The 60,948-nt window shown below is 42.9% G+C and overlaps 1 protein-coding gene and 1 long non-coding RNA gene across 2 annotated transcripts; one reads left to right on the forward strand and one right to left on the reverse strand.

Moving 5' to 3' along the window:
* Window positions 1-39,822: 39,822 nt before the first annotated feature.
* CDKN1C (cyclin dependent kinase inhibitor 1C) lies at window positions 39,823-42,857 on the reverse strand. Its single transcript, XM_020788815.3, has 3 exons — window positions 41,984-42,857; window positions 41,233-41,361; window positions 39,823-40,569 (listed from the first exon to the last, which is right to left on the reverse strand). Exons 1-2 carry the CDS (start codon window positions 42,591-42,593, stop codon window positions 41,240-41,242), a joined length of 732 nt encoding a protein of 243 aa, XP_020644474.3. The 5' UTR covers window positions 42,594-42,857; the 3' UTR covers window positions 39,823-40,569; window positions 41,233-41,239.
* A 177-nt stretch (window positions 42,858-43,034) lies between these two features.
* LOC144586121 (uncharacterized) lies at window positions 43,035-60,694 on the forward strand. The gene is made up of 2 exons (XR_013540860.1): window positions 43,035-44,497; window positions 44,533-60,694. It is a non-coding gene; the product is annotated as an uncharacterized LOC144586121 (long non-coding RNA).
* Window positions 60,695-60,948: the final 254 nt, after the last annotated feature.

Raw genomic sequence — 60,948 nt, forward strand, 5'->3', positions numbered from 1 at the left:
TTCTTAATTTTATTAAGCAAATGTCATGCTTATTAAATCATATCCCTTTCTAAGTTCATCTCCAATGAGTTCAAGATATTTCATTAAAGCTCACAGCATTATCTCTTACAGAGAAAACAATGGTCAATTATCTACTACTCACTGCTGAGCATTGTTTGGAAAGTTCCATATATTACATAGTCTGCTTTTGCCAAATTGATGTGGAGAGACACACCAAACAGTACAAGCATTTCTCAGTTTCCCATAATAGTCCATGTTGTGAAGAAATGCTCACAAAGGATTATATCAAATGGAGAAGTAGTTTGCATTTTGACTGCTTGTGGTATATAGCCTGGTGTGAGCCATTTTCCAGCAATGACATGACATATGGCAGTAGTGATCCAGCATGACCCCAGTCCATGCTTGAGTTGGACTTTTTGGTTCCAGCAGCAAAACTACTCTTTTTGGGGGGTGGGGTGGAGCTCGACTGGAGCAATTTGTGCATGGATGGCATGGTTAGTTTAAGGGAGATCGCTCCCAGCAAAGTAACACTTTCTGATGTAATCAGTTGCTTTCATTTCTCATCATCTGATCACACTAAATATTTTGAATTACCTAGGTGGTATGCAACATGATTTTATAAATACCAAGATAATGCATTACTAGTTCTATATGCCAGAAGTGGACAGCAGATGGCCATCAGCCTTATGTGATCCCCACCTAAATCTGTGTCTGCAGTCAATGGCAAATTCAGCATCTCTAAGTTAAAACAAGGAACATGGCAAGCACACATCGTATCCTAACAAGAAATTATTCTGGAGGTGAAGTTCTACTTTAAACCAAAGGCTCCAAGTCTTGAACACCTTATTTTAACCTAGATATGGGGAGGATTTCACCACCATTTTTAGCCGCAGACAGTGGGAAGTGGATCACCACAGGTTTCAGGATAAAATTCACCTTCACACCTGCTGGAGTTACCCACCCCTGCTATATACGATTACTATCACTGAACTGAAATACTTCTGCATGGACATGTATAGCCTAGTCTTGATACCTCCATTTTCTTCTGCATGTTAATCGTTTCCACACATCTCTTCATATATAAAACTCACAGTCATTTTAAACTATTCTCTGTGTGTGTGTGTGTGTGTGCGTGTGTGCGTGTGTGCGTGTGTGTGTGTGTGTGTGTGTGTGTGTGTCATGTATCTTCTAAGAAGCTGCCTGTTGTACATCTCTACAGCTCCAAAGAAACATTCCCCTATTTTCAATTCAAGCATCACCTCCTGTTTATATTATTTATATTTACTGGCTTGTAGGCACTGTTATGGTTTCAAAACACTATTTCATACTCTGCAAGGCCATCCAAATTTTCAATCAAAACATTTCTTTAAAGTGTGTTTCTGAACTGACTTTGCCCAGTTGCTTCTATGCTATATAGATAAAATATATCTTGTATATATTGATTTTAATTTGACTTCAGAGCTGAATCTCTGATATTGCAGATATGTCTGTTAATTGCTTTTAGTCATGCAGACTTTATCTCCCTGCCCAGCTGTGGTCCACATCCTTTTAATTAATTATGAACTCATGCTGCTTTTTTTTCTTACACTAATTACTGCTCCATTTGGAACCAATCCAATTTTATGAATACTGTGTTGGAAAGGGGATCTAACCATGTCATATACCAAGAAGTCATAGAACTGTCCAAGTTGTGAATTAGACTGGCTCTCATCCAGACCCAGCAAAGCAGCAGGGATCCTAGCAAAACTGAAGTTATGATCCATCAAGAAACTGTTTTGAAAAAGAAAAGGGAGAGGGCCTAGGAGTGTCACTCTTCCATGGTTTCCATGAAATCAAGACTTCCAGAGGTAAAAGAACTGGATTTTATTAATGTTCAGTAACAGGGTACAAGGAAGGCTTGAGTGTTGATGGCACCCCATCCTACCAGGTTTCAGGGAGGCTGGGTTGGCTGCACTAGTCCCTGTCATGTTCAGTCCTTGCCCAAACCCAAGTTCTACTCACTGGGTTTGGGCTCCCCTCTGTCTTTAGCATAGCCCCAACCCTACTCACACTTTTAAAGGAAAGTTTATAGTGTGACTGCTCACCAGTGTCCTGGTCTCTCCAGTCTCTTTGCTGCTGCCTCTGGTGCTCCTTGCAGTGCTTCCATCTCCAGTGCCTCCTTTGAGATGGGGTGGGGGCCAAGGGCCCCACCAGTCACTGCAGTCTCTACAGAATTAGAGCCAGAAGCCAAGGATGCAGGTGGGCTGAAGATTGGAGTGAGGCCACCACATACCTTGGTCACCAAGTACTTGAGCCTAGGATTCTGGACCTCCATGTAGTCCTCTTCTCCCAGGGTAAAGAACCCTGGGTTCAGCTCTTCCATTGCTTCACCCCACTCTTCTTCCTCAGTTTTGCTAGTGGGCAAGGAGACCCCCCTCCCTTTTCTTCCTCCTGCTCCCTTATAGTCCGTGTATCCTGGCTGGGTCCAGCCTCATCTTCTCATGCAAGTGTGGCCTATCAGCACCTAGCTCCTTTCCCCCACCTGGAGCCTTCACCTCCCTTTCTGCACAGTTCTGGGCCAGTGTTTCCATCAGGCCTGCCATATGGTGTAAGGTGAGGGCAGATGGCCTGCTAGGGACTCCAAGGGCATCCCCCTCACAAAGCCCTATTCAGTGGTTCCTTACTCTACTTCTCAGCAATATCATATAACCCAGTGAACCTCTCGCCATTTTTGCTTTCTCAACATAAAAAGTGATAATTCTAAAAAGCAGAAGATCTTGCTCATGTGTCTGTTCCCAGAACAAGTAAGAACCCTGGAAAATCAATCCTATTCAGGCATTGCATTAGCTGGCATGCTGAACACACTTTTTGATAGAAGGAATTTCTGACCCCTGCCCAGGGCAGCAGGAGTGACACTGATTCCAAATGCTACATAAATGTTTAAAAACAACTGAAAAAAGTAATTAATGAACAGGATGTAGGGCACAGCAATCTGGGCGAACCATGTCTTATAGAAGGATTAAAACTAATATTTGGGTTTGAAGTATTTATTATTGCAACATCTTTGGAAAATCAGAGCTCAAGGCAGAAGTCAATATAACATGGACAACAGTCTTCATAAGGAAAGCCCTGTTCTAGGTTTGAAAAGTTAGGGGGGAAATAACAGCTCTAAAACATGGACTAAGTAAGACTAAGCACATTTTTTATAACCATTTTAGAAACTTTAAGGTTAAAACTATATATCATGTTCTGTGGAGAAGATCAAATCTGCTTTGAGTCCTATTAACCTTTATGTTATGTTAACCTAGTCTCTTGTGTTTGCCAGTTATATTTATTATGCTCCAAATGCATTCGGTGACAGATATTATCTTTAGTTGACATCACTGCCCCCAGTGAAATTGCTTTCGTCTCCCTCACTCTTACCTCTTCAGTGGGTTCACATGGAATTTCCTGTTCGCCAAAAGGATGCATATACAAAAAAACATAAACAAGGTTCTGTGAGAAAGAAAGAAAGAAAGAAAGAAAGAAAGAAAGAAAGAAAGAAAGAAAGAAAGAAAGAAAGAAAGAAAGAAAGAAAGAAAGAAAGAAAGAAAGAAAGAAAGAAAGAAAGAAAAGTTAATTCACTGCCCCAATTAGCCAAATTCTCTTCCACATATAACTGAATTTTCGCAGTACCAGATTATTGGCATAGCTTCTCTTATTTCTGCATATTTCATTCAGGTTGTGTTGGTTATGATGTTTTGGCATGAGGACACTGAGTGCTTAAGGAAGTTACTTTCTGGGACTACAGCTGGGACTGATGGAGATGGCACCTTCGTCTGCGCCACAGAGTCAAACCAGCTCCCACAATCTCCAGTCAGTAGGCCCATTGAGTCACTGTACTTGTTGTTGAATTTAGGGAGTTGGAGCACAAAAAAAGTAACGCTGCCATGCTCTCCCTCCAACTACAGAAACCTGTACTCAACTACCTGGTCGCTTCTGACATTTCAGGAGAGATTATCTACATGTTCTTTACAGTTTACAAGAGCTAGAAATGTGTTCTTTAAAAAAAAAAACTCCCTCACACACATACTGACTTTCTGAAGTAGGATTCTTTGTCCACTGTATTTCCTGTCCTTCTATAAAACCATAGCATACACACAGTCCGGAAAATATATTATTTATTGTGTTTCATTAATCAAAAAATATACAAGCTATCTGAATATGGATCATGAGTACTTCTGTGTACCCATAAACAAACACCTCTCTCCAGGTAGCCAGAGCCTCTTCAGGTATTCAGACTCACACAAATCAATGAGTGAAAGTAAACCTGGTGACCTGTCTTGGAAGAACTCCTTCAGGCCTTTAAACATCACTGCAGAAGGCTTTGTTTTAATATCCAAATGTGTTAACTCAGGAAATGAATGATGAAAATGTAAAGTGACTGAATTACTATGCTTTAATAATTCTCATTAGAAACCATGCTCTTTTTAGGAAACAAGAGAGTACACTGAGTCATTGCCTTTTCTCTGTGATGACTCTTTCTTGATATACTCGGAGACTAATGTTGTCAGCCCACCCAATAGCATAAGGCGAAACTGGGGCAGGAAGAAGCTATGGGGAGAGGGGGGACCCTGGCTCTACCTGTCTTATTAAGATGAGGCAAGATAGGCTCTTCCACAATTTACAGGAACACCACCTCAGGTCACAGTGGGCTCAGTAAGGATGAAGAACAAGGAGAGAAGAGGGGCAGCAAAACAAGGCAATGGAGCACACCCAGTTCTTGCCTATAAAGGGAGACGTGCTTCCCAGATAATAAAGGAAAGAGGGAAAGTGAAGAGCTACCCATACAGCAGCTCTTTGCTGGTACTACCCATCGTTACTGCGCACCTTGTAGGTTAATCTCTATTTTAAAGGTCCGCTTACTCAACCACCTCACCTGTAGGTCAGTTTGCCTCTAAGCACAAGGAGAACCTCTTGAGAGTCTGCAAAGTTAGTGGGAAAACAGCACCCATTAGGTTGCCTGTGCATTCCAGTTTACAACCTCATAACCAATGAAATAATGGTTAAAAAACTCAGCGGGCTCAAGGCTGTAATAGATTCATTTGACTAGCCTCTTGAAAATTAAGACAAAAAAAACAGGCACTACTGTATATGGTGGCCGTGCTGGGTGGGAGATTCATAAAGGTCACTCTACCAAGCTGGATTTTACTAAGTCCTTTCCAAGGTATCTCAATCAAGGTTAAGCAGGCATCAGGCTGTGTGTTTTTTACAACAGTGAAATGCACTTCCTAGAGACAGATGTGAAAGACATTTGACTTGGAGTTTTAAAATTTTGGATCCATAATTTTGAGGATCAGAGCTGGATAGAGCAAGTCTTCCCATCCCAAATCCACTCTACATTATCTCCTTTGTTTCGGCAGTATCGCTTGAGTGTGCATAGGGGTGTTTGTATGATCACTTTACTGCTGCTGTTTAATAATGAGGATATAAATCCTTACAATCTATGTCGAATCACCAAGAAATTTAACATGAAATCCAGATCTACCTCTGCTGAGCTAAGGTCATCTTGTAGCAGAGCATTTGATAAGTTTGTTCTGGATAGCACACAGTTGTGTGAGATACTTTACATCTGACATGTCATATGACATTTTTAAAAGCTGGAAATCAAATACATCTCCAAACAAGTGTCACCGCTGAAACTGAGCCAGTAGAGGGAGCAACATACAACAGTGTGTCTTTGTGGGTCCCATTAAAAACAAATTGGGACAACATGCTAGGAGGATAAAGAAAGGGAACCTTTAACAAATTTTGCAGTTTATCTGGTTTTGACCTTTGCAACATAGAAAAGTGCATCTCATCTTTTCCAGCAGTTCATTTCAATCCCTCTTATTTTCAGTAGAATGAGTGTCCACAAGAGGTTTTATCCTTTCCATGAGATGAGTGCTTTTAAAGAGAATTTCTATGTTTTCAATATGCAGTTGTATTGACCTTGTTGAAAATACTGTTTCATTAGTGAAAGTCTTTTAAGGCCTTCCTTCAGACCAAGAGTGGGCAAAAGGCAACTGATTGCTGGACTGCAATTCATATCAGCCATAGCCAACAAAACCAAGGGTGAGGAATGTTCTCTCTCTCTCTCTCTCTCTCTCTCTCTCTCTCTCTCTCTCTCTCTCTCTCTCTGTGTGTGTGTGTGTGTGTGTGTGTGTGTGTGTGTGTGTGCGCGCGCGCGCGCGCAATCCAGCAAGTATCCAGGAGCACAGTTTACCCATTTTTATGCTTTAGGTCCTCAACCCTTCAACTTAACACAAGCCTCCACTCCAGTTTTACGGGAAAAGAGCAATGTCTTCCTCATTCTTCTGCCCAAATGTCATCACAAGGCAACCCATTTATGAGCACAAGATGACCACACAGGGACACACACAAACACACATACACACTTCTAAAAGGCCACCATTTCAAATGAACTGGTAGCCTTTCTCTGGAAATAAGCCAGCATTTCGCTCAAGCAGAGGGGAAGGGGGATTGGTGGCCTCCCCAAGACATACGAAGCTCAGTGGATAGCTGACAGTCTCTGATGCTTCCTGCTGCACGTCTGCTCAGATCAGGCTCTCGCAAGTAGAACTTGTTGGGACTGATGGAGGCGGCACCTTCGTCTGCGCCACAGAGTCAAACCAGGTCTACTGTCAAACTCCCAAGGAAACCTATTCACAAGTTGCTCTGCTGAAGCTGTAGGATTCTAGACTCTGCAGACACAGCTGCCGGCAGCATCAGCTGTCCCCAGAGCCTGCTCAATGCCATCAGGAAGTCAGGAATTGGGGATAAAGAAGGGGGAAAGAAGGACGATGGCATCATCCTTCTCCCTCTAAAAATCTACCTGGGTCTCTTCCTCTAATTATTGCCTGCTGCTACCTAGGAGGAAGGTTGGCACAGTGCAGAGTTTTACATTCAATTAATACAATGAATGCACTTAACATAGTACACCTTCTTCACATGGAATTTTCAGACTTTTAGTGGATTAAACTATGGAAATCCACCAACTTCTAATAGCCTTTTTTTATAAACCAGAGAGAGAGGGAATTTTTTTCTCAAGCTTAAGTTTTTTTAATTTCAATTCCTGATTCCTATGCTGTGAGCAACAAAGATGCGTTCCTGCAATGTGCATGTGTGTGTGTGCACGCATAAGCACCATGCACACATGTGTGTGGCCAAATCTTGCGAACACATTTACAGCGAAACTGTGGTTTTCTGACAGTAGCATGTGGAGAAGGATGCTAAGGGGTGGGGGGAGGAATCAGGAAAGAGCTTATGCTTGGATGTTCAGGGCCATCTGTTACCACAGAAAATACAATACTGGATTCTTGAAATGTAAAAATAGACTTTAGAAAGAGACATGTTTTAATGAACTGAGTACAAAGAAACATGGTTTAAATAAGCTGAAAACAGAAGCAAGGTTCAAGGATCTGTTTGTTAAATGAACACCCCAAGCCAACTTGTGTTTTTAGTGCTGGAGAATGTTGGCTGTCTGGTTTCTGCCAAACTAACGTCCCAGATCTCTCTCACCAGGATTCATGTGGGAGAAGCAGGGGGTGAATGGGAGCCTTTGTTTGGCTTTCCTTGAGGAATCTAATTATCATGTATCAATTGATTGCAGAGACCAGAACAGTGACTCTCTGGAAAGCCCTGAGCCCAAGACACTGAGCTCATCTATATGGAAAGGTAGAGGGCCGGGGGGGGGGGAATCAGGGGGAGAAGGGTGTTTCTTCCCACTCTGGATGAAAATGTGGTGCAAGCAAGGCAAGGAAACATTTTGCTTGGACTATTGTGTACAGTTAGTTCCCAAGTGACCAGAAACAAAATGGCTAGGGCTGCTTTTATGCCTTTGACAGCTGCTCGATTTGAAGAAACCAAAAGCTGAAGCATCCCATGACAGGAAGAGAAACACTGATTGGGGCAGATCAACCTGCTCTTTAAGGCATAGCTACAGTAAATGGCTCAAAAGCTGGCGACCCATAATTAAATCCAAGGCCTTTGTGCATTAGGATCCCTTACCAGTCTCCAGTTGTGCTTCTATCTTTCTGCCTGCCTGCCTGCCTGCCTGCCAGGCCAGGTGTGGTTGATGGCTGCTCCTTCCTCTGTTGCTTACTCCATAAACAACACTGGTGCTTACAGCAAGACAGGGTTTATTAAAAGGGATTCAGGGCCAACGTTCAGACAAGCAGTAACATGTCCTGGACAAGTTTCCTCCAGCGTCTGAGGTTCAGAGTCCAAATCCTCTAGACTCATGTTCTCTTCCCTTCTGGTTACCTTCACTGAGGGAAGAGATTCCCTGGGGTTCCTCCCCTGTAGCGCCCCTTCAGGATCAAAGCACAGGGGCTTTAAGACGGATATATCGCACGAAGGGCAGTGGCAGCAACTTCCTCTCCCCTTGGTCGTACCTCAGGTCACTGACTCCTCGCTTAGGCAGACTTGCTGATGTTGCCTCCACCAGCAACTTAGCTGGGTTGCTGAAAGGTCCCTGATCCTGGCCATTTCTTGTGGCCCCTTCTCTCCTCTAGCTTCTTGTCTACCCAAGTAAGAGGGCTTTGAAGGCACCCAGGGATTTAGCTGCTTATCAACCTCCTCTTAGGGGACCCTCCATTGTTTGATTGCCCCTGTCCAGGGGTCCTTTTTGTAAATATATTCCCAATCACTTGGGTTTCCTCAGGAAGTTCTACTTCTATTTGATAGCCCTCTATGGACTCATCCAGGGCATTCCCTCACACCAGGAGCTTTCTTCCCCTCTTCTTCCTCTGTAACACATGTGTCAAACTCAAGGCCCATGGGCCAAATGCAGCCCACCCAGCCATTTCATTTGGCCCTCACAGTGTTGCCTCCAACTGTGTAGTGTACAATACACAGGTGCCTGCTCAGTCACCCATAATGCTCTGCAAGGATGCTAGGAATCCACCCAATGGGACTTCTAATCCCAGGATTCCAAGCAGCGAAGAGTCAGAAAGTGCAGCCACTTGGGTAGCCTACAGCACCTTGGGAAATGTAGTCCTCGCTGTTGCCTACTCAAATTCTTATCTGCTTGCCATTATTTCTAGACTTTGATCATAGATTTTTACTTTCAGAGCTAGTTATTACTTACGTTATTACTAAAACCAGTAATAATCGAATGAGGAGGATTATATTTAATATGATAAAGAGTAAATACATTTTTATCATCTTACAGATACAACTGGCCCTTTGAGGACCACCATAATGCCAATGTGGCCCAAGATGAAATTGAGTATGACATCTCTGCTCTATAAGATGACAGGGAGCAGGTTCCCAGTCTGAACACCCTATTCCACCTTCTCCTGTACCTCTCTCTCCTCTCCCTTATATTGCCCAGCTCCCAGGCACTCTTGTTCTCCTCTGTGGGGTTACTCTTCAAGGCCCAGTCTTCCTACCCAGGTGACTCCCTCGCAGACTTCCATCTGGGTTCCCTCCTCGTGTCACCCAGGTTTCTTGCAATTCAAATCACCAGGAGCAGCATCTTACAGATTTCTCTCTCCAAACTCTCCAAAGTCCATTGGGGAGCTCACAATTTGGAATTCAGCAGATTCCAGGACCAGGAGAGATGGCCTGCTAACAGGGGCATCCATGCCACTGGCCTCCTCATCATACTGCCTCTAAAAGACAGCTATTAATTTGGAAAACATGAATTTCAAGAACCAAGAATTTCATAAAGATGGGAGGAACTCAGTGACTGTACCAGTCTGATGCTCAATTAATATTTCATAAACTGAAAAATAGTGAGCCACTAACCCACTTTGCATCTGGATGGATAGCTCGGTGAGTTGGAACAGCTGATCAAGGGTTTGGGAGTTTGACTCCCTACTGTGCCTCCTAGGCAAAGAGCCAGCCTGTGTAGCCATGAGCAAGTTGCACAATCCCAGAATGCCCCCTGAAGAAGGGAAAGGCAAACCACTTCTGAGTACTCTGTACCTGGAAAACTCTGGCAAAGGTCACCAGAAGTTGGAAGTTAATGGTCATCATAATTGTTATAATTACTTTGTGAAGTGGAATTACACAATCAAACACAATGAATTCCAATAGTGTAAAATTCAATAAAGTTTAGTAAACTAAGTTGAGTGAGAGCACAAAGCACAAGAATACTCCAGAACATTAAAGGACTATCTAAACACTCCCACAAGTCTTTCTCTTTGCACTACAGCTCTACAAAATGGCTGCATCTATCTATCTATCTATCTATCTATCTATCTATCTATCTATCTATCTATCTATCTATCTATCTATCTATCTATCTATCTATCTATCTATCTATCTATCTACCTACCTACCTACCTACCTACCTACCTACCTACCTACCTACCTACCTACCTACCTACCTACCTACCTACCTACCTACCTACCTACCTGCACACACCCTAGTTCTAAAAGTGTTTTGAGGATGCAGAGGAGATCTTGGCCTTTACTGGGAGGTTTAGCTGTCATTTGCCTTCTCCTTTGGCACCAGCAACTGAGTATACTGTTTTGATCTCTGTTTCCCTTTTCCTCAGTTCAAATCACTGCCCAGCATTTAAACTCTGAGAATGCTGAATGTGATATTAAAGATCCAACGTAGTGTTATTCCATACCAAGGGTGAACAGCAACCCGTTGTTCCACCCAGTAGTCACCCCAGAATCATGCAAGTATTCCTGGTTTAGTCCGTTCTCTGCTAACCAGGGTAATGATGCAGCTCACACATTTGACAGCTAGCTAGCATCCATTCTGAGCCTTTTTGTGTTTACCCAGAAGTATGGCCCACTGAAATGAATAGAGCAAACTTCCATGTAAGTGCACAAAGGAATGCAGCCATTGTCTCTCATTCATGCAGCACAATTTTATGCCTGTTTACTTGGAAATAAGCCCCACTGAGTTCATCAGGACTTCCATCCAAGTTAAGTACATATAGGTTTCAGCTTTAGAATGCAATCTTCTGCAAACATATCAGGATATGAGCCCAATTAAACACACTGGGACTTATGAAAAAATATGCAAAGCAGTCTGGCAAACAATGGCTACAATTCCGTGCACACGTACCTGGGAGCAAGTCTAATTGAATTTAGTTTGATTCATCACTGAATCACACACACATACATCTTTTGAATTGTCCTGCTCATTTGTCTGTTTTTGTGGCAGGCAACAACATTTCAGTTGCAAATTCTCAATTTCTGATATCTCTTTGGTAAATGAAGACACTGAGATTGATCTTTTTATCTTGCATGCAGGGGCGGATCTCCTATGAAATCAGTGAAGCTTAAGCTTCAGGGCCTCTAATCCCAGAGGGGCCCCAGAAACAATTTTAGTCCACATAATTACAAAAAAAGTGGTGATCTGTTGTGGAGCAATCCCATTGAAGATAATAGTGCTTACCCAGACTTCATTGCTGGTTGTGAAGAGGCCTCCTTGATAATTCAAGTTTTAGGGCCCCAAAAACGTAGCTCAGCCATTGCTTGCATGTAAATTATTTGTGAAATCAATCTTTATGAGATGAGAAACATCAGGGCTGACACTGAGGAATTATGTTGTGTAGCCTAATATGGCTACAGGCATTTATTTATGAATTTGCTACATTTCTATCCCTTTTTTACTTCCAGTAAAACCAATGGGCTATACATGACTCTCCCTGTCTGCACAACAACCCTGTGATGTAGATCAGGCTGGGAGAAAGTGATTGGCTCAAAGCCACCCAATGAGTGTAATAGCTCACTAGTGATTTGAATCTGGATTCCCACGTTCTAACCCAGCAATATAACTATTCACCTAAATTGCCTGGAGACCTTCTCCTCCTCCTCCTCCTCCTCCTCCTCCTCCTCCTTCTATATCTCCCAGAACCCCACCCCCAGCCAGTATGACCACTGGCCATGTGGGAGCCATAGTTAGGGGGTGGGGGTAAGGAACTCTCTTCCAAGCTCTGGGGGGGGAAAAACAACTACACACAGGAATGTGAAGACTGCACACATTATATACTTAACAGGTGACATCCTTGTTCTGAAGAAGCCACAAAGCTTGGACTCTGGAGAAATTCCCTGCCCCACCTTTGCCTATCCCAGTGCAAACATCCAACTCCATCCCTTCAGTTCCTTCCTTCGCCCCTCACCCCCGCTGAAAGCAATGGAGCCACGAGCCTCCTGTCAATCAACCTTCTGCCCGACTGCTCCCTGTGAAAAGAGCCACCCTGATGACCGAGGCACATGAATATTGACCGCAAACAAATGCAGACAGAGCGGTACCTGGAGGTCCCGAGCGCTCCTCTGGAGAGAAGGGAAGGAGGACTAGTGATGGGGTCCCAGGCCCCTTGGCCCCCTCTCTGCTCTCCTTCCCAGTTGCTTGGCACTCTTCCTGATGGGCTGCTGACCTGGCCCTCTCCTTTTCAGAGCAATTGAAAGCCTCTTTGGGTCCTCAGAATCTGCCCAGAGGACAGTTGTCCATTCCGGCCTGGCTTTTGAGTCTCAGGCATGGGGAGAGGATTCACAAGCATAGCCACAGAGAGTCTCTTGCAGGCGGTATCACGAAAAAAATCAAGCCAAACCAAACAACCACAAAGCTGGCAAAAAAATTAGATGAGGGGAGGAGGAAAAAAAAGGGAGGGAAGGACAAAAAACGATGGTCCTTCAAAGACAGGTATGATGTTTGTGGAGCTAAATCCATTTCTTGAGGCTTATGGAATATGGAATCTGCAACAGAATTTTTTGATCCAAGAAAGCTCTCACTTAAACAAATCTGTCAGTTTTTAAAGTGCAACATTATTTTGTCTTTGTTTGTTTCTTTGTTTTTTCTGCTTTCTTTTTGCCCCTGTCAATTTTGTCAACATACTGAGACAAAGTAGCACACCTACTTATTTGGAAACCACCGCAACAGAATCATTTAAGACTAACAGATTTATTTCAGCTCACATGTCAATATGTTAGTCTTAAAGGTGTCATGAGATTTTGTCTTGATGGTTTTGTTTTCTCTTGTTTTTGCTATCAATCAGGCAGTTTATCGATGAAGGTCATTAACCTGCTGAATATGCAAACTTTGTCCACTGAAATTGGATTGTGTGTGAATTGGTGTGAGGTGATAAGACCACTCTGTCAACCTCTTGGAATCAACACAGTGCATTCAGACATGCAAACTGTCAGTTAATGCTGCAGTGAATGAATGATAGACATGCATCTCTGAATATACTTCTGTGTTTTTTCTTTAGTCTACACACTGCAAATATTCTTATGTCAACAAATAGTGTATGACTGTTTTTCTGGATGTCACTGTTAAAGAAAGAACCATTTTTTCCTCTTTCATTTGCACCCTTGCCTGCTGCCTTGAACAAGTGTGTATTATGTGCTGTCAAGTCAGAACTGATTTATAGCAACCTTAATAGAGCTTTTAACTTCTGCAGTGCTGGAGAAGGTGTATTTTTCATTTGCTGATAAATCTCTTTGCTACAGTGATTTGTTGTAGAATGGGAAAGACTGCTGACTTCCAGTTCCTTAATAATACCAACAATGAGGTGACTCACCCCACTCCATCCTATGCAATAAATTTTCCTAATTCTGGAGCAGACAATGTGATGACCACAAGGGATTCCTCCTATGCCCATAAAATGTCTTGCTAGCATCTGTTACTTTAATATTTTGATCTTTAAGATATTTCAAACTTTTGATGGGTCCATGTCCATCTAGAGACATTCTTAGGTAATCACAACAGTGATTACCAGCCTGCCCCTCCTCCACAAACAAAGGAAAGGATGAAATCCGTAACTGTTACAGTGGCCATGGGGATTACTAGGAAATAGCTGACAGTGACCTGAAGGATTGAGAGGAGAATGGAGAGAGAGTAGTCTGGGAGATGTATGAGCCAGAGATGTAAGAGAAGGAAGCAAGGAACCCTGGGATGAATGCAACATGAGTTGGGGGAAAAACAGGAAAAGCAGGACTGTGATGCAATGGTGAGAATAAAGGAAGCATTAGGAATGCTTATGTGATGATCCAATGAGGGGGAAATATAGAAAGGAGATGGAGCATGGGTTATGAGCCTTAGGCATCTGTTTGCAGTTGATATTGAGGTGAAAGAGAAAGAAAGGGTCTGAAGGGTGCTCTGGAGAAAGACAGAAATGGTGATTGAGACATGAATCTTGAATGTCTTACATATAAGTGCAGAGAAAGAGACTTTTGGGGGTCCTGAATGACACAGAGAGAACTATGCCTTCAGAGGGATGTGTCAGATAAAAGCAAGCAAGCAAGCAAGCAAGCAAGCAAGCAAGCAAGCAGGCAGGCAGGCAGGCAGGCAGGCAGGCAGGCAGGCAGGCAGGCAGGCAGGCAGGCAGGCAGGCAGGCAGGCAGGCAGGCAGGCAGGCAGGCAGGCAGGCAGGCAGGCAGGCAGGCAGGCAGGCAGGCAGGCAGGCAGGCAGGCAGGCAGGCAGGCAGGCAGGCAGGCAGGCAGGCAGGCAGGCAGGCAGACAGACAGACAGACAGACAGACAGACAGATAGATAGATAGATAGATAGATAGATAGATAGATAGATAGATAGATAGATAGATAGATAGATAGATAGATAGATAGATAGATAGATAGATAGATAGATAGATAGATAGATAGATATTGTGGCACCTTAATGGAAAAAGTGTGCTTAGGCTCATTAAAAGGAACAGCTAGTTAAGTCTTCTAAATTCTGCATGGCTATTTCTGGTTTTAAAAAACACCCTGCTTTCCTCTACCATAGACCTTCCCATCTCCACAAGATTGATCAGAAATTACAGGACTTTTGCTTGGACTCACTAATGATCTGGTTGATCACTGATACTACAAAACTCAGTGCTGAAAAAGATGGTGACTTTGGGAGTAGGTGGTTCCTGCATTCAGGGAGAGGATGTCAACCTATTCTCTTCTGGTATTGACCTTTCCACTAAAAGGCTGGGTCTGCAGCTTGGGAGTGTTCTGTTTCGTCAGCAGAGGTCCAGGTGTCTTCAGTGACACGGACTACCATTTACCAATTAAGGCTTGTACAGCAACTGTGACCTCTGCTAGACAAGGCTAGCCTGGACACTCATCCAGGGTTTGATCATTACGTGGTTAGGTGACTGCAAGATACCACACAAACAGTTATCCTTGAAGATGGTTCAGAAAGTGGTTCTAATTCAGGATAAGGTTGTGAGAATTATTACTTCAATCGCTCAAACATAAATGGTTGCTCCTTTTGAAGCCCATGTTAAGGTGCTGCTGTTGATTTTTAAGATTGGGTTCCATGAACTCAAAGCATACCTGTCTCTATACAGTGGACCCTTGACTTACAGACGGCTTGACTTACAGACTTTTTGAGTTACAGACTTCTCTGGCCGCAAAATTTAGGTTTGACTTGCAGCCTGAGAATTGACTTACAGACCAGAAAAAACCAAAATGGAACAAAAACGGCCTGTTATGGGATTAATCGGTTTTCAATGCACTGTAGGTCAATGGAGACTTGACCTACAGACTTTTTGACTTGAGAACCGCCTTCCAATACGGATTAAGTTCTCAAGTCAAGACCCCACTGTATTAATCTGACAGGATTTTAAGATCACTTTGGATTAGTACTTTCTTGTAATCCAGTGCCCTTCTTCAGGAACTCTTGCCATCAGAGTTGAGCAGATGGTGACTAAGAAGAGGACACGTTTGGTTCTGTGGCCCTGTTTGGGGAACTCACTCCAAAGAGATGCTCACCCGGCAGATACTCTGCTATCCCTGAGACATCAGGCAAAAACATTCTTATTCCCCCTGACATTTGGCGGAGATCTTCCCACTTACTGCTTTCATTAGTGGGGTTTTTTTGTGGGGAGAGGAATGATTATTTCTTATGGATTATATTGAAATATGTGTGAAGTACCTTGAGTCTATTCACATGTAACACTAAAAATGAAATCTTAAACCTGTACACTCAGACCTTTTGATTTAAGTACAGCCTATTGCAAAGTAAATAAGTTCAGAGTTGCAGCTTTAAAATGTTTTTGTTTTCCCTCCTGTAAAGCAAATATATAAATATTAAAGCAAATATTTTATACATTGACAAAAATGTGTAAAATCAAGCAGAGTGACTGAACTCCACCCAACATCATTTTTGACACTGGCAGCTTGGATTCCTGAATCCAGAATCTGCTATAATCTCTGTATCAGATCTATAATGCAGAGAATGCTGGTCATTTTTAAACCAAGCTAGACCAAAGAATAACCCATAAAGAAAAAAATACACACACACACACACACACACACACACACACACACACACACACACACACACACACACACACACACACACACACACACACATTTCTAGTGCATATGCACAGCCAGCTGGTTCTTTAACAGTGGGATCTACACTGAGTAAAAACAATAAAATCAGTCGCACATTGGACTCATCAAATTGTCACGCGGTCTCATCACAGCTATAAAACATAAAATATGTATATAAAAACTGCAGTCTCCATACAGAAGAGCAAGGGTGTTCGGGTTTTTTAGCTTTTTAAGTTCTGTTTGGTTTGATTTGGTTTGGTTTGTGTTGTTGTTTTGGAAGGACATTGAATGTGTAAGCTCTCTTGAGTACAGTATTTATATTCAAGTTATTATTTTGTTTCTCTCAGAGAACATTAAGTATACATTGGATTGGATCCAGATTGATCATTCTGTGAATGGAAAGATTCCAGGCAGCTTTTCAGCAGGGGGATGGGCTGCCATGATTCCCCTTCCCTGCCTCCTTTGTCCACAGAATCGTGGGCTCATAGAACTGTAAATCTGGCAGGGACCCAAAGGTTCTCCAGTCCAATACCCTCCTGATGGAGGAAATCCACAGCTAAAGCACCTTGAATTAATTGCCATCCAACCTCTGCTTCAAGACCTCTGACAATGGACAGCCCACCACCTTTCCTGACCACCCTGTTCTATTGTTGAACAGACCTTTCCCTCAGGAAATTCTTCCTCATGTTTCATTGGAATCTACTTTCTTGTAATTTGAATTCATTGGACCAGCATGAGCAGAACTCCAGTAAGCAAATGTCTGTATCACATCCTTTGACTTCTGACAATGCCTTGTTCTTCGTTGCAGAAACACACCTATATAATAGTACACAACAGATAAATACATAAACAGATAGCACATTCAATTATTAGAAGTGTGTCTCCTTTCCTGACATTGTGTTTTGTCTAATGGGGGCAGGAAAGGGATCAGGATTTCGACCTTCACCCTCTTTATGACATGTTTCTCAATGTCCGAATAAGATTAGAGATCTATATGAAAATACACATATATTTTGAATATTGTTGATAACATGAGACTGTATGACAGTTTCTCAAGGAGGGCCATACAACTTATCTCATTCAGGAGAGACAAACAACTTGAAGCACTCTTGGCATTTCATATTTTTGTGGTGTGTGTGTGTTGTATTTCTTTTTAAATTAAACATCACTTTCAGCATCTCTTTACATATCACTTTCCCTATTTTTCTTGGGAATGGGCATTTTGTCTGACTGTTCAAAATCCTTGGATTTGGTCTTACCCCACCTTTCTCTTTGAAAAGACAGAAGAGAGGCTTAACTTATCACTATGTACAGCAACAAAATTTTGTGTGGTTCTGTCTCACACTTGTGCTATCACGCATGTGTACATATTATTAATATATTTATATATCTACTCTCCTTCTTTTGCTGGTGGCTAGCTAGGGTTATCTTCCAGGGTAATTCAACCCACAAGCTTTTTCCTCTGTCCACATTGTGGATCTAATTAAGCAAAGTATCACTGATAAGTTAATGTAGGGTTTTCAATGTTAATAGTGGTTACTGTTTTCATATGTTCTGCTAGAAACACCAGCCAGCTGAAAACACATTACTGCCGGTAGATGTAAATAGGAGAAAATACAGCCTATTTCTGGCTAAGCAATCAGGAATCTTTCTTCAGGGCTTTGGTATAGATTTTCCCTCATTCCATGATAAATGCCAAATCACATATTCTTCCCTGACATTACAGAATTTATCCTTAAGCCTTTTATATCAGGTGGACAACATGTGGCCTTCCAGATGCTGTTCAGATGCAGTTCTCACCAGCCTTAATAAGCATAGGCAGTAGTGAGGGGTGACGGAAGCTGAAGGTCATCTATGCCCGCATGGCCACAAATTACCCACTCTTGCTTTTTACCAACAACAGAATGTTATCAGGCTACAGATACAGTCATGGACTATTATCAAAGTAAGGCTGGGGAGAAATAATACACTTATCAGGCCCATGCAAGCGTATCTGTTAATGCTACTGGGAGATTTTAGTGGCTAATTTGAATTGTCAGCTGGCAAGCCTCTTGTGCGTTTACTATCTGAGTGAAAGGTAGATATCCAAGAGGTGGCACCACCAAGAAGCTGTGATGGGGATAAACTGAACCTTTGCTGTTGAATTCCATTTTGTTGCAACCACAGCTATGACATAGCCACGTATCACATATCCTAAAGTCAGGATTAGTTTAGTTCTTTTTCTTTCCTTTTTCCTCTTGTCCTTCTTTTATTTTTTTTAACAGAAAAACCTCTGCTTTCCCATACATCCAGGGGCAGTGTGAGAATGAGAAATAATAAATGAAGACAGCACCAAACAGTTTGAACTGTGTATTCACAAAGACGAAACTGTTTGAACTGTATCAATAAGTCATATGAGTTTGTGTGATTTTAGGTTTCTTTTATTCCTCATGGTGTTGCTCTTAACTGCTTTGGAATTTGTACAAATTGGAAGGGCTAGAGAAATAAATGAATCTTAACAACAGTCATACTCATAGCAGTAGAATATACACATCTGTGGTCACAGAAGGCATATGTAGAACAAAAGACTTTCTGATCTACTCTCTGGAGAGTTGCTGCCCAGAATAAGCAGGCAGGCCTGCCCCACTGATTCTTTCAGGATTTTTGTTGTCTTCCCAGTTAAGCAACAAAGATTTAATGATCATCTGCCCCTTGGAGACTGTCCCATAATCAGGCCACTTACTGGTCTGTCAGGGTTAAGAAAATTGTAGCTGCATCCAAGGCTGAAGCTTTATTCGGGATAGCCTCAGTCCCATCGAAGTAAGCAGGCCTTCATTCAGCATAAACACTCCCAGCCACAGACTGCAGGTTTATTTATCGGGAAGTAAATATTATCAAATCTAGTGGGACTAAACTTGCTTCCAAATTTAGAGTTAGTCTGTGTTGGGATTGGGGAATAAATAAATAAATCCCCTGCCAAGTCATTGGGGTTTTTCATTCCATTTGAAATAATAATGATTGAAGTCAAAATTTAAAAGGTGGAAATCAGAATCAGATACGTCCCAAGAAAAAGTTGTCCTTTTATTCCCATTTGATTTTTGATTACTTTCCGATTTCTAACACTTGAAAACTCTTTCACACCCTACCTGGGATTGGTCTTTAACTCACCTGCTTGTCATTTGATAGTAATACATCTGTTCTTCTGAAAAGTCTAAGTTTACTAGAAAATCTTCAAAAGCCCCACTTGCTGCACACCTCCCAGGGCTCTGAGGGCAAATATATCTCTAATCTATTATCTTCCTCCCCATTCAATTCAAGTGGTAGAACTGGACAGTTATAATCAAATAAATACAGTGTAATGGTCATGCCATTTCTGAAGGAAATCAACCCTGAGTACTCAATGGAAGGACAGATCCTGAAGCTGAGGCTCCAATACTTTGGCCATCTCATGAGAAGAGAAGACTCCTTGGAAAAGACCCTGATGTTGGGAAAGTGTGAAGGCAAGAGGAGAAGGGGACGACAGAGGATGCGATGGTTGGGCAGTGCCATTGAAGCGACCAACATGAATTTGACCCAACTCCAGGAGGCAGTGGAAGACAGGAGGGCCTGGTGTGCTCTGGTCCATGGGGCCACGAAGAGTCGGACACAACTAAATGACTAAACAACAACAATGGGCATGCAATCAAAATACATGCCAACATCCTCTGACCGTGGACAGTACCATTAGTGGGTCACTCAGAAGTCACCAAAGGAGGCCAACTTTCAAGTTGTCCAGAAATCTTCATCAGGGAAAGATGGTACAGTATAGAATTCAGGGTGAAGGCAAGTCGCTCAAAATGTGATGCCCTTGGCTTACGGAACCAAACTGCCGAAGTCACCTGATGTCTCTGTGCCACACGAGGAGACAAAAGGCACCAGCCGGCAGCTTTGCAGCCAGAGATTTGGCCCGCTCCGTCTCCGCAGATCTGCCAGCTTGGCACCCTCATCCTGGGTACCTCTAAATTGCAAATACCTCACGACCTGTAGCGGCGGGTCGGCTGCCGTCGGGGCTTTCCTTGTTTGTTGTTGTTGCTGTTCCGGTGGTGGTGGTTGGGCCAGACGTGAGGCGAAGGCCTGGTAGCGGCCGGCCGCCTCCAAAAGCGCGGGTCCTTTCAAGCGCCCGGCTATTAAGCACCTATTAGGGCGGCGGCAAGATGGGCTCTTTTCGGGCGCCTCTTTCCCCCCGTGCCTGTTCTTCAGAACCCCCTCCCCTCCAGCGCCATGGCAGACAGTTTTGATGAGTGGGTTTTTGTCCGGATGGTTTGTAATGGTGCCTGTTTTGGGGTGTCCCGGGGGGTCCGGGAAGCTTTAATTCGCTCACAAAGGCTCATTTGCAGGTCAATGCCGTGGCACACTCGCCTCTCCCCTCCGCCTCCAACGCCTTTTGTTCGCCCTCGCCTGCTCCTCATGCCAGATGGCCGCGGAAAATGCTAATTTCTCTCCCTCTTTTCGCCTTTAATTGCGGCTCTTTGCAGATGGGGGCCGCGGAGTGTGTGCTTCATTCAAATGAGATTTGCTTTTGGGTTTCCAGGCACGTTTCGTAAAGTCCTATCCGAGTCAGGCAGGGATTAGTTTGACAGGGAAGTGATTAGATTAAAATCTCCGCATGGGCCCTGCTGCTCTTCCCTCGCCCTCCTCCGGGCCACTGGAGTCGTCTTTCCTCCCCACCCCGCCGCAACCGACCTCGGCCCTGCCCGTCCCCCCCCCCCCGGCGGAGAGCGACACGCAAGTCGGGTGCTTCGGGCCGAGCCGAGACACAGCCTTCGAAACCCAGAGCCCTTCGTTTGTGGGCCGCGACGTCACGCATCAGCTCAAACACAACGGGATATTCAGACGACGTCACAAGCACGCGTGACTCTCTGCGGCAAACATTTCACGCCCGCTGGGCCGGAGTTAGTGGTCGGGTTTAGGCGCAGGTATCTTTCGTAGAGCAAAAGGCTGGAGCGACCAGAATCCCTCAGCCAGCAGGGCCAGTGTGGATTTGCGGCTGGGAGTGGGGACGGTGAGATCTCTACTCCAGGAAAATAGAAGAGCCCCCCCCCCGTCTTGGCCAAGCTCCCAGAAGGGAATGGAAAGCTACTTCTGAGTACTCTGGGCCTAAAAAACGACGGAAGAACTGGCTTGACAGCATGCCCTTATTATATTTAGACTGTGCTGCCAAGTAGCATGTTACCCACAAAGTAACATACGACCTTGTCATGTGAATATCCCTGAATATCTAAGCTGTGAATATCTCTGACAACGATTGCCTGCCTTGAAGAACTGTGAATGCCAGCCTGACTCTAGGAGGTCAGGCTTCTGTTCTTCAGTCTCCAAGAAGGACCAGAGAAGGATCCTTTCTCAAATTCTGGGCAGCTGGTTGATGAGACCTTTGCTTCTCCAGACAGAGAACCTTACACATCTTTTGCCTGAACTGTAACTGCAGGCTTGGTGGGAACATAGTGTTGGCAGAACTAAAGTGGGTGGACCAGTGATTTGACTTTGTAAATTTGTGTATCAAGCAGCTTCCTTGGTTTTGCTTTGGAAAGTTCCTCTGATTTCTTAATAATAAAAAACTGGGATAGAGCCTTCCCTCTGTGTCCCAGAGAGAAACCGATGGTATTATAGCACCTTTCAGATTCACTACTATTTCTTTTTCATAATCTTTCATGTTCAGTCGTGTCCAACTCTTTGTGACCCCATGGAGCAGAGAACGCCAGGCCCTCCTGTCCACTGCCTCCCAGAGTTGTGTTAAATTCATGTTGGTTGCTTCGATGACACTGTCCAACCATCTCATCCTCTGTCGTCCCCTTCTCTTCTTTCATGTGCCCAAGCACAATTTTCCAGATGACTCACCAAATCCTCACTGATTCGGAGGATTTATTCTCCCAATTTATTCTCCCACCTCAAACTGGTGATAACATCATCCAATCTACCTTTCTCTGTCAGCCTATGTGGTTTGTATTAGGCTGGGCATGACGGTAGTTTCTGAAAAAGGGGGAAGTACTTGGAGGCTTCATTCCCGTCCATACTTCCATCGCAGTGTCTGAAATTGTGTTGATTAGAGTAAGTCACACAAGAGTAGGCCCATTGAATCAATGGGTATTTGATGAGTCAGCTTGTCTACAAGTTCAATTGATTCAAATGGGTCTATTCTAGTTGCAACATTATGCTAGAACAAGCTTGTCTGAATCAATAGAACTTCTAGAGGACTTGACTCACCATATAGTAGTCTGTGTTAATGTCCATCATTCAGTACAATTTAGTACAATTGACAATACACAACACCATGCAATACACATTCTCAAAGCTAATTTTAAGTTTCTGATACATTTTACATTCTTCATCTTAAGAAACTTGCTTTGAATTGTCTCTGTTCTGATATTTATTGTATGGTGATCACCACCTAACCAAATTCCAAAGTATTTGTATTTCCTCACATTCATTTTGATCCTTTCACTGAATTTCTTGGGCTGCTCGCTTTTTATTGATTAGTATGAGCTTTTTAAAAACATTCTTTTTAGACCTTGTGCATTACATAGTTGATTGACTATTGCATAATCTTTGCAAATAATCTAAACAGTAACACTCTTTTGGTATACTGTATTTGAAGGTTGTTCATAGCTTTTCTATTGACAATTATAACAATCAACAAGTGATTCTTATAGATTTACTCAGAATACATATGGAAAAGCAGTAATGAAAGCATACATCCTTGACATACTCCAGACATCCACATTGCCAGGCTTAGTTTAAGAATACCCCTTCACTATGCTGACTTGTTTACTTGTATCTGATTTACAGTAGTATAAAAGCTTTATAATGAAACTGAACTCTTATTCCAATGCACGTCCATTCTGGGGTCCATTGTTTGGCTCCTGGATCCACTGTGGGCCACACCCTTCCCAAAATGAAACTGGAAAATGGTTGGAAAACCATAGAAATCAATGTGAGGGTAAAACAAGGCAAAGGTAACTGTGCTTTGTTTGAATAGAAAATTACTATTCCTAAAACATTCCAAGAGTGGCCATTCTTTTATACCTGGATCTAGGGCTCACACAAGGGTGGGGCCATATGCAACTTGTGCATTGTGTTGCCCACCCATGCTCAAAGTAACAACAACAACAACAGCAACAGCAACGGCAACAGCAACAGCAACAGCAAAAGGTAAAGTAGAAGGAGATACCAAAGACATGATTTAAGGATTTAATTCACTGCAGTTGCATTGAGTTCAAGGAACAGATTTTTTGGATGATGCTAGTTTAGTCTAAGCTTTCCAGTGTACTGGTTACTACCTGGAGCCATGGCCATTCTCTGACCGTGACTCAGACCAGTCCTGCTGAAATCAGTGACTCTGTTCAAGCATGTTTGAAAAGAATACAGAATCCAAAGCCAGTCAGTGAGCTGCAGATCAGCAAAGAGTGAAGTATCTTGAGCAAAAGGTTGCAAACATTTAAAAACTAAAATATCGGCCAGGTGTTTATTTAAATACTTCCATTTCATTTGTTTACTGTTTGATGCATTACCCTGCATGACCTTTAAAAGAAAATAATTCAAGGATTTTTATTTGCTTAAAGGCTTGCCACTGAAAAGGCCCCAAGTCTTAATCCCTTTTCTGCTACACACCAATGAAATTTGGGAAGCTCCTTGACAATTGACTTTTTCACAGGGAAACTGATCTGCTGAGACTGGAAGTGAAAGGGTGCCATTACTTGTAACATCAACAACAACAACAAAAAACACCCCTCTCTAAAAAACGCTGAAGAAGTTGTCAGCTTTGGCCTGTGTCACAGAAGCAGCAGCAAAAGCAAAAGCTTTCTGATCCTCAGATTTGTAAACTTGCAGACATAATAATGCCATTTCTCTCGTGTTAGCAGGTGTCCTGTCTGGCAGTTGCTGCTTCAGCCTCCAGCAGTGCTGGGAATTAGAAAATTGTCTGTCTTTCCTGAACCGTGAAGTGCTTCTCTTAAATAAAGGCCAGGTCAGATGTTAAAGGGACATTCTTGTTTTCTGAAGCTGAAATAATCTACCATCCCGTGGAGAAATCAAGGCATCCTTCTCCTCCTCATCCTCCTGAAATGGTCACTCTCTTGATCTGCCATTCTGTCCTCATGTTGGAGAGAAGGGGTGAGCAAATAAACAAATAAAAATGCATCCGGCTTCACATTTCACAATATCCCTCCCCTCCCCCCCTCCCCTCTCTATTGCTATCCCATCTTCTATGTCATGGAAACAGATCACAGTTTTCTTGCTGAATTTCAGCTGTTATAGGCAATATAGGATTTCACGAGAAACTATTTCAAGTTTTCTGTCCCTGCCTTCTTTTAATCTATTCTGTTGGTGCCATGTATTGCATTGCATTTACTAGATTAAAAAAAGTCATGAAATCAATATAATAAGCTGCTACCAGTTGTATTTTGTTTCCAGTCTGCCCTCTTATATCACTGGGTATAAACTGATCAAGAAAGCAATCCTGTTGTCATGATGGTGAAAAGCTTTCTATTGTGGAGCTTCTGCTCAGAACTTGGAAACCCTCTTTTTGGGCTGTATCTCTCAGAGTCCCCAGCCAGTACGGCCAGTTCCCATAGTGTCCGAGAGAGACTGGGAGATATAAAATTAAAAGTAGGGTAATCAAGCCCTGCTGCTACCAATTCCTATGCTCTGCTGGCTCTATGTGGTCAGAACAGGAGATTGTGGGGCAGTTCTTCCTTTGTTTTTCGCCCATTTGTTCCCCTCATCAGTGGGAGGGAAGTAACTATAACAGCTCCAAAATAATAATCAACCCACATGTGCCATCAAATTGATAGCTTCAGATTACAACATGGTCAGAAATAGTTTATCAGTCACTCCACATTGCACTCTGGAAAGGTACATCTTGCCCACAGCCACGTAGCTGACAGAGCATGTGAACCCATCAGAGCCACATACTAGGGGGTGATCTCACCCAGACACTCCAAACCACTGAGTTATACTAGCTGACATCAGACTGTTGTAATTAAAAATTATTTATAGTGGCATATTGGAGGAACAAAGGGTTTAGAATTTTGTGCCTTCAAATGTCCTGTTCTCTCCACCACCACTTCATGGCACCATCCTGGGGGGGGGGGGCTTCTTTTGCCACACCTCCATGCCCCATCCCCACGTTGCATCACAGACTTTGAACGTGACCCACAATACTTGCCTTGACTAGGGCATTGGTCACCCACACTACACCATTGCCCAGAGGTAACCTAGCCACAGGCCATACAGAGTTTTGATGGTTCAAAATCAGCATCTCAGACTGAACCTAGAAACAAATGGACAAAGTAATTTTGGAGGACTGGAACAATGCACTCCAGTCTCCAATTTTGCTACCATCCAGTAAAATGATTGGCATTTCCAGACCACACACAGTACTATAGTAACTCAAGCAAGAGGTAAGTAAGATTTTGGAAATGTTTCGTTCTGAGTAAGGACAAAGTAGTGTCGTCAGGGCAGAACATCTGGGCAGATGCCAGGACTGGACTGAATAAAATAAGCAGGAGGATTCCTAAGCAAAGCAGGGCCAGCTTGCCACTTTATCAAGCAATTCACATTACTAGCCCTCCCCCTGCCCTCCCCCCACTAAGACCAGAGTATAACATTACTTCAGTACATTACTAGAAGGTGATTGCTACTGGAAGCAGTGCGGAGGACCAGCGTTGCAGAACATTACCAGCAAAACTGTGTTCCATCCATGCTGATGACTGTCTGCAGTTTTGACAAGCTCTAGAGCAGTGGTTTTTCTACTGCAACTCCCAGAAACCCTGGGCAGTACAGCTGGTGGTGAAGGCTTCTGGGAGTTGCAGCCCAGGCTTGATTAGCCAAGGCTGGGAACCACTGATGTAGAAGAAACCTTGTCTGCCTGCTTGCCTGCCACACCTATATCCTGCTTTTCTGACAAAAACTTTCTTCCAGGTGGATTATCACAAGGGAAGACTACCTGTCTGGAAATCATTTTAGTCCCAGTTTGAGGAGCAGCAAGGACTAAAGCCACTGTCATGCTTGTAGTTTTTGCTTTGAATTTTGGAAAAGGAAAGAAGAAACAGTGATTTTTACAAGAGGGCTTGGTGAGCCAGACCTTGGGAGAGACCGCTGTAGAGAATTCTGCACTGTGTAGAAGCTGAAGCAAAATGGTGGTCATTTCATTAGAGGCTAGTTGCCCACCACAGCTGCAGTAACCCGATTAGTTCTGTATATATTGGCAGGATTTCTCTACCGTATCTATTTTCTTCCCCATAATCAATTCAGTTTCCAGAGAGACCCCAGATGGGCTCTGTGAGAGGCTTTTGATTAAGTGGCATACATACACAGTGGTCTATCTCCACCCTCACCCTCAAAAAAGACACAATAAACTTGCTATGAACTCCCTCCCTTAGCAAAGATCCCAGAAGGTATATTTTAGGGAGAGAGAGCATTCTTATTTTCATCACAAAGTTTCATGATTATGTTGCATGGTGGGCTGGCTTTATTGTTCTATTGTCAACTTACTACTGATACTGATTATACAGAATATATCACGGCCACCTTTTCCCTCTGCATAAAATAATGGGTTAATACTGAAAGAAAGCAAAGCATTGCTTAGTTGCCCTGAGACTTACCCCAAATGTCTCTGCTAAAAGCCTAATTTGGATGTGAAGACAGGTTCCCATAAAAATTTAATGAAAGTAGCAGAAAGCAATGATTACTTAAGCGATGACCTGGTCTTATTAACCTGTTCCTGCTGTACAAATGAAAAATTGTGGATATCTAGCTAGACTTTAATAGCTACTTTATCCTCTGTAAAGTAGAGCACAATATTAAAAACCCTCCCTGTGCATTGTGTAATTAAGGTACTGATACATATTACAGTTACAGATTCCAGTACCTGAGGAGAGGTTGTAATAACACAAAACTATTCTCTTCATGAGCTAATCCTGAAATCTTATGTGCACTAGAATAAAATAAGGGCTTCATTAATACAAAAAAATTGATAAAACTGGGGACCTATAGTTTGAGGGGATCAAAAATAATTAATTTAAACATAGGTGTTGCAAACACAGATAAATACAAATATTCTCTACCAGGATCTTTAGAGGTCAAGAGATACTTGCATTTAAGCAGTTGGGAAAAGAATGGTCTGATAGTTATATCAACAGGAAAAAACGAATAAAGATTTTCTTCTAATGAGCTTCCTTTAATGTCCCTGCTATGTACCTAACACTTTGGGAAAGTGCAATCAGATTATTTATTACTGAAGGACACTTCTTTCAGGCCAATGAAGGAGGGCTTTTAGATTCCAAATTCACTTTGCAGGTGTTGGACATGAGGAAATTAAAAGGAACATTGCAACCTTTGTGCTTGGAAGAATGAGTAAAAACAAAGAGAATTATTCATTCTGATTTGTTCCCAAGTTTAATATTATCCCATTCAGTCCCATTTATTACTATCTGAGCGCTACAGAAAATGCCAGATGAGGACATGTCTCTATGATACTTACAAATTCTCTCAGCTCCAAAACAAAAGGATTCTAAATCTCAACAGAGTATTCACAAACATGAACACATCTATAACCTTGTGATAAATGGCACTTTAAAGTCCCCTGAGAAATGAAGAAGCCACCGTTAAATATTTCAAGAACTCTGCTACACATGTCCGGTTGGGGGACATCTGTCTTCCACATCTAATAAAGTAGTCTAGGTATAAAATGAACTTCATAGGATTGCTTTGACACTAAATGCACATATGGCTCATAATTAGCTGGATATCTCTTATAGTTAAATGATTTCTCTTTTGCTCTCCCGTTCTCTCCCCCTCTTGCCCATTCGCATCAATAATAGAAGCAAACAAAGTTCCAATTGTTCCCTGTTGCGGGACATTATGTGCCTGAATAAATGGATGTTGGCTGTGTCTACATGGATTTGCCATATGGCTACAAAGGGCCAGAAGAATAGGGGCAGTGTGCTTTGTGATGGGAATAAAAAGGAGGCACTGCCATGCATGGTGTAGCCAGGCAAAGTGGAGGAGAGAAAGAGAGCAGCACACCTTCCAAAGACAACCAAGCGAGATAGCTTCTCCCCCGCCCCTTTCCTTTGTTAAAATGAAGCAACTTGAGAAATGTTTCTGTTTTCCTTGCAAAAACGATCAGTTTCACTTGGAACAGGTAGAATGTACACCTTTGTTAAGAGGTACCAGTTGACTGGAAGATTTAAATAAATAAATAAAAAGAGTGGAGCTGGATTCAGAGGTACTCTCTGTAGATCTTCAAGGAAACACATAAGCAACCAAGCCAAAGAACTTCCATGTCTTGTAGGTCCCAAACCATGTTAATCTGGAGCGAAAACGGGGGCCTTTCCAAGTAAATATTTCCAAGACTGGGAAGGGCCTTTCTCAGTTTAAAAAACAATCTAGCACTTGTAAAGTTTCTTTGTCTGAGCTACAACTTCTCCTAATCCCCCAGACAGGTGCTGCTGACTATGAGATTCTGGGAGTTGAAGTCCACACAAGAGCTTTTCTACATTCGGAGTCTGACAGCAATAAATATGCAGTTCATACATTTCTTGTGGCTTTGTCAAATGCTTCTTTTCTGTCTATTGCTGCAGCTGCAGGGATATTATATTTGTCTAGCAAGTCACATTATTTTGTCCAAGGGCAGCTAATTTTTTCCTTCTTCTCACAAGCTGAGATAACATTGTTTAGATTGCGCATTGGCAAACATCACTGGCACATATTAATTAATCCAGTTGCGCAAATAATTCGACATCATTTTTGTACTTTTAAAAACACATTTAGCAAAATTCCTCATCAAAACCTTATGGATAAATTCTGCAATCTAAGGACAAGAAGTTATCTTTAAGACTTATAACCAAGTTAAACAGTGGGAAGAATCCTGTGCACTTACATGATTATAGAAAGGTAATTGTAAAAGTGTTCCCACCCACAGCATCTTCTCCTTCACCCTGGCTCTCTGCACGTTGATTGGCAAATGAAATTCAGTATAAGTACTGTAACTGCAACATGGTAAATGCTAAGGCATATAACCATTTATACGCTGATGAGGTCTGCTCAGTGATTAATTGGGAAAGAGTTCTGAGGGTCAGGGTTGATATACCTTGAAAACATAAACTCAGCATGCAACAGTTATGAGAAAAGCTGGTCCCATCCAAGAGATTAGAGAAGAAAATGACATTAAGAATGCCCTCATTTTCAGGCATATACACAAATAGACGTTGTATCCAAAATATTCCGTAGAATTCTAGTCACTCCATGTTTGAAAATACAGTAATATTTCTAGAACTTAAAGTTGTCCCTGAAATTTATTGGCAGGAGACTATGGACAGACAAAGGAAAGCAGAACAGGTAATTACTTTTATGGAATTTATTATTCTGAGATGTAACAGCTGCTACCTTAATCTGTGTCAGATAGATTAGTAGCGAATAGGTCAACAGTGATTGGCTGTTAACTAGGCTGGCTATGTGGACGCCTCACATTTTGGCAACCAAGGGTGGGATTAAGACATGTTGTATCTAAACTGTATTATGCTTGAGAGACCCCATTGCATCCGAGGAGCCCTTTCTTCTGGTCTACTGTCACAGGCATGCTTGATGGGGACATGTGATAGGGCCTTCTGTGTCACTGCTCCCAGACTCTTGAATCCCTCCCATGGGAAGCTGGGCTGGCCCCATCTTTGCTGTCTTGCATAATCAAGCAAAGACCTTTTTCTTCAGATAGGCTCTTCCTTAGTGATTGGCTGTCTGAGAGGGTCGTCTGAACAAATTCTTTCGTTGTCTTGCTTTTGAATGTCTTCTTAGTATTGATTTTAATTACTGTTTTAAATATAATACTTGTTTAATTCTTTTTAAATATTTGTATATGTACTGTTTTTAGCTTTTAAATATTGTCTTTTTAATGATGACAGTCACCTTGGGTCCTTTTAAGGAGAAAGTGGGGTAAAAATATTTTAAATAAATAAATAAAAATAAATAAATTCCCAAAAGATCTGTAACATCTGTACATTTTTTAAGAGGGCGTACATAACTGGCTCTCAACTGGTGGTTCCCAAATGTTTTAGCATCCTTCCCCCTTCTCTAAGAATTCTTCATCCAATCCCTATTTAAAACAAAACTGTAATTTAAAATTTAAAATAAGCACAAAAACTTAGGAAAAGTATCCTGAATGAAAAATAAGCAGAAATATTTGTTGTTGGTTTTTAAAAATAAAAATATTTCTGCTGAAGATATCTATTTAAGTTGACAAAAAACTGCTTTTACAGTCTCATAAGCCACCCCCTTCAAATCTTGATGTGCCCATCCCCCATTTTGGGGATCAACACCCTCAACCATAGCCTACTCAAGTGTGTTCATAAACCATCACTGATTCTATTATATGCCGAATGTTGGTCAGCATCAGGGGTAAGGGCTGTGGGTTCCATAGCCTTGTCTGAGGACATTTAGGAGCCATCTGATGGGGCTACTGTGGGAAACAGGATGAAGGAATAAAACCTTTGATAATATCTAATGCTGTTCTCCTTGTGTTTTATGAAACCATTTCTCAGCTTCTGCCTGATAAAAACCATTCATTTTATGATATGTACAACTGATGAGCATACTATTTTAAAGACAGAATCCAAAAGTATGTGTGGTAAGAAGCCATGATAATTCTTTGAGTGGACACTTGTCTACCATTCCTCCCTATTTTGATATTCTCAGTCCATTCAATAGGTAGTTTTGGGGTGTGATGTGTGTGTGCGTGCATGCATGCACACGCCTGCACACAAATAACACAATCCTCCATTTCTAGGCCATCTTATTAATCTTTTTGACACATTCCTATCATCATCATCATTTAAGACGTTGCATATCTTTTTGTTTTGTCTCAATGTTCTGTGAAGGCTTCTACTCTCCAATAATGGATCAGCTATCTGTTCTTTATTTTTTAAAAAACAGAAATGAGTACAAATGAGGATATGCTCGGTAGCATCCTATCTCAGGCCCAACCCTTCCCAAGGAATCCAATATGACGTTGCTGATACTGAACAGGATTTGCCAACGGCCAAGCTTCTACACTTTACTGCAAAATATAGATCCCCATCTGCATCCTGAAGGATCCTAGCTCAGTGGCAGAGCCTCCATTCACTTTTCGGACACAAGACCCCATGTTCAATACCTGCTCCTGGTAGGATCGCAAAAGAATCCTGCCAGAAGCCTTGGAAAAGTTTTCCCTGTCTTAAGGAGACTTGGCTTGATGGCCAATGACCTGACCCAGTACAAGGCAGCTGATGATGTGGTATAATATACCAGAGTGGTATAATATACCAGATGGGCGGGATATCTATCAAATAAATAAATAAATAAATATGATGTTCCTTCCTATGAAAGGTACTCTGAAGCATCAGCCCACTTCATCAGAGAAATCCAGATGGTATCAGGCAGGAAAAGATGTGAGCGTGAGCATGGGGGTGGGTGGGAAAGAGCTGAGCTAGAAGGTAAGCCATGATCCTCACTGTCCAACATTTAGACAAACTGAAACCATCTCATTCCACTTCCCTGAATAAGGGCCAAAGTTTTAAGAATGTAAGTATTAACACTTACAGGCAATAAAATAAAATAAAATACAATGTAAAGCAAGCAAACGGAGCAGGGGAAGCCCCTACCATAGCTGAAGCGCTACAGTGCGACCTAATCTCTGGATTTGCAACGTCGGAGGGAGCATCTCAGATGCAAGGTTAGCTGCCCTGCCGTTTGCCAAGGTCTTTGTGTAGCGATAAATAGGATGCTTTGAAAGCAGCTCAGATCTTCAGCCGGTTAATAACCGCCCGAGGGAGGCTTCTTGCACCTTAGGAGGGAAGGGCTCCGGCAACGGCCACCGGTCCATCTGAAGTAGTATTTGAAGGCCGGGCGTAAGGATCTTTCGTGTCAGAAACCCCCATTATTATCCCGGGGGGCGGTGGAGGGGAGGTCGGCCGGAGACAATGCGAGACCCCAAAGACACCTGCTTGCCTGAAAGCAAGAGAAAAGCCCGTAAATCCTGGAGGATCCAGCTGCTTCCCTCCCTGTATTGTTGGCATTTAATAAGTCTTTGGGGGGGGGGACGATTTCACTCCCCCCCCCGGGCGCCTCTCCTCCCTCCTTTTCAAAAGCGACAATCGCTTCCCATCCGCGCCATTGAGGAGGGCAGCGTCGGGGGCAATTCACCCCTTCTCTGATTAAGTGATCATACCGTTTGGAGGTAATCAATGTTAACTTTTATTCGGAGGGGCGTTTCATAACCTTTAATCCGGGAAAGGGAGAGTCGATGAGGGGACTTTGTTTTGAATCAATACAACCGTGTTTTGAATCAATACAACCGGCGGCTGGAGGCTGGAAAGCTCTCTGACTGAGCGCAGCTTCCAAGAGATTGGCTTCTTAATCTGGCGGGAAGGAGGGAAGGAGGGAGGGAGTCGGGGACCCAGAAAGCAGGCGCCTTTCATTCATGGGCGAGACTGGAGTCAAAGGCCTCACACGCTACAACCACCACGAGTTCTGAAAATATGTTGAAGCCGCCTCCTCGAAGGAGGCCGACTTCCTAGCAGCCGGGCCCGTCCGGCCGAGCGCTTTTGCCGGCGATCGCTTTGTAGCTTCTTTCTTTGCGTTGAAAGAAAGGGAGCGAAGACACGCAGACCATTTCCGAGCCACCGCCCCTCGCCCATTTTCCAAGATCGCCCTTGGGATCGAAGGAAAGTGACCCATCGGAAAAAGATGAAAGCCAGGATCCCGCCAGGGTGTCGTACGCATTTCTTCCTCCTCAGCAGATCTCTGGCAAAACCGGATCCTGTTACCGGATCCTCCTCAGTTTCTCTCTCTCTCTCTCTCTCTCTCTCTCTCTCTCTCTCTCTCTCTCTCTCTCTCTCTCACACACACACACACACACACACACACACACACACACACACACACACACACACACACACACACACACACACACACACACACACACACACACACACACACACACACGCCACTCCTCCTCGCTTGGTTCCCTGCCTGCCTTCCGACGCAACGCTACAGGTCCGATCCTCGACGCGCTGCCTGAACTTTTCTGTTTTAACGGAGCGCCATTGAAAGCGATCGCTTTTCTTTCCAATTTAAGCAGAAAGGGGCCGGGACAGAGTCCAGCATGGCCAATCCTCTTAACTCCCTCCCCGCTAAAGAGCCGTCTCTCTTTTAACACCTTGGGGGTCGCTTCCGCCGCTCCTAAAACCAGTTTACTCCTGCTAGTTCAACATCACTTTAAAGAGTCCACAGAGGCGGTGGAATTCACACGGGTTCCAAAACCTCTCAAAAAAAAAAAATCTAATAAAAAAATAAAGGACACGACTTGGAAAGAAACGATTTTTCTCCCTCTGATCCCCGCCAGCAAAGCCTAACATTCGGCTTTGCCTTTATTCAGAAGCAAGTTCCTTTGATTTGGGTGGGACTTGTTTCCAGAAAAGAACGTTTTAAGCTGAACGCTTTCTATTAGAGGGAGATCAAAGACATCGGCCGATCCTGTCTCAACTGCGAGCTGCGGAGCGCAAGAGAGTGGGGGGGGGGGGTAGGGGATGGGGGGGGGTGGAGTGACCAAGATTTCAGAAGGAGCGCCAGGCTGCGAACCTCTGCAATGTGTGGAAAGGGGAGGAGTCAACAGGGTCACTCCTGTGCCACTTATGAATATCTGTGCGGGACGTAAGAGGAGAACGTGAGCCAGCGGCAGAAGGCAGCTACCGTAAAACTCCGAAGATAGCCGCTCACCAAATAGTCGGGGCGTTTTTTGCCTCCATTATGGTTCCTCGCGCACTTTTGAGAGACAGATTTTACTCTGTAGTAGAAGCCACGAGTTTTTTTTTTAATTCCTTTGCCGAAACTGCCAGAGGCCAGATCTTCCCTTGTAAATGGCAAATATGTAACGAATTATTCGGAAATCCAGAAGAAGCCAGTTGGATACATTTCCTTAACCGGTAGATTACCCAAGTAAAATTCCACTCCGGCAGCCTAATCCTAGGTATGTTTTCTCGCCTGTTTTACGTACTTGCTCCCAGGTAAAACGTGCACGGGATTATAATTCGAAATGTAATTACTAACGAAGCAGAAGCGACCCGAGACCAGGGCCGCCTTCCCGAAATTTGGGATCGAGCCCCCCCCCCCCATGTAAATCCCACTAAACATAACAGGATCGCCTGCGGAGAAACAGCTATTTTACGATCGGCCAGCACAAGAGTCTACCATTAATTTTCTGCTGCTTGCGCTGGTGTTCTTTCGGTTGTGAAGAGCAAGCAGATCGCCGTAGTAAATCACCATATTAACAAATTAAGGGAATCTTCCTGCGAACGTAAGATCATGGCATTCATTGTCTGGTATGAAAACACATCGTTCCCCATGTTGTTTATTTTTAAGAAAGCAGACCTACTGCCCCCCCTCCTAATTTATACCATGCATCTGTTACTCTTTAAAGCTTTACCTCTTGTTACGAAACTAGCAGGGCTACTTCTCTGGAAACTATTTGAGCCTGCTTCGTTAGTTGCAATTCCAGCAAGAGCTGGCGAAAACGTTGGTTGGAAGAGAATGGGATGGCCCGGGAGGGAGAGATTGCAGAACCAGCGCTACTCTTGAGAAAGATTCATGGTTTCTGCTTGATCTAAGCAAAAGTAACTAAGTTTGGGGGCTTTCGTGTCCGACTGCTCTTAAAACGCCCATTCCTTAGCGTTTTGCACTCTGATTCTAAACATTATATCCTCTATTAAAATCGCGCGTACCTAATGAAGTTCATAACCAGAGCTTTTATTCCTGCGATCCTCGGCGCCATTATTTTGAAACATCTCATTAAAAGCAATGGTCACAGCGCACACAATGCACTTTCACACCTGAGTTTGGATAAGTTCCATTTATTGCAGTTGGCTACAGGGAAAGCTTTTTGGTTGCACATTTATATGCAAGAAAAGTCCTATTGGAATGAACGGGTCTTCTTTTAAAATATCTTGCAGCTTGTATCTTCACTTGGAAGATTTACTGTAAAATAAGTTGTATTCGTTGCTAAGGATGAGACTTTTGAGTTAACCTGAATGGAAGAAAAACAAAGGAGTGTGTGTGTGTGTGTGTGTGTGTGTGTGTGTGTGTGTGTGTGTGTGTGTGTGTGTGTGTGTGTGTGTGTGTGTGTGTGTGTGTGTGTGTGTGTGTGTGTGTGTGTGTGTGTGTGTGTGTGTGTGTGTGTGTTTTCATTTTCAGAGTCCGGCCATGGCTTTACCATAGACAGCCTCCGAAAGAGATGGAGGGGATGATCCTGTTTCGTTTGGATTTCCTCATTCTGAAGGTTATAGATCTGGGGAATGGTGAGGATGATATGTCATGAATTTGATGATGCTTCTCTTTCTCATCTGTACCGTTTCCTGCTGATAGTGCTGACTAGGATGGGTTGGAATGTGAAGTGCCTGCTGCACAAGTCTGATGACGGTTTTTGTTTCTCAGGAACTTTTGTTAAGTTCCTTTGGAATAGATTGCCTTGACCCTGATTTTTGAAGTAGTTTTGAGGGTTCTGCAGGGCTTAATTTGGTCCAGCAGCAGAAACCCAAATGAGGAACACGAAGATGAAAGTAAAGGAAAGATTTGGGCCCTTTAGGGTTTACTGGGGGGGGGGGGAACCAGGTACATAAAAGAACCCAGAACAAAAGATACGTGTGTGTGTGTGTGTGTGTGTGTGTGTAAGCTTTTGTTGCACTTGTAAGTACACACACACACACACACACACACACACACACACACACACACGTGTATCTTTTGTTCTGGGTTCTTTTATGTACTTGGTCCCCCCAGTACACACACACACATACAGAGAGAGAGAGAGAGAGAGAGAGAGCACTGAATTTCCAGTGACCTTAAAAATATCTGAGAGTAGTGGTTGGAAGGTGAGAAAATTTTTATTGAAGGTCAACATTTTCACATTCAGGAAGACATAAGGGTATTTATTTGTTTGAGGCTCTTTAATAGCATGCCCAACAGATGCAATATTTTGTAAAGTTAGAAACTACTGTGGACAGGAATGGCTCTCGGCTATTATACTGAGGATTAAGGGCTCCCTGAGTGCATTGACACAGTAGAAGAGCCAGTGTGGTTTATCGTTCCAATGATCCGTAAATAAGGGGTCAGTAGGAGATTTAACTGGCCAGTTCAAATCCTTGCAGTGGTGTCTGAGGGGTGTGCCAAAGCAAGAAATATGTCAGTGGAAATAGAGACACTTGAAAAGATGTCATCAGCTTTACCCTTTTCTACAAGATGAGTAGACTGGTCCTTGAAATCTCCTGTTACAGCTGTTCATGGGCTCTAGTCAATGAGAGCTCATCTACCAAAACAATAAACTACCTTTCTATGCTATGCTGCAAGGATTTGTTGGTTTTGCTATCACAGACTAACAGGGGTAGCTGTTATGAAAACCTTTTATGCAGAAATTAACACTGATGAATAATTAACAATTAATTACATTTCATCTTCTGTGGGATACCCCTTGGATGAAACAGCAGGCCAAGTTTCACTTACGTCCCTGGCAGTATTTTCACTGAGTTCATTGAGCCAAAACACATTTGTTCTTCTCCTCATATCATAATAGTTCTAAAACAGTCCTAAACATGGAATTAGATGACACAGCAGTAATACTATTGCACATATATGGTGAGTCCAGAAGTGTGATTGCAGCCAGTTATGGACCATTGAAAATCAAACAAAATGCAAATTGTCTATACAATCCATGAAGAGTTGGTATTCCACCTGATGAAGTGGGATTCCTCCACGAAAGCTTGAAGCTCATTTTATTTTTTTATTTTTTTGTGGTCCATCAAAAGTATTATCTAATTTTGCACAAATAACACCTGTAAGTCTTAAAGGTGCCACCATACTTTTTATGGTTTTTGCAACAACAGATTCACATGGCTGGTTGGCTATCTCCTTGGGGTGGATATGGGTGGGTGGGTAGGGTACACATGTTATATGAGATCCACTCTCTTCCACTCTCGTTTCAACCAGAACCACAATTACTGCCATGGAAATATATTAACTTGTTTCCAAGTATTCAGGAATGGAGTGTCACTTTGAAAAAAGCCAGCTCTTGTACAAGTGCAACAAAAGCTTACAGCAGATTTTAAATAAAAAACAAAGAAAATGCTGTGTATAGGTTTTCCTTTTTCTTTTGTTGTGTTTTAAATTGCTCTTACAGTTTTAAATAGCAGTGGACTTACCTTTATGCAGTGGCACATTCTCTGTATCTCCACCACCTTCAAACCTTTTCCAGGAGACTCCTTTCCCAGTAGATGGGGGAGGGGAACTGAAGGAGGAGGGGAATCTGTCCCACAAGAGGTTCCATTAACAGTGTTGGATATAAACCAGAGTCATTAACATTAGGCACCAAAACCATTATCTGAAGAGACAAGCTTTCTCCCATCCTTAAAGAGGCTATCATGTCAACAAAAGAAACTGTATCAGGTATGAACACCTACATTCCACTTTTCAAGTTGGAGAAGGATAAAAGGATTCCAAACAGAAAGGTACCAGCCCAGCTCGATGGCTTTGTCTGTATATTCCCTTTTCCTCTGCTCCTTCAGGAGACATCTAAGGTATGTGTCCAGCTGTTCCTTTGGCAACTGAACACAGGTTCGCTTCCTAAAGCTTCATACCTCAGATCATAAATAATTCAAAGGTAGACATAAGCACTGCTGAAATCCATTCTCTTCCTTCCAAATGGGGTATGGGATCAAGATACCAACTAGCAAGGATGCCAACCTTTCAACCACACTCTGCATTGTTGCCTTCAAGAACAGTATGGACCAGCAAGTGATAAAGCTTGCCAATCTTCATGCCAGGTTATACTTCACTTGCTAATATTTACAAATCAAACAGCTTATTCCTTAAAAGGTATAGCAAGCAATCCTGGATTTTAGGCCATGCTGCCTTAATGATATGGATATGCGTCATCGTTTAGTCCTTTAGTCGTGTCTGACTCTTCGTGACCCCATGGACGAGAGCAAGCCAGGCCCTCCTATCTTCCACTGCCTCCTGGAGCTGTGTCAAATTCATGTTGGTTGCTTCACAGACACTGTCCAGCCATCTCATCCTCTGTCGTCCCCTTCTCCTCTTGCCATCACACTTTCCTAACATCAAGGTCTTTTCCAAGGAGTCTTCTCTTCTCATGAGATGGCCAAAGTACTAGAGCCTCAGCTTCAGGATCTGTCCTTCCAGTGAACACTCAGGGTTGATTTCCCATTTCTATAAGGACTTGCCATAGTTTGCTGTGGTCCACACAGTCAAAGGCTTTTGCATAGTCAATGAAGCAGATATTTTTCTGGAACTCTCTGGCTTTCTCCATAATCCAGCGATATGGATATGCACAACTGCTTTATTGAAAATTGAAGACTCAATGCGGTGTGTGAACAGAAAAGGCGAAAGTGTGATACACCCTCAGAAACATTTGGCCTTGCATGACCTTTATTGAATCACTAAAATGTTAAAAGGACAAACTTTTGAGTTCTAGCAGAACTCTTGATCAGGCAAAGATGGTATAAAACCTGGGGGTAAGGGAAAGAGCAAATAGTCTAAAAAATTGTGTTGGATATTATGCCTGTTCTTGAATGCAGACTGCTAGCAAGCCAATCGGAATCTTGCTGTTTCAGTTAAAGTATTAAGGCATCCTTTTAAAACCTCTCTTTTAAAACCATGTAGGCAAGACTAGCTTGGACCCCTAAGAAATTGTTAATTGGTGTCTCCTTTGGTGATTCAGATCCATTTTTTTTGTCATCCAGTAGACATAATGCAAACCAAAATTATTTAAGAACAGGTGAGCAATGCACCCTGCAGCTCTCCTCACAATCTGTGAATGGGTTATGGCTTCACATACTTCTAATTTAAATGCTAGTAGAGCTCATCTACAATACCAGGAAGAGAACTTCCAGCCCACGTAGCGTTTTTATTTCAGTGGACTGAAGGATGCTTTAACTTGGTTTAACACCTGCCAACTGTAGTTACAGTCCTTGCTGCAAAGAAATGTTGCGTGTTCTGCACTTCACACAATACAACTCTACACAAAGCCAGCCTGCTGTGGCTAATTGATAAATTGGGCAGCATTTGGGAAATCCAGTTTCGTGAAACTGGCTCTCTATCAGCCAGTCATACTTTCTCAACCTAACCTTCTTTTCAAGGGTGTTGTGAAAAGAAAGAGGAGGAAATTCCTATATACTGTTTGAAGGTTATTGGAGGAAAGGCGAAATGTAAATGCAACTTGTGAGATACGATCCCATCTTTTTATGGCCAAGTATTAACTCTCATCTGCCACTGTATCAGCAGTCTGAAAGATTGGGTTGTCACTTGGTGATGCACTCCAGTTGTGAGTCCCAAGCAGACCTCTTGAACTAACAGGAGCTTGTGTAAGTGTCCATAGACTATTCAGTAATCATTTCCTTGAATCTACTGTACTTGGGAATACAGTAACCAGATTCAGGTCTGTTTCCCAAGGACTATAATCAACTTCATGAAGTTGTGTGTTTCTTGGCCTATTAAAACCACAAGGGAGAAAATAAACACTACAGACAAAGGATACATACAGACACTTGATTCCTTTTTATTTTAACATTGTGGCATAGGTTTGCAATGGCAGTGGTACAGACCGGCTCAGGAACCTTGTTTATCAGATTTCTTTCAAGTAATACCTAAAATTTTGATTCGTAGCTACATTTTGTGAATGAAAAAACCCCACTATAAAAATAAACTTACATTCTTGTAAATAACAACAACAAAAAAGCAAATATATAGTGCCCTTTGGCTTAACCAAACAAGGAAAAAAAAACACAGAATAGACTACTGGGTTTCAACCGAAGTTATCCGCTTTTGACATAAATAGAAAATATAAGTTAGTAGAACTCTTTAAGTTGTTGTTTGTTTTTTCTTTACAAATATACATTTTTGCACTGAAAAAATCAGCAGAGATTAAACATTTATATAAGTGACTTTAAAGCTTTTACACTTCTGGCCAGTGTACTCACATTAGGCATAATACTTTTTTATATATAAAACATAATACATTGCACAGTTGTAAATTAACACTGCTCCGTCAGGTGGCTTGTAGGTCAGCCACTTTTGCTACATGGAGGCACAAGCAGTTCCTTCTGAGGCAGAGAAGAAGAGGAGGAACAAAACAAAAAAAATGAACCAAAAAAGGCAACTCTTCTTCCAAACTCTTGGTCTTCTCTCTTGCCAGTCAGTCCCTCGGAGGTGCAGAGAGGAAGGGCCTCTCTTAAACTCTTGCGTTTCCAGGGAAACAATCACTTCGGTGTTCTATAGTGCAAAATCTGCAAGAGAAGATGATTGGTGTTAGGAACTGTGCACAGAAAATGGCAGGAGACCATAGCTCAATTACAAGCACATACAAAGGACGGCCCTCATCTCCTCTCGTCCCTCTCCCCCTCCCCTGGCCAAAATCAGCAGATGAGTCAGCAAAAGCTGTGGAGCCAGGCTGCGGGTGGGTTGGGTCTTGCTTTTACACTATGCAATTCTCTTGTCCATCAGGAAGTTACTCCAGATCTACAGGACAGGAAGGAGGAGACCAGGCACTAAATGACCAGCTACCTCCTTCTCTTGCAAGTCTTGGACACCAAACACAAAAGCAAACAAAACAAAACAAAAGACAAAGTAACATCTATCTTTTAATGTAAACTTTCCTGGAACAAGTCTTGGTCAGCTGCTTTTGAGCAAGAGGGCTCCTGTCCTAGCCAATCCTTGCTACTTCGTAAGCGCACGGGCCCATCTGAATTGACCAGTCGCCCACTAAGCTCACACCCCCTAAACACCATCCAGCCTGTTTGGAATTACTACCACCCTAACTCCAATGTCCCAAGTTAACTCTGTTCAAAGTCACTCCCACCTCATCTGCCATCCAGGGAGTAACAGACAAGAGGTGAAAGATCGGTCTGAAGGGCATGGGGAAGGCGGGATCCTCCAGTGCACGTTCTCACCTCGGCTTCATCGGAGCCTTTTCCGGGGGGTCTGCTCGGCAGGCACCGCCGTGACAGAAGCTGGCAGCGAGCTCGAATGATCTCCGGCCGCTTTCGAGTCTACGACCCTTTTCCGCTTGGCGAAGAAATCTAAGGGAATCGGATCCAAGGAAAAGGAGGGAGGAGAGCAGAAAGAAGGAGCAGAGGGGGGCGGGGAATTAGTGATCGAGTACGTGCCCCACCCAGGATCACTTCACCCCAAAGCCAGGAGTCTGCAGAAACACCGCCCCACCCGAGTCGAGTCCGGCAGAACAACAATCGCTTTACGTGGAACAAGGGACCCGCCCTGCTTGGCTCGCCGGCGCCCGGTCCCCGCGCTGGTCCCTGGCTCCCCCTATCGACCAAAGCGGGGATAGCAACTACAAGGGTTTGTTTACGTCGCAAGGGAAAGCAGCGGCGGCGGCGGCGAGCTCGCGCCCGCGGAGCGCGATGTGCTGCGTAAGCATTTTCCTGCCCGGCCCAGCCAAGCCCCAGGGAGCAGCGCGGAATCTTAAAACAAGAGCCAGCGGCTCCGGAGCGACGTTGAGACACCCCCTCAGAGCATACAAAAGGCTGGAAGGAGGGAGGGGGGAGGAAAAGGGCCCATATTGAGGGGGGGGGAGAGAGAGCCTTTTAAAATCCTCGCGTGGGAGGAAGGGTCGGAGGAGTTCCCGCTCTCCTCCCCACAGGCACAAGTGCAAGACCCGCACCAGCCGATGGCGCCCGTTCTTACCTGTAATGTGAGTTACACCAGCCGACGATGCCCTTTTCAGAGCCGCCGCCGCCGCGGCACACGGGACAGGTTTGATTATAATCCCTGAGTAGCTGCTGTTGAGCTGATCGGCCCGGTTCTCCTGGTTGAGGCGCTCCTCGCCCGTCGGCACAGTGCTTTCAAAGGTGGCCCTCTTGCCTTGAGGGCTAAGCGGGGACGGGTTCAAAGCAGCGCCGGTCTCCGGTGGGGAGTCACAGGGGTCCGTCTCGGGAGGCGCCGCCTCGGGGCTTCCCGGCGAGGACTTCGACCGGATCACCAGCACCGGGAAGCGGCACCTCCCCACCTGCAGAGTTTCCCGATAGAAAGCGGGCACCTCGCCGCCCTCCACTTCTTCCCACTGCAGCCTGCTTGAGCCAGCCAACGGCGTCTCGGTTTGGAAGTTGTAGTCCCAGCGCCTCTGGCTGTCCTCGCAGATCTCCCGCAATTTACTCTTCAGCTCCCGGCTGAGCTCCTCATGATCCACGGGACCGAAAAGGTTCCGACACACCCCGGTACGAGCGTGCAAGGGGAAAGTCCGGCGAGCCGCGAGGCACTCCAGAGCCGAAGCGTTCGTGAGGTGCACGTTGGACATAGTGGTGGAAGACGGGCGGCTCGCTAGAAGGGAAGCGGGCAGGTTCCTTCGCCCGGGGAGGCGAGGAGAAGGAGGTGGTCCAGGTGGCTTTCGTAAAAATCCCAGCCTCAGAGGCGGAGAGAAGGGCCGAGGGTTTTCGTGCAAAACAACCTGCTTGCACCCCCAATTTCTACTCGCTCGCCTTCCTTCCCTCCCTCCCTCCGAGCCTCGCTCCGCTTCTAACAGCCTGCCTGGGGCTGCTTCGCTTTTTAAAGCTCTCACCAAGTGAGTTCGAGCAAAACATCGATTAGCATAATACTACTTCTCTGCAATAACACTGCTGCCATTGGCCAGCGCGGCCTTCTACCCGGGGCGTTCTTCCGCCTCTACCGCTCCTTATTGGAGGAAGGGCGACGTGTGGCCAGGCGCCAAAAGCGCCTTCTTTCTTGCCATTGGGTCTCGTCGGCTGTCCGTCCCGGCAAGGAAAGACGCGCTGGAGAGGGAAGAAGGCGGCGGAGGGGCGGGGCATGTGGCGACTCCAAGGGATGATTGGGTAACGCTGCGCTCCGGCCGCCGAGACCGCTCGGCTCCTTTGTTCGCAAGTACGCGACGGCTCCCGCCGCCGCCGCCGCTGCTGCCTTCCCGAGCGGGTGGTTTCCCCCCCCGCCGCCGCCTGTCTTTGTTGACATTGCCCTTTTTCGTTTTATATTAACATGTAAGCGAATTAGCGAAAGCCCCGAACTAGCGGGTTATGCGGTTGGGCTTCAGGTTGTATGAACGTGTTCGTGCGCGCGCCTGCCTATGGGGCAACATTAAAAGAGCTCTGCGCGCACACGCACACGCACACACACCCGCGTGCAGAGAGGTATAAAAGGGAACCGAGGAACGGCGCTGAAAAGGGGAGGGGAGGGGAGGGGAGCAACGCGAATTAACAAAAACGTTTCTGCACGAAGGTAAACGTCAGGAGGGGAGAGAAACGACGGTAGACGAAATAAGAGATAAATTAAGCCCCGTATGTTTCAGCATCTTGGAGGCAAAAGAGGGCATGACTTGATGGTTTTAGAAGTGCCCGTCGGGGGGGCGGGTCCAGAAGCCGGGGCAGCAGTTTGGCCCCCCCTTACATTTAAGACGAAAACCGCAGAACTCAAAGCGAGGCTTTCATGTTGTTTTCCCGAGTTCCTCAGGCGGCTTAGGCTGCGTTTTTGCTGGTCGTTGCAAAACGTGCCCGTCGGTGGTAATTGGGGCGAAAGTGGGATTTCAGAGCTCCGTGCAACGTTTCGAGGGTGCAGGTGGGGAGGAAGCGCCTTGTTGGTTTGCCTTCCAGGGCTGGAGGAGCCTCCAAGGTGGCGGCGGGGCGTCAGGGACTCTGCTTTTTCCCTTACGAATCCGATCTTCTTCCGAGCTGCTGCTCTTCCTCTTCTTCTTGGGTCTGAATATGTGTCTTGTGAGGGGGTGTGCGCGCGCGCGCATCAGGGCACACTGCGTGCTGTTTGTCGACTTGGTGCTCGAAGCCTTTTGTGTCTCTCACACAAAGTGAAGTGCTCTCTCCCTTCCACGGGGGTGACTTCGCTCACTGGCTTCTGCGGTTTAAGACAATGCCTTTTCACTGAAGGCAGCTCCAGCACGAGAGCTTGGAAATTTTACTACAACTCTGGCAGTGCTTTGCCCCGGCCGGCCGTGCTGGCTAAGGGCGCTCTGAGAATTGTAGCTTTAAAAAGGAACTCTTCCAAGGCCTGGTTCCACACAGATCTATGAATGCGGCTTTATTTCATAAGAGGGTGGTATCTTGTGCTAGGCAAGGTGAGGCGAAGCAAAGCTGTATAGGGGCCTAACTACAGTTCATAAACCCCACCACAGGAACAAAAGCATGGTTTTTCCTCCACTGTGATGTGTAAAGCAGGAATATGACATCTTTGGCCCTCCAGGTTTTGGGACTACAACTCCCATAGTTCTGTACCAGGTTTTGGGACTACAACTCCCATAGTTCTGGGAGAACTCCTAAACTCTCTGGAGATCTGGAGGTTCCCCCCTCCCCTTTATTTTGGCCTGTGATTTTCATTGATTGCAAAGAAGGCATGTGACAAAGTTGATGGAGTATGTGTTTGTTTATTTTTTGTTTAATTTCTATGCTACTTTTTTCTTGGCTCAGAAGGTGGCTAGCAGAGATTAAAACGAGTCAAACTAAAATCACTATAATTTACACAGTTAAAACAATTAAACATATAATAATAATGAAAAGCATTATCCAAACTTTTTTAAAAAAGCAAAGAACTGGAGATCTGATAGCCACCAGATTGGTATAAGGAAATGTGGGATATGGCTATTAATGATAAACTAACCTGTGAGCTTAAAATAAGAAAAAGACCAATGCACATTAATGACTTTAGAGACATATGGAAACCGTTCTTGTTACCTATATTTGACAAAGGGAGAGGCTTTACTCTCAGTGAAGACCCATTGTATTTCTGGAGAAAAACAGGGCAATAATATAATACCTAAAAAGAAATAAATAATTATTTATACACATTATATGTTAATAGACAAACTGTCTGGAGTGGTGAAGAGTGCATAGAAGTATATAAGTGTGTGTAGCTTTATTTGCTATTTTTGTTTGTTTTAATTTTTTGTTCTTGTATTAATGTATTTATTAATAAAAATATATTTTTTTAAAAGTGTTATCTGAACATTTAAAATGTTTAAAAACACCTTTAAAAGAACATACAGTACGCCCAGTATTCAAGAGAGACTCAGTTTTTACAAGCCTGCCTAAAGAGGCAGCTCTTTAACTACTGCCAAAAAGGTTAAAAAAGGGGGAGGCTAACCTCCCAACAACAACCTTCTTAGTAGGTCAGACTGAAGAATGTGACCATCACAAGGTCATCCGCTGTTCCTGGTTTCATGGCTCAATTGAGATTTGAACCCAGGTCCCCTGCATCTGAGGCCTACATTCTAAATGGCTTTTTCTTTACCAGAGAAAAGATCTCAGTCTGCTCACACTAAACTTATCAGCATGTCATTAGCACCATAGTCTCTCGTGAAGAAGCAGAATAGGTTTACTGATGGTACAAGCAAGAGTAAAATGATCTGAGATTGCCCTCAAGGTGTTACTCGCTAGCTGAATAATTTGGCCTCTTTAATCAACTGGAATTAAAGCAGCACTTGGTGCGAATGTCATCACAGCATTGGCTCATGGGTTTTTACTTGTTGAAATGAAACTTCCATGAAGACCATATGGCTATTTGCAAGATGGCCTGCAGGCCAGAACGATGCTGTTCAGTGAACAGTTCATAAAAAGGCTATCATGGTTCATTGACCCTGAAAATGCACCTCATTAGGCAAGATGTAAACCTCTGTTGGAAGGATTTTTGATGGGGCAGAGAGAAGAAAAGGTCAGTCATCCAACCAGACCTTTGTGTGAAAACAGGTGATGAAATATTAATTCTTTTGATTAAACAACGTATCAGATCTAGTCCACAATGGAGATGATGGGCCCAGAGCCAGTCCAGCTTCAGAGAGCAAATGAGCATGGTACACACACACATCCTTTTAACAATTGGTCCCCTGCCAAAGGAACTTAACTTTCTTTCCAGGGCTTACTAATGATTAACCAATAAAATATAAACTCCACAAACTAAGCTTTGTTCCATTCATGGTTTACTTTGGTGCCTGTGAATTCTCCTATCCTATAGATATGCTTACCTGTATCCGGGAACAGATAACATCCTGGATGAGGTAAGTGGGGCAATTAAATTAACTGGGTTGCCTATTAGTTGCGATCTTGAGATATTTTTGCAGAAACTTTAGTGCTCACATACTTGGCACTAGAGCTTGGAAAGGTTACTTATCTGGGCTGCAGCCTCGAGAATCCCCAATGATATATGGGGAATTCTGGAAGTTGTAGTCTGAAAAAGAACTTCCTCAAGCAGCATAAACAGTTGAAATGGAAGCCGCACTTATTTCCTGTTCCTAATGTTGCTCCCATCACTTTTTTTCTCTTGCCTTTTGGGCCCCTTAGGTGCTGTTAAACCCTGAAGATGTTCCCCATCCTCAAGGAAGTTATATAGCTGGCTTTTCTAGAAATATACTGTAGTATAGAATTTTTACAAACAGTATTTCCACCTAATTATACACATACATGGTACATTTGCTGCTCATGCTAATTGCATCATGAGTCTCGTCATTTAATTGCTTGGGATGGAACTTTTGTAATTTTTGGACTGTAGCACTTTCACATCCAAATGACATACTGACCTGAAGCAAGCCTGTTTGGCCTGCAGCACCCTGCTGTCAACTTGTCAACATTGTGAAATAGCTTAATAAGACAGCCACTTCAGGATATTAGGAAATTAATCATTTTTTTCAGCTCTGCAGAGGACTAAGGAAGTGAAAAATAAGTGTGTATTAGGGCAGTGAATATGCATTGCACCACTTTAAAAAGCTAAAAGACAAATGGAAAGCTTCCTCTTGGAAGTTGAAAGCCTGTTTGATTCCACTGCAGCTGTTCTTTTTTTTAAAGGTAAAAGCAAAATAGAAATTAAAACATTAAAAAAGACAAAAACGTCACGATGGCACCTTGAATACTAACTTTTAGGACTTTTTTTAATGTGAGCTTTTGTGGACAGGTCCACTTTGTCAGATGTAAGAGCTTTTCTTTTTAAAAAAGAAAAGCAAACAAAAGCTTTTATGAGTTTATATGTTCCCCATCTTGGCTGAGAGGAGCTAGAATGACTTTGGAAGTGGCAAAGGACATGTCAACTCCTTTCCACATACATGTAAGGTTACACTGACAATATATTCACCTGTCATTTCTGCTTCCATCTTTTGTCTGGCTCCATTTTTAAAATGACACTTTAATTAATAAAAAATGATATTCATAATTGTTATGCACCATCAAGTTGCCCTGATTTATGGGGACCCCATGAATGTGTGATATCCAAAATGGCTTGTCCACAACCGCCCTGCTCAATTCCTGTAAAATCAAGACTGCGGCTTCCTTTATGGAGCCAGTCCATCTTGTATTTGGTCTTCCTCTTTTCCTGCTGCCTTCAACTGTTCACATCTTTATTGCCTTTCCAGAGAATCATGATGTGCCCAAAGTAAGACAACCTCAGTTTCAACATTTTTACCTCCAGAGATAGTTTGGGCTTAATATGGTCCAGGACCTATTTATCTTTCAGGCAGTTGAAAGTATCCTCAAAGCTTTCCTCCAGCACCACATTTCAAACAAATCAATTGCCTTCTTGTCAGCTTTTTCCCCTATCCAACTTTCATACCCACACATGGTGGTTATAAATATGATAGTACTGTATGTATGTTCTTATTCTTGGTCTCCAGTGACACACCCTTACACTTGATTTTTGCTGACTTTCCAAGTCATAGTCTTCTGATTTCTTGGCTGCAATCTCCATTTGGGTTCGGCCAAACTACTAATTATTTCTGTTTCTTCATTGTCAATGTTACAGTTGTGTAATTCTTCTGTAGTCATGATCTTGGTTCTCTTAATGTTCAGCTGCAGTTCTGCTTTGGCACTTTCTTCTTACACTTTCGTTAAAAGTCATTTCAGTTCATTGTTGCTTTCTGCCAGTAACACGATGTGATCTGCAGATTGTAAATCACTGATGTTTCTTCCACCAATTTTCACTCCTCTATCTGAATTTTGTCTGGCTTTCCCTACGATATGTTCTGCGCACAGATTGAACAGATAAAGGGATAAAATGCACCCTTGTCTGACACCTTTGCCTATAGGAATCTATTCTGTCTCTCCATATTCTGCCTGAATGATAGCTTCTTGTCCACATTACAAGTTATGCATCAGGACAATCAAGTGCTGAGGCACACTAATTTATTTGAGAATAGCCCATAGTTTCTCATGATCTACACAGGCAAAGGCTTTGCTGTAGTCTGTAGAGCACAGACCGATCTTTTTCTGAAATTCTTTGGTGAGCTCCAGTAGCCAACAGATATCTGTAATATGATCCTGAGTGCTGCTTCTTTTTCAGAATCCAACTTGAACACACGGCACTTGTATATATATGGATGGTCTGGAACTCTACAGCTCACCCAAGGCCATACAGGTGGCAGGGCATGTAATCCTAGTTGTCACACATGCTCTGGGTGCTTTTAATTAGCTGGTGCAATGGAGGCATGTTAATAGGCAAGCGATTCTGCTGCCTCCTTAATAACATTTTTATTTTGTTCATCATTACTAACTCTGTCCACAATTGGCGACTTAATCTTTTTTCTGCTTTTAGTGTGTTTGAGTTGTCATTTCAAATGCATGTTGATGTTTTTTGACTAAAATATCCCAAGCCACTCATAACGTCTCTGATCCTACAGGGAAACAAATGTTGTTGTGCAGCTTTATAGTGATTAACTTTCAATCACATTCACATATAGGGCCAACTTTTCTCCCTGCTGGTACTCATACAATCATCCCTTCTTGTCTCTGTTCCAATTCCTTTCAGAATTTTTGGTTCTTCAGACATGAAGTGGGTAACTTGCAGCCTTCCAGATGTTGGACTGCAAGTCCCATAATTCATCAGTGTTGGACGTGCTAGCCTTCACTGATGAATTTCAATCCAATAACATCTGGAAGACTACTTGTTGTCCCCTCATGCTTTAAACCAGTGGTTCTTAACCTTTGTTACTCGGATGCTTTTGAACTGCAACTCCCAGAAACCCCAGTCAGGACAGCTGGTGGTGAAGGCTTCTGGGAGTTGCAGTCCAAAACTCCTGAGTAACCCAAGGTTAAGAACCAGTGCTTTAAACTATCTCCAGACATTTCTTTCTCGCTGTTTCTTATTCTTGAAGGTCCATTCAAAGTGAAACTTACAGTAACATGTTTCTGTCCCCCTCTTAAAATACTGTCTTCCTTGTGAATTTCTGTTCAGTTGGTGCCTACTGAATCTTATCTCTGCACGCTTTCAGAGAGGTCCTTGTTGTTGTTGTTGTTTAGTCGTTAAGTTGTGTCTGACTCTTTGTGACCCCATAGACCAGAGCACACCAGGCCCTCCTGTCTTCCACTGCCTCCCGGAGTTGGGTCATATTCATGTTGGTAGTTTTGATGACACTGTCCAACCATCTCATCCTCTGTCGTCACCTTGTCCTCTTGCCTTCACACTTTCCCAACATCAGGGTCTTTTCCAGGGAGTCTTCTCTTCTCATGAGATGGCCAAAGTATTGGAACCTCAGCTTCAGGATCTGTCCTTCCAGTGAGCACTCAGGATTGATTTCCTTCAGAACAGATAGGTTTGTTCTCCTTTCAGTCCAGGGGACTTTCAAGAGTCTCCTCCAGCACCACAGTTCAAAAGCATCAATTCTTTGGCAGTCAGCCTTCTTTATGGTCCAGCTCTCACTTCTATATATCACTACTGATGTATGGAATTTATTTATACTGATTTATCAGAGAGGTCCTAGCTATTCACATTTTAGCTTTGTCTCTACTTAAGACTTTAAGGGGTTTTAACTACTAGCTATTCTTCTTCTGTTTTTCATTGTTTTGTTTTATTCTATGATTGTTAGCTTTTGTTGACTATGACTTTGGGAAGTTTATCTCCCTAAGGCCAACTTACAAATGTCTTGAAGCAAGTTTTTAAAACACCCACTGCTAATTTTGTGGAGGAAGGCATGTGTGTCTCTAGTCTGCTCCAGCAGAAGGGCATACTATGCTGTTTTGCAGTACAGCTAACTGGATAGTGTCCAAGGACTGTTTTTGCCTTTGCTGTGATAAGCGAAAGGACAGCAACAGGGCAGTGGAACAAGTCTTACTCTACCTCTTACAGAAGATTCTACTGTTCTCCCTGCTGTATAATAAATCTAACTGCTTTCTTTTCCTTAAGAGTTCAGACAAAGAGGTATTCAGAACCTCTTTGCATAAGGGTATGCTTTCTGTTTGTAATGGGGATCTCTGTTTGCATTCAGGTGATGTTTGTGCAAGTGGAAGATCCTCCATTACTGTACCACTGGAATATTACACTCCAGTGGCATTCCACAGTAGCAGGATTTATACCATAGGTGGAGAATGAAACACAAGGTGATTCACTTTGAAATTAGAATGTATATATGTTCTACTTGCTTTTTGCTGTTTAAGCTGTTATTGCTTTAGCTTGGTTCATTTCCCCAATTTAATCTTTTTAAAAGAAACTCCTGTTTTTCCATTTGCAACTTACATGCCAATTAGCTCTCACAAAACAACAAGAGCAAAACTACACAATATATTAAATATAACGCATGCAGTTTAAGACTTTGTTGTTATTCCAAAGGAAGCACACACAGAGTCCTAGTCAAAATTGGGAACATTATGTGGTCCAGGACTGGGATTACTCTTCAAACTTCCCTCCAGTTGTTTGTCCTTCAGATCACCCCTGCCCAGTACAACATTTTAAAAGAAAAAAAGAGTGATGACTCAATTGACATAATGGCTTTCTTTTTGGAAAAAAAAAAAGCTTCTTTCTTGGAAAGCAGGTAGGGGAGATTTAACCCATCACCAGCCGTGTGCTGTGGTCTAGATTGGGACTGAGGCCATAAATGCTTCCTTGTGATTGAAAAAAATAAGTAAAGCTACTCCAAGCTATATTTTTAACATACCACATAGTTTGATACTCGGAGGTCTAAGTGGGAGGATTTTTCTCTGATCAGGAGCATGTTGGCCAAGGATATAGGACTGAAAAAAAAATCTCTCAGACGTGTCTCCCAAACAAGACTCCCTCCCTGCTTCCTTAACAACATGACAGAGCTGTCCGTCTCCCACATAGAGACTCAATTTCTTCATAAGAGCAACTACCTTTGTTTGATATTTTGATGGGAAACATCCCTAAAGAAGTACACCTTCGGTCTAGATGGCGGGGATAGAAATCCAATAAATAAATAAAATAAAGAACTGCTAGTGGAGACTTTGTTCTGATTTTCTTCACCATGAGCGTTACCATGTTCTCGAGCTTCTGATCTCCTGCCTTTTGTGGCCACACAGATTTCTTCTTTGCTTGGCTCGCCAGTGCCCACCCCCTGTGGACCAACTGACCCCTTTAATAATCTTTTACCAGGACCCTCTAACAATAAGCTTTTAAAAACTGGTTTTACCAATTACATTTGAAAGTCAGTGGCTACAAATAGAGTATTCTATATTAGACACATCGTAACCTGCCATTTTTTAATCCTCTGTCCAGTATTTAAAAACAACAACAACTAGACTTCAGAGTAAACACACTAAAACCTATAGTCACTTCTTTGGTAACAGTAACTGTTGTACACACACACACACAGAGAGAGAGAGAGAGAGAGAGAGAGAGAGTTTAGGCTTCAGTCAGACACACACAATTTAGACTTCAGTCAGAGATACACGGCACACCTTTTCATCTCTCCTAGTTAACCACTTGCAGTCCAAACCATGTTATATTATATAACACACTCTTGGTTTTGAATTTACGCAGCATTAAACAATCCATCTCCTCAGGATCAATGGAGTCTACACAATGATCTTAAGTGTATTTGCTTTATTTTCCTGTTTTACATTCCGTTCGGAGGAGAATATTTTGCTTTGGCACTTAAAGGACATAACAGCATGATGTTCAGTGGCTCCCACAGACATTCTTCACATTTTGTAACACATTTTATTATTAATCCTGCAAGATTAAGATCTTGTACTGAATATGGTATGTGTCACAGGCCACAGGAAGAGACTATGCTAACCAAAATAACCAATATAATACTACAACATAAGCCAACAAAAAGAGAAGCAATCAGGAATTCAGTGCTGATTTTTATGGATAACATTGGCCATAAAGATGGGTACAATATGAGCATATGAAACTGACAGCCTGCATGGACTATTGACTGAATACCTGGCTCCAGGAGAAAAAAACTGTTTACTGTAGTAGATACTGTAGTGTAGTTACTTACTAAATGTATTAAGACTAGATTGTCAGAACTGGACTGGAGTTGGTGGTTCCATGTAGATTTCTATACTGTTCAATAATAATAATTTTAAAAACACCTCTGGTTTATGAATGTGGGATATTGTACTTCGGTACCTATGATTCAAAAAGCCAGGAAATGGCCCAGGATTGCTGCACAATATTATGCCATTTTGCCAGGAAGAAAAAGGACGCCAAGCTTTACATAGCAAAGGGCAGGCTGAAAGTTGACACGAGTAGCAGCAGTCAAGATGGTCTGTACGCAGGATACCCTCCTCTGCTCACTTCCATTCACAAAGTGACACCATGCAAGGGAAAATCGCAGAAGCTGACTCCTTTTTTTTTTTCATCACTAACCACGTCTTGCCCAAATACAAAGCAACCTTCAGGTCTGTTTTTCAACACGTGTGAATGTGAGGCCGAATGAAAGAGTTGCTGCTGTGTCTCTTTCCCACTCGGCTGAGTTTTCTCTGGTTTACTTTCTTTCTCAGGACAGCAGCACAACCTCTTTTTTTTCTGTTAATGCTTTCCTCTTGCCTTCTTCAAATATGCTGCTGCTGACTTTTAACAGCTGGAGGAAGGTTACCTTGGATCCTGCCCCCTGGAGTAACAAGAAACAAGCTAGCTCCATCTTCCACGTGACAGCCCTTCAAATACTTGAAGATGGCTCTTATTGCCTCCATGTTTTCTCCAGACTAAACACATCAAACTGGGTATCCATATCCCATTCATGCGTCAATCCACGTTGCTTATAAAGAGGCTGAAGGACACTGGGCCAAGAGCAGAATCCTGTGGCACTCACGCCACGTCACTTGTCTCCAGGCTGAGGAGGAACCATTGAGCATGGCCCACCAGTGAATTACAAATCTGTGTTACAGTAGCATGGTGTAGCCCACTTTTTAACAGTTCGGCAGCAAAAATGTAATGAGGGATCTTGTCGGAAGCCTTGCTGAAATAAAGATACACTATATCCACAGCTTTTCCCCCTCAGCTACCAAGCTTGTTACTCTGTCAAAGAGAGAGATAAGATTAGTTTTCAGTGGTGTGTGTTGTTAAGAAACTCCTGCTGGGCTACAGAAACAACAGTATTATTTTCTAATTGCTTACAGAGTGGTTGTTCAATTATCTGTCCTAAACCTTTCCTGGTATTTGTGTCAAGCTGACTGGTTGGTAGCTGCCTGGATAACCTTCCCCCTCTATATGTACTACCTTTCCCCCATATCTGTGCAGCAGGCCTGTTGCTTCCTTGTTCTTCCACTTGTCCCAAAGCATAGCTGAATATCTCCTCTCTCTCTCTTTTTGGTTGTTGTTTTCAACCACTGTCTTCAGTCTTAGCTCATCTGAAAGCTCCTTGTGTACCCAGTCTGGTTCCTTTAAATGTCTCCTATTTTTCTTTCTCATAGGAATTGTTTCTGATTGTGCCTTTAATATCTCACTCCTAAGAAACTCACATCCATCATGTACTCCCTTCTATTTGAGTATTGCTAACCATGGGATATATGACCTGGCATTTTCTTAAACTTTTTGAAAGCAGCTTCCCTGAAGTCCACAGTGCTTGTTACACTTTCTTCAGCTTTTTTTTTCTTTTTCCGCACAACAAATCCCAAGAGGGTATCGTCACTTCCAGCCAAAGTTCTCACTGTTTCCAGCTCATTGACCAGTTCATCGCTGTTAGTTAGGAGCAGATGCAGGACAGCTGATCCCTTGGTAATTTCTTCCACTTTTTGAAAGATGGAGTTGTCAGCAAGGCAAGTGAGAAATTTGTTGGACCTTCCAGTCCTGGCAGAGCTGAATTTGGCATAGTTAAACAGCAGATATTAGGAGAGCTTGTGTCCCATTTTACTGGAGAGTTAGTGTAGAATAGTGAATCTTTCTTTACTCGTATCAGAGCATTGCACAATTTAAAATTAAGGATGTACATAAAATATAGGTAAAAATAAAAACAAAGTAAAACGTTAAGATAATTAGACTATTTTTGATGGGGGAGGTGGGCTGTTTCAATAACTTCAATAGTTGTTTTGCTCATTGGCAAGTATACAGTGCAACGCTTCTGGAAGTGAAGGATTGGCTGGCTGCACACGGTTGCCTGGGGGATTCCAGAGTGTTCTCGCAATACTTTTCAACTCTTCGGGGCAGCTCCTTCTGTGTCTCCCAGTCTATATTTTGCATGCCTCAGGAGCCTTGTTAGGGTGGTCATAAGTTAGAATTGTCTTGATGTCACGTAACAAACACAGACTACTAAGCACAAACAGGTCACGTGTTTCCAGTCGTGTCAATACATGGTTGTTCTTTAAATAGTCCAAGCTATATCCTGTGCCATATTTGTCAGGGAATAATGCCATTGAAAGCTTGGATTATTTAAACAATAAACATGTATTGACATGACTGGAAACACGTGAGCAGTTTATGCAGAATGTTAGTCATGAAAGACCCAGATCTCTAAAGACTACTATGTCTGTCTACTCTGAATATTTTGTAATCTGATCTAGAAGCACATTATCCAGAGCCTCTTAGTTTTTCCAATTCAAATTTAAGTCAGACATCTGTGAATAGAACACCAATTGTATTCTATAGCTGGCAAAATGGCTCTTTAATTTGCTTAGAGATTTCCCCAAACTGAAAGAGTAGCCCACTATTATCACCTGGTGTACAGATCTATATCCACTTCTTCCCAGTTTACTGCCTCATGAAGGTGCTCTTTGCTGTCACTGTCTGTGTGAATTCCAACTCTCTTCCTGTACAATATCAGCAGTGCATTCATGCTACACCTCTACACACATTCTCTTACTTTCCAGAGACAGCTCTTAACTGCCATGTGTAGTCAGTGTCAATTTTTCATTATTCCCAAGGCAATTTAAAACCACTCCAGATAAAGGAAAGAAAGATGACAAGAGATACAGAAAGCAAGTCTGGTGATAAAAGGTTGAAGGAACTGGATATGTTGAGCCTGAAGAGCTGTCATCCCAGAAGACAGCAAATGTTTGTTTTCTGTTGTGTAAGAGGCAAAATTAGGTCAAATAGATTTGAGTTACATGAAGGCAGAACTGAAAGAAGAAACTCGTTGGCAGAGAAATGTATTGTGGCAACTGATGGTTACTTCTAGTAATGGTGGACTTTCTCTTCCTGATGCTCTTTATGTAACAAGTGGGCAGTATCTGTTGGGGATACTACTTCTGGATGCCCTGCAATAACCAGGAAGTTGGAAAAAAAAAAACAAGTGCCTTTGGTCTCTTGGATTCTATGAATGTTTCATGAATATTTGGTATGCTCCTTCTTAAGAAGTCCCAGCTCAGTTCTTCTTTGAGACACATGGTGCAGCATCCACTAACAGTTGATGAAGCAACAACCAAGAGTCCAGTTTTACCTTAAAGATTAACAAGGTGCTAATGCTAAGATATGCACTAAGGTGATACCTTTATTATGTCAACCAAAGAAAGTGCAAATGTGTGCAGAATCATGGGAGAAGATGACAACGACAACAATGACGACGACAACGACAACGACAACAGCAACAACAACAACATCCCTGTGTGAGCTTTTTAAAGAACAACTCTTCATCCGGCAGATGTAAAAAATAAGCAGGATGGGGGAAAGGGAAGGGGAGAAGGCTGAGTTTTAAGTTCTTGCTGTCTCTGTGTTGTTACAGGAAATAATGCAGCAGAGTTGCTGCAAAGAGATGGGCTTCATCAGGTCACGATGATGCTGGGTACCAACTGGCATAGCCCATAGATTCACTGGAAAGTGGGATACTGGTCCTCCATCTTAGAACATTTAGGCCCCCACTATGAACATAAAGCTGCCTCCATCTTGTCCTTAAGGACAAAACATTAAGCTGTCTGTAAACTCTCGTGTTAAGATGTTCCTTGGAATAAATAACAATCAATAGCCGCTGCAATTACTTATCAATTCTATATCCTCCTCTAAGAAACCCTCCTCAATGGGTTTGGCAAGGTAAGCTTTTAAAGTGTTGTGAGGTAGCTCTAGAGATGTTCAAATCATAATTTTGCAATCCAGTCAACATCTGCTGAAGCCTCTTTTGGGCATTATTATTGGTGCTAAAAATTCTTTTAAAATTCATGTGATTGTCTTTTCTTTGCTTCTGATCATACCATACAGTAAGATCCCTGTATCAGTGGGGAATCTATTCCATGATCTACCATGAATGTCTGAAACCTCAGATAGTAGTGAACTTTGTGTACAAGATACAAGGAAACGGGACAAATGCCACAATGCCCGCTCTCTTGTATGCTGTATATAGAGCTGCAGTAAATTGCCGATAACTGAAACAATAGATACTGATCTTGTGGATATGGGGGTTCTGTTGTACTGACAAATTCAGCTGGTTGCTCTTTCTGTAATAGGGCTGCCCCTATTCCTGTTTCAGTTCTATCATACTAACGCAGGCTGTTCATCCAGGTCATAATACTGTAGGACTCCCTTATTCATGGTTCAGTATCCACTGATTCAGTTATCCATGGTCTGAAAATATAAAATATGATTAGACCAAAAATAAAATCCATTAAAACTATTTCCACATGTACAAACTAGCCATGATTCTGGTGAAGAATACATAGCATGGTAATGCATGTGAACATTTTTCTGGGTTTTTTCCCCTTTACCATGCTTTCTCTCTCTCTCTCTCTCTCTCTCTCTCATGTTCACTATTATCCATGGTTTTCTGTATCCATGGAGGGCTTGGAACCAACCCCCAGCAGATATGGGGGTCCTGTTGTACCTCAGTATAAAATACTTACTTTGTGTCTTTATTCATATCAAACATCTATTTGTTATGTTCTGACTATTCCCATATCAATTCCTTATATATAATAGCAGATCTCAGATAGTGGTGATACATAAAATCTGCAAAATGTTACCAGTTGCTTCAGCCCCTCCAACCATCTTTGGATTTCTGCTACAACCACTGTTCTTGGCACTCTCCAAATTACTACAATTTTTTCCAGGGTCCATTTGAAAAATCTTTGTAGTCAGCAGGTATCCAGTTGAAAATACTTGCTTTAGTCTTGCCTTCTCTACATTTCATTTTGTGTATCCTTGTCCCTACACTGAGACACAGATCCAGTGTTCTTCTTACGTGACGTGAAGTTGTTTCTGACTTACAGCAACCTTATGAATTAATGTTCTCTAAAAGATCTTACCATAAACAGCCCTTCTCAAATTTTGCAGTTCTGTGACTTCCTTTATTGATTCAATTAATCTCATCTTAGATCTTATTTTCCTAGTGTCTTTCTTAATGGAGTTCTCTTGTTTGCTCTATTTCAATATCTCATCCCATAGCTGCTTCACTTCTAGGTTGCAATAATGTGCTGTAGCATTCAAAATGTCTTATATAAATAAAAATACAATATAGGAACAGTGACAAAAAAGTATCTAGCAAACAGAACGGGTTAAGAAAACAGTAGAATGTCAAAAAAAGGCAATGAGTATAAAGCCGTTGAAAGATAGCTACAGAAACTACACTTTAAAAGTCCATTGAAAAACAGATATTTTACTTTTTTGTGTAACGAACAATCACAAGGAAAACAGCTGGCTCTCCATGGAAGAGTTTCTGGCACTGCCAAATAGAGTTGTAAAAGACAGCCTAACTCTGTGCCCATTTTTTTTGTGCCAGAATCCATTTGAGTCAACTCTAAGACTTCAACTTGGGATATGTCCCAAGCGATATAATCAGTGGGGGTGACAGTTGTGCTTTAGTGTTCCATTCAAAAGCCCACAGTCAATATACTACTCAGTATGGTGTGTAGAATTCAGCTTGATTCTAGAGAAGAGCTTCATGATTTTTCTGAGAGGAAATGGAACTGTTAAATTTTTGAAAGGAGTTTTTGTTCAAATTGTTAACAGTTGATTTCTCTAGCTGTGCAATGGTGCATAAACACAATTTCATCATTGTGTAATTTTAACAATTTAAAGGGACTCAAAAGCTGCTCCTTCAAAGGTATTTTTAATATAAGATTTCATGAGAAACCAAAAAAAACACCAAATAAAACCTCCCCTGCCATACACAAAATGGTTGAAATCCAGTCATAAATTGCAGATAGATTAGGCTCACCGAATCGATGGAACTTCAGAGGAATTGACTCACCAAATTCCCACTGATGCAATGGGCCTGTTCTAATTGTGACTTAACTACTGGATTTCAATCAATTATAGCAAAGAATAGAGTGAAATATTGTACATGCACAATTTCACCACGACTCAACTGCAGGATAGTCTTCTAAATCAAATCAACATGTGAGAGAAAGAGAGTGAGTTTGGTTTTTTTTGTTTGTTTGTTTTAGGTAAAATGCACCTGTGCAGATGACTATTGCCTGCATCCTGGGATTTCGATTTGTGACTGGAATTAAGTCCAAGTTGAGATAACTTAAGGGTTGCAATCTCAGAGCAATTTCTTGCAAAGATTAGGGAATGCCTCTATACCTTTTCTCCAATAACCAGTCTGCTGAGCCGGGCTGTGGTGGTCTCTTCCTACAGCAATTCAGACTTGGATGTATAATTTCCAGTTACTTATTCACTCGCTCTGCAGTGCTGTATCTGTTTTTCTTTTTTTTTTTTTTTTTTTTTAGAATATTTATTTGTTCCACTTGGTATCTCACCTTGCATTTTCCCTTTTAGTGTCCTCCCTGAAACCGCTCCCTCTCCTCACCACTCTCCAACTTCTCTGCTATCCAGCAGTGATTTATACCTGATTTATACTGTATCCAAGGTGTTCCCATCTTGCACAGACATTAGCAGCATGTTTGAAGGAGCGTCGTGGCACAGTGGTTAAGCTGCAGTGTTGTAGCCAAGGCTCTGCTTGCTACTTGAGTTTGATTCTAGGCCTAGTGAGCCAGCTTGTGGTTGACTCAGTCTTCCATTCCTCCAAGATCATTAAACTGCATGTCCAGCTTGCTAGGGAGGGGGCATGTACAGCCTGCATAATTAAATTATAAACTGCCCAGAGATGGCTTTAAGCATTATGGGCTGGTATATAAGTGACATGCTTTGTATTTTGCTTTGCTTTGGGATGGGGGGTGGATAGCTGGACAACAGACGTTGTGTTTTGCTTTGAAGTGGTTTGCTGCCCGCAGTCTTCCGATGCAGTGTGCAAGCCTCCCCTCTGACAAGAGGAATTTACAAGCCTGGCGGCTTCTTGTTTTTAGATCTGCAAATTTCACAGCTGCACTATCTGGAGATTTCAGGGCATTTTAACTGTATATGATAAACCTCCATCCACATGATTCAGAGTTATATTTTCCTTAACTCAAGGGTGCGCAACTTGTGCTACTGCAGGTACTGCTAGACTACGCCACTCACACTCTCTTGTCATTCGTTATGCCAAATGCAGCTGATGGGAATTACAGGCCAACAACATTCAGAGGACCATGTATTTCCCACTTCCTTAGTGACCAGTGCTAATTGTGTCACCTTGTAACTGGTGCCAGAATCTAGTTAGAAGGAAAAAGTATGTGTGCTCCACCCCTTTGTTTTCTTTTATGGGATCATCATCGTTTTACCAGCCAGAAAATCTGGGTAAGGACCTTCTCATAGCTCTCCGACTCGTGGCTGTTTCTCTTCTACTGCTCTTGCTTTCAGGTTCTGAGGTTTTCTGCACACTTCTGTATTGACTTTGGGAGTGGCTATGTTTGCTACACCTTTTGCACTGCTGTTCATATGTTGGACATTTTCTTTTCTTTTTTTCCATTTGCCTCCCCCATAATACAGGCACTATATCCTGAGCACCTTTCCATTAGGCTTCATATCTAGCTGACGTGGAACTCCTGAGTCTTTTCATAGAACTTGAATCTACACCTCACATGTGTCTTCTGTATTATGAGCCTGCATTTAGAAACTTCTGCTGGCTTCTCTATTTCCAGGCAGTGACTCTGTTCAATCCACTTCTTGCAACAGTCACTGATGGGGACACACATACATTTCTGATAAGAGGTTATACAAGTTCCCTAAATTTAACACAGAGATATAAGTATCCAGCACCCTATTGCCTGATTTGTTTTTTTAAAGGCTGCATCCCACTATAACACATCCATGGGGTGTGTATTATTTGTCCAGTGCCTTAGCACATTCAGTGTTAAGCCCAAGAGACTCTGCACATTTTTCAACCCTTTTCTCTTCTCACATTGATTTTAATTTTTCTCCCCTTTCCTCCAAAGCAAGTTCAAACCTTCTTCATATTTTTCCACAAACAGGAAGGATGTGTGGAGAATGGGACAGCAGAACAGTACTGGGTCCTTTGATGGACCTGTTTCTTTGACATCTCTGTGCGTGTGTGTGTGTGTGTGTGTGTGTGTGTGTGTGTGCGTACACACACACAGAGGCAGTCCTCTCCAAACGTCAGGGTGAACGGGCAGGCATCAAAGTGAGGTCTTGTTCCTGTTTTCTTCACATAGACAATGTCTGTGTCAGGTATGGATGAGTGGAGCTGGACAGTGCTAGGGGATGGGAATTTGATT

The sequence above is a fragment of the Pogona vitticeps genome, chromosome 1 (assembly GCF_051106095.1).
Source record: "Pogona vitticeps strain Pit_001003342236 chromosome 1, PviZW2.1, whole genome shotgun sequence".
NCBI classification, from domain to species: domain Eukaryota; kingdom Metazoa; phylum Chordata; class Lepidosauria; order Squamata; family Agamidae; genus Pogona; species Pogona vitticeps.

Coding starts and splice junctions, on each gene's coding strand:
- CDKN1C (XM_020788815.3), bottom strand. CDS start 42,593: ATGTCCAACGTGCACCTCACGAACGCTTCGGCTCTGGAGTGCCTCGCG. Junction 41,362..41,983: donor TGGTGTAACTCACATTACAG/GTAAGAACGGGC, acceptor CGATTCCCTTAG/ATTTCTTCGCCAAGCGGAAA.